The sequence below is a fragment of the Notamacropus eugenii genome, chromosome 4 (genome assembly GCF_028372415.1).
Source record: "Notamacropus eugenii isolate mMacEug1 chromosome 4, mMacEug1.pri_v2, whole genome shotgun sequence".
NCBI classification, from domain to species: domain Eukaryota; kingdom Metazoa; phylum Chordata; class Mammalia; order Diprotodontia; family Macropodidae; genus Notamacropus; species Notamacropus eugenii.
The window spans coordinates 10,139,448-10,211,536 of NC_092875.1; the positions used below are offsets into that span (position 1 = coordinate 10,139,448).

The window sequence follows — 72,089 nt, forward strand, 5'->3', positions numbered from 1 at the left end:
AGCCCTGTCAACTCTACCAACACATCATGTCTCTTAGATGCCCTTCTCTTCCCTAACACTGAGGGCACCCTGGTGGTGTTCTAGGTAGGTCTCTCTGGGCAAACTCTCATTACCTTATTCCTAACTGCTGCAACAGGCTTCAGGTTAGTCACCCTGCCTCAGTCTCTCCCCACTCCATCCTCAACATTAGGTCAAAGTGATCTTCCTAAAGCCCAGGTGTGCCCACTGCCCTGCCCATGAATTCCAAGAACTCCCCATCACCTCCAGGATCACATATACAATCCTGTCTACCATTCAGAGCTCCCCACACTCTGCCCCTCCCCACCTCTTCTAGGCTTCTTATACTTTACTCACCACATGTTCTTTTTGATCTAGTGACACTGGCCTCCTGGCTGCTTCATGACCAAGAGCCTCTATCTCCCAATTCCAGGCATTTTCACTGGCTGCCCCCACCCCCAAGTCTAGAACTCTCCTCATCTCCACTCCTGGATTTTCTGGCTTCCCTCAAGTCTCAACAAAAATCCCACCTTCTACAACAAGCCTTTCTCAATCCCCCTTTGATGCTGGAGTCTTCCCTCTGTTAATTATTTCCTATTTTCTTGCATATAGCTTATTGGTACAGAGTTGCTTGCATGTGTCTCCCCCATTAGATGCTAAGTTCCTTGGGGCTGGACACCATCTTTTGCCTTGGCATCCCCAGCACTTAGCACACTTTTGTTGTTGCTATCAGTCGTGTCTGACTCTTCATAGCCCCATTTCGAGTTTTCTTAGCAAAGATGCTGGACAGGTTTGCCATTTCCTTCTCCAGCTCATTTTGCAGGAGAAAACTGCAGCAAATAAAGGTTAAGTGACTTGCCTAGGGTCACATTGCTAGTGAGTGTCTAAGGCCAGATTTGAACTCAGGTCCTCTTGACTCCAGGCCCAGTGCTCTATCCAATGCACCACCTAACTGCCTAGATGTAGGTGCTTAATAAATGTTTACTGACTGAGGTAAGCAGGGGACCTTCAGGCATGAGGAGAGGGGTAGAAATGAACGGAGGTAGGAGATGGGACAAGGTCAGAACACCTCCTAGTCATGGGAAATGAATGTGGAAAGACATGTTTGAGATACATTGGGGAGATCCATAAATTTCAAGCTGAGGAGTCCATGCTTTGCGCTAGAGGCAAGAGGGGAACTTAAAGATTTTGTAAAGCGGTCTCCTGTGTGCTCCCCCATGTTTTTACAGGGGATCATCTGGGCAGCTGTGGGAAAGACAGATTTGAGAGGGGAGAAGCTGGAAGCTTGGAGATGAGTTTAAAAAGGAGACAAGATGAGCCCCTGAACCAGGGCGGTGGCCACCTGAGCAGAGAGAGGGCAACCGATGAAAGATGATGTTGAGGTGAACAGACAAGACTGGGAATTGATGGGATCTGGGGGAAATGGGGAGTCAAGGAGGACTCCAAGGTAATGAGTGAGAGAATGGGGATGTATCCTACAGAAATCAGGGTTTGTAGGAAGAGAGGCTTTACAGGGAAGACAGTGAATTCAGCTTTGGAGATGAAGGAGAAAAAGAGCAGAGAACACAGTGGGGTGTGGAAGAAGAGAGGGGAAATCACAAGCTAACAGAATCTGCGAGTGGTAGATTCTGGAAGTGGTCTCAGTATCTATCTAGAGCACAAAGGATGGGGAGGAGGGCAGAAGGAAAGGCAGGTGGGGGAAAGAGGACAGGAGAGTGCAGGAAAAAGACTCAAAAGGAAGACCAGGAAGGCAACAGAGGAAAAGATAGGAGGAAAGGTAGAGAAATAAGCAAAATAAAAGGAAGTAGAAGGAGGAAAAAGGTAGAAAAAGAAGGAAAGAGAGAGTATGAAAAAAGAGACCAAAAAAGGGCAAGAGGCGGGGAAGAAGAGGACAGAGTTGTGGAGAAGGGGAGAGGGACTCAGTATGTTTCCTATTTTAAAACTTCACAGTCTAGCTCCATCCTATCATTATGGCCAAAGTGGTCTACCTGCTGGTTCCCACACAGGGCATTCCATCCCCTTCCCCAGGCTTTTCCATGCATGGAATGGTCTCCCTTCTCCCTCTTGGAATTGTTTAATTCCCTTCAAGGCTCAGCTGCAGTACCACTTATGACAGGAGATCTTTCCTGATTCTCCCAGTTGTCAGTGCTGAGCACAACTAGTACACACACTAGGAGCTTAATAAGTGCACGTTAGTTGATTAATCAAGGGCCTCCCAACCATGCACTCCGATGATCTAAAAGGGAACCTCTTCCCCCAGGCTTGGAGTGCCATCTGTCTGTCCAGCAAACACTCCCAGTTAGAGCCTTGGTCACCTTAGCAGCTCTGCTTCTCTCAGCTCTGGAACTTGGCCACCCTAGGTCCCCAACATTATATTCTATTCCATTCCATTCTGTTTCTTCCAGGGCTCTTATTACATGTTTATCGCTTGCTTCATTTCTTCTAGGTATTCATCTTCCTTGTGGAAAATTCTTATCTTCATTTGACTGTTACAAGCATAGGGATTGGAGGACTGAAGTGCTCCGAGACTTGAGAGAGGAAAATGCGGGGAAAGCGACCCTCTTCTGTGGGCAGCAGTACGCTGGCAGAAGCTACTGTGCCACATCCAACCTCAATTTTCCTTTCCCTTTGCCAGCAGTACTAAAAGGTATGTAGGAGAGGCAGGCACACTCAGCCCAGCTAGTGGGAAAAGCTCTAGTCTGCAAAAAAATGTTTTACCTTTTACAAAGCACACTGGGGAAAAAGGAAGTGGGACATAGAAAGGCAAGAGTAAATACTTGGAGTAAGCAGAACCTGAGGAATTTATGGAGAAAATGATGGACCAATGAGTGGGCAATGGGAAAGTTAAATGATTCTGAAAATGGAAAGGATTTATAGATGCTGACAATATGGGGGAAACTAAACATCCAATGAAGCATTTCTTAATTCTCAAAAAGTAAAAGATGATTTCCAAAAATCTTTATCCAACAGTGCATCCCTAAGTAAAAAGAAATAAAGGAGTCTGGTGACAAACCAAAAGCTTTCCTTGAGGTTGTGACCCACAGAGAATAAATGGTATGACAAAAATCAGAGAACTAATGTTTCTCATAATTAGGAAGATTCTGCGGAGGGAGACTTGGTCCTGGCAAAAGAAACAAACAAGAGGTGTCCTCAGTCATGGCTTTGCATGACATTCAATGGAGCAGGTATTCCAGTCCAGATGAAGCACAGTAAAGCTTTCGTTGCTCACTCATCTAATCTATCCATCTATTTTTCTGTCTATCATCTCTAGCTAGCTATCCACATACCTACACATGAATATAAGAACTGAATCTGATAAATTTTTTAAAGTAGGTTTTCATCTTGTTTTGTATCATCAGCACCGGTGCTTACACTGAACAAGTTAATACAAACTTTGCATTTATTCATTTATCACAGAAGAGAGTATCTGGTGCTATGGAATGAACTTTGTCACCTTAGAGGTAAGTATTTTATAACTATTAATACCTCTCATGATCACTACTGCGGCACCCAAGTGTGTGCTTATAGCTACCTGCCCCTGAATTTGGGGTCTGTTTAGAATTGTGGCACTTATTTGAAACCAATTTATAAAACTACATTTCATAACCAGAAGAAAAGCCATCTCCAACTTGTTTCAGGCAGTCATTTTTCAGTTATAGGGAACATAGGAACAAGTTTTCCCCAAGCCATAGAAAATAAGCTATCCTGAAATTTCTAAAAAAAGAGAAAAAACACAACTGCTTTTGGGCAAAACAATTTTTAAGCATGTTGGCACCATCCTGGAGTATTCATGAATGTAGGAATGTTCACAGCCTATACTGACTTTATTGAGGGGATAATGGACATCTTTCCCATGGGCCCAAAGGACATCCTCAAACTGGCACAAGATTTGTGAAACCAGCTCAGAATTTCTCAAAAAGGGACCAAAGACAGATTTTTTTCTTTCCAAAGACACACAGATTGTTACCCTGACGGAGACATGTGTGTGTGTGTGTGTATGTGTGTGTATGAAGTTGGGAGAGGGGATGGACCTTTTTATCTATAGTTCTGACAAAGTAGGCATGCTTACTCACAAAATCCCTGAGTTCTAGTTCTCAATTTATGGACACTGTCCTTCTTTGAAAGTTTTCAATCTTGGGTTAAAAATATAGGTAAATGATGCCAGAATCTGAAAATATTTTAATACTTTCCTAAGACTTTAAAATTGAACCATTTTAGTCTTGATTTTAAAATAGGAAAACTTTTATTTCATGTTTTGGAAAGTTGGGCTGTTACATCTTTTAGACAGCTAGATGGCAAAGTGCACAGGCCCTGGAGACTGGAACACCTAAGTTCAAATCTGGCCTCAAACACTTACTAGCTTTGTGACTCTGGGTAAGTCACTTAACCATGTTTGTCTCAGTTCCCTCACGTGTAAAATGAAGGAAATGGTAAATCACTCCAGGATCTTTGCCAAGAAATCCCCAGATAAGGTCATGAAGGGTTAGATACAACTGAAGAACACATCTTTTACTACCCAAGTTTATTCTTAATCAGGTAGTAACATTCCTATCTGCTGGAACTATAATATTCTGCTCATTAAGGCCTGCTTTTGAGGTAGAAAAGTTGTGTTTTAATAACTAGTGGCACAAATGGCTAAGTAAACATACCAGGTCTATTTAGTCTTCTATGCTACTGGTGTGGACGTTTTTGTTTCTTTACCCCAACTCATCCCCTAAACATGGATAATCAAACGTTTTAGCATTTGGGTCACTTGGTTCATTAAGAGGACAGACAATAATTTTCAGTCACTCTAATGTTACGTAAGTGTGTATTATTTAGTTTAATACAAATATGGGTGAACAGTGGTCAATAAATAGTTATATAGTCTTCCTTTGAAAAAAATCAGAGAAGCCGTTGAGGGAAACGTGGAGTTATCTCTTTCTATTGTGTCCTTTTTAGTTTGCTTCTCAATCTTTCTGCAAAGTGAACGCTCACACATGCATTACTTCAAAGACGTGGCATCCATAAATTACTTTCCAGTGTGATTCCTTTGGTGCTGAGCAAGTTCTTTACTCTTGAGGAAGGCCTTCCCACAAACATTACATTCTTTAGGTCCAATAAGAATTCTCAAGGCATTCCCACATTCATTAGGTTTATAATGTTTCTCTCCAGTATCTGATTCAAGTAAGTGCTGGGTTCTAGAGGCTTTCCTAAATTCATTTGATTCCATAAGGTTTTTCTCGAGTATGAATTTTCTGATGTCCAGTAAGTCCTGACCGTCGATAGAAGGCTTTTCCACATTCATTACATTCATAAGGCTTCTCACCAGTATGGATTCTTCGATGTCGAGTAAGCTGTGTGCTCCGGCGGAAGGCCTTCCCACATTCCTTACATTCATATGGTCTTTCATCAATATGAATTCTGTAATGGGAAATAAGGTATGAGTTGCAGTTGAAGAATTTCCCACATTTAGTACATTCATAAGGTCTCTCTCCAGTATGAATCCTCTGGTGTTGAGTAAGTGCTGTGCTCTGGTGGAAGGCCTTCCCACACACCTTACATACATGAGGTTTTTCTCCAGTATGAATTCTCCGATGTCGAGTAAGTGTTGGGCTCTGGTGGAAGGCCTTTCCACATTCACTACATACATAAGTTTTCTCTCCAGTATGAATTTTCTGATGCTGATTAAGGCCTGTCCTTTGATGGAAGGCCTTCCCACATTCTGTACATTCATAAGGTTTCTCTCCAGTATGAACTCTCTGATGCAGAGTAAGTGCTGTGCTCTGGTGAAAAGCTTTCCCACATTCCTTACATGTGTAAGGTTTCTCTCTGGTATGAGTTTTCTTATGCTGATTAAGTCCTGCCTTCTGATGGAAGGCCTTCCCACATTCCGTACATTTATGAGGTTTCTCTCCAGTATGAATTTTCTGTGGCTCAGAAAGTCGTGCGCTCTGATAGAAGGATTTTACACATTCGTTACATTCATAAGATTTCTCCTCATTGTTCTGCCGCCTTCTCAGCCAGGCATCATATTCCAAGGCTTCTCTCAATTTGATGACACAAGGACTATCACTTGACACTTTTTCCTGGGATGATACATCCAAAGAAATGTCCAGCTCTGGAGTGGTCAGCTTGGTTCCAAGTCTAGTCTCAAAATCTGAAAGAAATATTTAAAACCGTAAATATTTCTGGTTTTGCTGTTGTACCTATGATACTATCTTCTGTCTCTATCAAGAAAAATTACTGCCAACACTAAAATATAGAACAGTTAATATGACCCTTTGCTTGCAGTGACTACAAAAAGCTTTCATGTTGGTCCTCTAAACAACCTTGTTAGGTAAATATGTCAGCTCCTCATTTTCCCAATGAGGAAAGTGTCATTCAGTCAAGTCAAACCAACAAGCATTCCTCAAGTATCTACAATGTGTCAGGTACTGTGCTTAGGCTGGGGAGATAAGATAATCACTAAGAGAAGGCACCAGCATTAAGGGGGAAATTCAGGAAAGGCTTACTGCAGAAGATAAGATTTAAGCTGGGACCTGAACGAAGCCAGGAGATGAAGATGACAAGGGGGAGAATTCTAAGCATGGAAGACAACCAGTGAGAAGACACAGAGTCAGAAGAAGGGATGATGGAGGGGAAAACATCCAGGAGGCCAGTGTCACTGAATCACAGAGAACTTAGAGGGGAGTAAGGTGTCAGAAGACTAGAAATGTAGGCAGGGGTAAGAACTTTGAAAGACAAATGGAGGATTTTATATTTGATCCCAGAGGGAAGAGTATCCACTAGACTTTGATGAAAAGGTGATGACATGGTCGGTGCTTTCAGAAGATCGGCTGGACACCTTAGTGGGGGATAGCCTGGAGGAGGGGGACAATGGAGGCAGGGAGACCACCACGATGCTATTTAAATATAAATTCATTTCTTTGAAGAAACACAAATCATCAATTAGTACCTGAAAATTCCTCTAATACAGAGAAATGCTCATCATTTAACTTCCATTTCCCTTGGTTTCCTCAACTGTTAAATGAGGATGATGGTAAAAGCACCTACCATGCAGGGGTGTTGTGAGAACGTATGATATCTGTAAAGAGCTGATCCCAGTGCCTGGCACGTAACAGGTACTACAGAAATGTTTATTCCCTTCTCTCCCTTTAAAAAACAAATCTGAGTCCCCTACCATCCATCAAATTGCCAAATGGATTTTTTCCCCAAAGACCGAAAACCAACTGTTGGTAGAGCTTTGGACAAACAGGCGAGCTGTTCCATGGCTGGTGGAGCAGTAAACAAGCTCTGCTATCTTCGCAAAGCAGCAGCGACTTCAGTCAGCCATGCAGAAGAGTGTGTGCCCTTTCTCCCAGTGATCACGCAAACAAGCCTAAATCACAAGCGAAACCTATGACCCCCTCTTCTACGACTGTCTCTGATCAGACAACTCTGGTACATTTAAGGCTTAAAAACTCTGAAAACTCTCCAGCAAGAGTATTGATGCAGCTTAGTTAGAACTACTTAGAACTGATCTTCTTGATCCTATTTCATTCTTTGCAACTCATCCCTGCTCTCTCACCCACTGGCCCACCAGTGATGTGACAGCTGCCACAGTAGACCCTCTGTCTGAAAACTGCCAGCTGATCTTTGCCTGTAACTATAAAGCATATTCCAGTACTCATCAAGGGTTGTGCCAGGGAGAAGGGACAGTGGGGGCAAGGGAGGTCACAGGCCACTGGGTCCCCAGCTGCCTCTGCCCACACTCTCCAGTGCTGCTGTTTGCCTTTGAGTATCCATGAACCACTGTAACCCCTCCTACCTTCCCAGGGTGCCATCCACCCAAACTCTGCCTCAAATATGCATGATGCCAAGGATATTATGGGAAGGAAAAAAACTTCCCTAACAATATTTGTGGTAGCTCTTTTTGTAACAGCAATGGGCTGGAAAGAACCATGTGTCCAATGGGGTGGTTAGGGTTCAACACATAATAACATATGACATGTTTGCTGGGTGCTTCCAATTTTCATTGAAGAATAAAGAGAAATAAGGAAGGTCTAGAATCATTTTGATCTAAAAATCAAGGGAAGGGGCCTGTGAAGGGACAGAGAAAAGACAACAGAATCAGAAAATTCCCTTGGACTACAGCTCCAGAAAACCCAGTTCCATCAGTAACACTTAATAGTGTTAATACTTAATAACTTAATTTAATAATTAATAACTTTAAAACTTAAAAAGTAAACAGGAAAAAAAAAGATCAGATAGGAATATGGAAGCCAACAGGCAATTTGGGTTAAAGTCAATATACACGTGAAAAGACAGTGCTCAGCTGTGTAGGGGTTAGAATTGAGGATAAGATAGACTTGACTGGCCGGACACATTAAATAAGACTTCTGCGAAACAGAACAAAATAAATTGAAAGAAAAATACTGATGACCCTCATGTCATTACTTATCTTAAGAGTCTGTGATTCAGTAAATCAAGATCTTTTGGATAATTTTTAGTCTTAGCAATTTGTGTGAGACATAGAAAAGGCCAGTAGCCAACCCATGGTCTCAAAGGCTGCAAGTGTCCCAGGTGAGACACAAGAAACAATAAAACAATGTAACTAGCAGTTCCCAGTCCATGGTGGACAAATGGATAAAGAACATGAACCGTTTTCTTCCTTTTAAGACCATAAGTTACAAAAGGGCGGCTGATTGGCAATGGTGGTGGGATTTTCTACACTCTGAGTTCCCCACATGGATGATCCAACGAGCCTAGACAACAAAATAAGAATATGACACAAATCCTATGAAAAATGTGAAAAACAAAGAAATCTGGACAGAGTTTCACAAAAGAAGGCCCAGGGAAACAAGAGCCAAAGACATACCAACTGTAACTAATGATAGGAAACTGGAATAGGAATTAACAGCAAGCACAAAGTCCTGCTGGAGATCTGCACTGAAACTGATGTATAAACATGTTGTAAAGGAAGTTTAAAAAACTATCCTGATGTTTAATAGTTAAGTTCTCAATAACTGTAGATTCAAATGGAAAAAATCAGCCAGTACGATCTCCTGTGCTCAGCACTTCAAGCCCTTCCCAATATGCTCCAGCCTCCCTTTCTGTTCTCCCTGCATGTGACTCTCGGAGGAGTCCTGCCAGACAGGCCTCTTTTCCGTGGCTTACACAACATATACCCATGATGCCCCCAGGCCTGGAATATTCTCCATCCTCACAGAAGTTCTCTCCTAACTCATAGTTATAATTACTTTTTACAGGAAGTCTTTCTTGATCTCCCTTGTACCCTCCCTCTCTACTTAGAGAATCCTAGAAAATCAACTAAAAAACTAGTTGAAATAAGCAACAACTTTAGCAGAGTTGCAGGATATAAAATAAACTCACATAAATCGTTAGTATTTCTATATATTACCACCGAAATCCAACAGAAAGAGATAAAGAAATTCCATTTAAAGTGACTGCTCACAGTATAAAATACTTGCCAAGATAAACCCAGGAGCATATGAACACAATCACAAAACACTTTTCACACAAAGACAGATCTACACAACTAGAGAAATATTAATTGCTCATGGGTAGGATGAGCCAATGTGATAAAAATGGCAATGCTACCTAAATTAATCTGCTTCTTCAGTGCCACAGTAATCAAACTACCAAAGAATTATTTCATAGAGATAGGAAAAGTCATAACAAAATTCATCTGGAAGAACAAAAGATCCAGAATATCAAGGGAATTGATTTTAAAAAGTGAAAGCAGGTGGCCCAGCCAGCCCCGATCTCAGTCATTAAAACAATCTGGTTCTGGCTAAGAATGGAGGGAGAGTCACTGGAATGGACTGGATACACAATACACAGGACTAAATGACCACAGGAATCTAGTGTTTGATAAACACAAAGGTCAGGTTTGGGGGGCAAGAACTCACTATTTAACAAAAATTGCTGAGAAAACTGGAAAGCAGTTTGGCACAAACTAAGTATAAACAAATATCTTCCACAGTTACCGAAATAAGATCAAACGGGCATATGATTTAGACATAAAGGGTTATAACGTTACTAGGGGAGCATGGAAAAAAATTACCTGGAAGGTTTTATGACCAAACATGAGATAAAGAGGATAACAGGAGATAAAAGGGTTAATTGCAATTACACGAAATTTAAATGTTTTTGCACAAAGGGGCCGTTAGGTGGTGCAGTGAATACAGGAGAAGGCCTAAACTCAGGAGGACTCATCTTCCTCAGTTCAAATCGGGCTTCAGACACTGACTAGCGGTGTGACCCTGGCCAAGTCACTTAACCCTGCTTACCTCAGTTTCCTCATCTGTAAAATGGGCTGGAGAAGGAAACTGGTAAACTATTCTAGCATCTTTGTCAATAAAGCCCCAAACGGGGCTATGGAGGCTCCGACGGGACTGAAACAATTGAGCAACAACTGAAGCACACACCAAACCAATGCAGCCAAAATGAGAAGGAAAGCAGGAAACTGAGAAAAAAAAATTTTGACATGAAATCTCTTTGACAAAAGCCTCATTTCTCAAAAATATAGTGAACCAAATTGTCAGGAGCCAGTCACCAGCTGATAAACGGTCAAAGGATATGAAAAGATGTTTTCAGACGAAAGCAAAACGATCAACAATCATATAAAATGCTCTAAATCACTAATGGTTAGAGAACTTAACATTAAAATAACTCTGAGGTACACAACCTCACACCTTTTGTATTGGCTGACATGACAGAAAAGGAAAACAGCAAATGCTGGAGGGAGTGTGGACGGATAGGGACACTACTGCACGGCTGGTCCAGGCCCAAAGGGCTCTAAAACTATCTGCCCTTTGACCCGGCAACACCACCGACATCCCAGACATCAGAGAAAAAGGAAAAGGATCTATATGTACCAAAACATTTACAGCAGCTTTATCTGTGGTGGCAAAGAACAAAAAACCGAGAGATGTCCATCAACTGGGGAGTGGCTGGACAGGCTATGTGTATGGTTCTATGGGAAAGAAACAATGAGCAGAATAGCTTCAGAGAAACCTGAGAAGATTCACATGAACCAATAGAAAGCCGAGTGAGCAGAACCAGGAGAACACTGTATACAGCGCTGCAACGCTTGTGATGACGAACTGTGAGAGAGTTGGCTGTTCTCAGCAGTACAATGATATGGCCGGTGTCCTTCGTTCTCCAGGAGGACCAAAGTGACGTCACCGTGATAATGTGAAGGTTCAGTGTATCTGACTTTGGCTGATCAGACCAATATGAGCTCAGAATGCTCTACCACAGGTTGGGCACAGATAGTCTGTGTGAATATTTGGGGTGAATATCCCAAATTTGCGCATCCTGCGTTTCCTTTGTGCTGTCTCAATTCTACTTTGCTCAAAGAGCGCAGCACCCTTTCTGATATGGGCATGCCATGCTGAGCAGTCCTGTGCCAGTGTCTCTCATGTTGCACAGTCAAATCCAAAGTTCTTGGAGAGACCTTGAGAGTGTCTTTGTATTGCTTCTTCTGGCCACCATGTGATCTCCTGCCCCATGCCAGTTCTCCATAAAATAGTCTTTTTGGCAAGAGTACATTTTGCATTTGAACAACATGGCCAGCCCATCGGACTTGCCCTTTCTGAAGCATAGTTTGAATGCTTGGCAGTTCAGCTTGAGCAAGGACTTCAGTGTCTGGTACCTTATCCTGCCAAGTGATCCTCAGAATCTTCCTAAGACAGTTCAAATGGAAGTGATTCAGTTTCTTGGCATGGCACTGGCAGACTGTCCATGTTTCACAGGCATACAACAATGAGGTCAGTACAATGGCTCTGTAGACCTTCAGGTTGGTAGTCAGTCTAATACCTCTTCTCTCCCAAACTTTTCTTTGGAGCCTCCCAAACACTGAGCAAGTTCTGGCAATGTGTGCATCAACCTCATTGTCAATGTGTACATCCCTGGAAAGTACGCTACCAAGGTAAGTGAACTTATCCACAGCATCCAAAACTTCTCCATTTGTTGTAACAGATGGTTCCACGTATGGATGGTGTGGTGGTGGCTGATGGAGCACCTATGTTTTCTTGGTGTTAATTATTAGGCCAAAATTAGCACAGGCAGCAGAGAATTGATCCATACTTTGTTGCATCTCAGCTTCAGAGGCTGCACTGAGTGCACAATCATCTGTAAACAGAAAATCATGCACCGACATTCTCTCAACTTTGGTCTTGGCTTTTTCAGATTGAAGAACTTACCATCAGTACAGTAGTTGATCTCGATGCCATGTTCATCCTCACTGAAAGCATTTGACAACATGGCTGAAAACATCATGCTAAAAAGCATGGGAGCAAGCACACAGCCATGTTTCATTCCATTGGTGACTGGGAAGGCACGAGAGCTTTGTCCATTATCCAGAACCCAGGCAAACATGCCATCAGGAAATTGATGTACAATATTGATGAACTTCTCTGGGCAACAAAATTTTGACATAATTTTCCATAAGCCCTCACAACTAACAGTGTCAAAGGCCTTGGTCAGATCTACAAACGTTGTGTACAGACCTCTGTTCTGCTGCTGGCATTTCTATGTGTTAGTACGAGGAATACAATGACATAAGACAATTCTGAAGGACTTGTGATAACAAGTGCTCTTCACTTCTACAGAGAAGTAAAGGACTCTGAGAGAAAACTGAAGCATAATTTTGTTTTTTGCAACATGGCACATCTAAAATAAGCATTAAATTTCTTGTCTTCTAACTGGGTAGGGGAGTGAATGGAGAGAGGGAGAGAATCTGGAACTCAAAATTTAAAAAAAGAATGTTAAAAATAAAAATGAAAGTGCTGCCCCAGAATGATCATCTGGGACATTGTCTGTAAGATCCAACCTACCTGGCTTCCCTCACTCACCTGGGCCTTCTGGGACTGCTGGGGCCTCTCCCTCTGGCACCCAAGGGCCTTCTACTTGCTCCAACTGATAAATCACATCTGGTTTGGAAACTGCAAGTCCTGCAGTGAGGAAATGTGAGAGACACCTTGAATATAATTCCTGTCCCTTCTCTCTTTGGGGACAAGTAGACATATTAGGAGAGATAGCCCAGTGGATAAAGTGCTAGGCTTGGAATCAGGCAGACCTGAGTTCAAATCTGGCCTCAGACACTAGCTGTGTGACCCTGGGCAAGTCACTTACTTTGTTTGCCCTAATCCACTAGAGAAGGAAATGGCAAACCATTCTAGTATCTTTGCCAAGAAAACCCCATGGACAGGTCATGAAGAGTCAGACATATTAGGAAGATCCAATGAGGAGGACAATGAACCCCTGAAGGACACAGAATTGTGTTCCTAGAAACTATGAGGAAACAGGTCATGGGGTCAATTTTAGGTGGTAAAGAAAATTCAATTTCCCGAAGAGGAGGGGAACATTTCATGTCTGCAGGCAGCTGCCCTAGGAGTTTGGGAAACAGAATGGTGGAAGAAACAGAAATGAGGAATACCTCAAGGATATCAGAAACTGCCTGTTTCCAGACACAGAAATGACAGACATTTTACTAGGGGACATGTTGGAGCACCCTGTCTCTTGACCATGCAAGGATTAGGAAGCTCTGGTCTCTCCTTGACAGATAAGTGCTAGACACCCAAGACGGCCCCTCCAACATGCACCAAGGAAGGAAGCACAGATGGCCAAAGGGCAGGTCCTGAGGCCCGGGGGCCATCCTTACCCAGGTAGACCAGGTTCCTGTAGTTTTCGAGCATCACATCTCTGTACAGCTCCTTCTCAGAAGGGCACAGGTGCCCCCACTCCTCCTGGGTAAAGTCCACAGCCACATCCTTGAAAGTCACCAATACCTGAAACAGCAAATACATGTGTGGGTACAACCTGAGAACTACTTGACATCAGCCCCTTAAGGGTCAAGACTAGTTCTGACTGTATTCCCAGTGCTCAGCACAGTGCCTGGCACAGAGCAGGCATTTAATAAATAGACAATGACACCGGGAGGGAAGATGAAGGGAACGGAGCTCATCAGTTTCAGGCCTCAGTGAGCACCTACCGTGTGCCTAAGTTTACAGTCTTAGGCACAGAACCAAAGAAGATGAGTGGCTTCCATGGCTACTGCAGTCTTGGCCCTCAAAGAGCTCACATCCTAACTGGGGAGGCAACATTCAAATGAATAGGGATGGCTAAGGCACGACCCTGAGGGGGGGCAGGCATGCTATCTAGGGAATGGGAAAGACATCCTGCAGAAGATGGATTTGGAGCTGGCTCTTGAAGGAATCCAGGGATTCTAAGGAACAGAAGGAAGGGAAAAGAATGTGCCAAACATGGGGGACAGTCTGTGCAAAGACTCAGAGATGGGAAGTGGAGGTATGAGTGAGAAGAAGCAAACTGAGTAGTGGAGCTGGGCTGTGGAAGGCTGAGAGGGTAGGCAGGTACAAGAAGAAGGTGCCAGGTGTGAAGAGCTTTAAATGCCCAATGAAGGATTTCAGATTGCATTCTAAGATAACTGGAAACCACTGGACTTTAGTGAACAGAAGGCTAATGCAGCCAGACACAAGCCTTAGGAAAGTCACTTTGGTGGCAGAGTGGAGGCGACACTGCAATGGAAAGAGACTGGAGAAGGGAAAACCAATCAGGAGGCCAGCGCAAGCCCAGGAGAGATGATGAGAGCTGGCTAGGAGATAGAGAAAAGGAGGGATAAGGGGGACATGTGCAGGTAGAAAAGACAAGTCTTGGCAAGGGACTGGATATGTAGAATGAGAATGAGAGGAGTTGGAAACATCATCAAGGTTTTGAGCCCAGGTGACTGAGAAAATGGTGGTCCCCTCAACAGTCACAGGGGAATCTGGAAGGGGGCAAGGTGTGGGAAGAAAAATAATGAATTCTGTTTTGGACATGCTGAGTTTCAGATGGCTACAGAACCCACAGTCTGAAATCACCTGTGTAACAGTCATGTCGGTCTAGACTCAGAACAGAAACTATGGCACAGAGACTTATCAGCATAGAAATAACTGAATCCACGGAGGGGATGAGATCACCCAGTGAAATGTGAGAGAGAAAGAGAACAGGGCCCAGGACAGAGCCCTGTGGGGCCACCCAAGGCTGGTGGAGGTAACATGGATGAAAACCCAGCAAAGAAGACTGAGAAGGAATAGTCAGGAAAGAGGAGAACCTAGTGAGAGCAGAGAGACCATCCAGGAGGAAAAGTGATGAACGGTATCAAGGGCTGTAGAGGAGGATCCAGGAGGAAAGTTCAGACAAGGCCATTCAATCTATAAATTAAGAGCTCACCAGTAAGTTTGGAGTGACATTTTCAGTTGAATGATGAGGTCAGAAGAGTAAAGGAGAGTGAGCACAGGCACTGAGTACTGACAGCTTTTTAAAGGAGTTTGGTTGAGAAAGGGAGGAAAGAGAGAGGGCAACAGCTGGCAGTGAAAGCACCAAGCCAGGGCTGCCTGAAAGACTGATGTCCACTCACTGGTCACCAGACAAAGATCCCAATTTTATGGAAGAACAAAGGAAGACGTGAACTGGTGCAGAGGGAGGGAAGCAGAACCAGGACACGACAGGTGATCACAGCGACAGAAACAACCCAAGTAATGACTGCAACAGTACAAACTGAAACAACAATAACAAACAACGAAAACGGAATGCTCCGAAATCATACTGCTCACGTTCAGCCCCAAGAATGCCTGGATGGATGGGGGGATGACAAAGTGTTTATGAAACACTCAGCATGCACCACGTGCCAGGGACGCACCAAGAAAGGGCCCAGCAGATCCCACTCTCGAGGAGCACACGCTCCAAAGGAGGAGAGGTCAGCTACAGGGCGGATGGCAAGGCCCTGGAGGCCGACGGCAAGGCCCTGGGGCCTGGCGGGTGTACTGGCACGGTAGCCAGAGGGCAAGGGTGGATGGTCCTCCATCTGACCAGGACTGGACACACTGTGTCTCAGTTCATCTCAATGGGAGGAAAAGCAGCTCTTCCTCCCTGGATGCCCTTTGGTGTCTAGTCAGCCTAGGGGCAGTCAGAGGGCAAAGGCAGGAAATGAAAGAAGGAGGAAGATGCCACCCATTCACTGTCACAGAGCTGCCTCTGCTCAGCCAGAGCTCACCCTGAGACTGTCACTGTTCCAATGAACCTGAGTCACCCACTTCACTTCTACACCTCCAAGTCATTCATTTGACTTGGTTATAATTAGAAACATGGAGCATGCCACTCAGCACATTCTAAATATGAATTCCTAGCTACAGCTGGGAAGCCTCTGGGCAAAGAAACCAACCTTTATTAGGAGAAAAAAGGTGGGGCCTATGGTCTCGAGATACAGAATTCAGTTATTTATAGGGCTCTTTATTCACGGATGATATAACAAAGTCCTGGAGAAGCTGATTCATGCAAGACTGCATGTTGTAAGTCACGATGTCCTAACTTTGTATTTTCCATGATGTCTCAATTAACCCTGTGAAGCTTCAATCAGCCCTTAACAGGACTTTTTTACTTTATCATTTTAATATAGATTCATATATAGGTATGATTATTAGGGTCACATACTTAAGATACATGCTTCACAATGATTTAGTCACACTTCTAAGGAGAACAAAGACAGGAATTTCCCTGGGGCCACCTCATAGTTTGGTTACACACAGGTTCTTTACCCCGACTACGTTCTTAATTGTACATCATACAGTTATTTCTCATCCTAATGGCTATCACTGATGAAAGATTAGTGAGGTCATACAGGGTCAAGTGCTCCAGGCTGTAACTACTCCTCTTCCCCTTTCACTCTAGATCAGTCACTTTCAAGGTTAGGTATTATTTCTATGACATGACAGACGCTCCTGTTTGCGTTTTTGTCACCAGTACGCAAGGCCAGACTAAGTCCAATGAGCTTTTGCTAGCCATTCCTACATGGCAGTTTCATATTCTACAGACATCAAGGGCACACGAATAGTATATATCCTCACAGCTGCACACAAACTAGGAATTATCACTAACACACACGTGTGTGTGTGTGTGTACATGTTCATCTTTATAGATATATACCCGCATGTATGTGTTTTGTACATTTTATATGTTTGTGTACGTACACACACACACAAACAAAATCTTTTTCTAAACGCTTGGAGCATTGATGCCATACAGGATCTCCTCAGAAGTAACAACTAAACACCACAGAATATCGCACGACTTACAAATGCTCCCTGGTTGCTCCTGATTTCTTTTGGTCTTACAGTGGGAGGGGAAGAGACCGGGGGCAGAGAGAAACCTGTAGCTTCTTCTCCCCTTTGGAGTCCTGGCTCCAACACTTACCACTGGGACACTCCTAGACAAGGAACATCTCCCCTCTGACATTCAGTTTCTTCATCTATAAAATGGGGATATTATTTTTTCAATTGTCAGCGTGCTTCTGTGAATCAGATTTTAAACCTTCAAGTAGGATATAAGTATTTCCTATCATCATTCAGCATCTGTGACAGCCCTCTCAACAGCCAGCTCGGTCTGGACCATAGAGTGGAACTGAATCCCTTGACAAAGGATGGAGAGGGGAAGGCGGGGGAAGCAGGCAATGAGGAAACACTTCCCAGGAAAGCATCACAGTGTAGAGGAAAGGGCCACAGGTGCTGGCTCAGCTGCTTACAACCTGTGTGACCCTGGATGACTGAGTCATTTCCCCTTCCTGGGCCTCAGTCTTCTCTATAAAAAGAGGGGCCTAGACACAAGATCTCTAAGGCATCACCTTGGCCTGATTCCTCATGGGCCCACTTTCTTGGGTCAGAAGATATGGGAAGAAAACATTCCCAAGTGGAGACCTAAGGTATTTATTTCAGAAAAAACAAAAACTACTCCCACTTACCTGGTGAGCCACAGGAGGGAGAAGGACAAGGGCCATGGCTTGGCTCAACGCTTTCACCTCTGGGGAAACTGGGAATCCTCAGCGGTGAGCCCTGGGGAACAAAAAGCAAACATTAGAGGGACTGGTCCTGCCGTGTTTAGAGTCAAAGCCTGGAAATCCTAATACTCTTCCTAGTTAGAGATGATTACAGGATCCAACCATTCCATTCCATTCCATCAACACAAATGAAGCACCTACTAAGTGCCAGGCACCATCCTACTGTCCACTGAGGAATCCAGGAACAGGAATAGAGCAGTCCCTGTCCTCCCAGAGCTTACATTCTACTGAGGGAACACAACGTGTACAGTGAGGAACAAAGAAGATGCTTAACAGATGGAGAAAGTGCTAAAAACTAGAGGGAGGAGCAGACTTCATGGAAGATGTGGCTGCGATGAGGCCTGAAGGATGTCGAGGATCACCAGGGGTGGAGGTGGGCATGAAAGCCTTCCAGGCATGGGGGCTGAGGGGACCCGAGAGAAATGCATGCAGCGAGGATGTGGATCATCAAGGGCAAGAAACAGTTTCCTGCTCCAGCTTGGCTGGGATACCGAGCAGGTGAGGAGAGTCATGGGAAATGAATCTGGAAAGGAAGACTGGAGCTGAACTGGGCGGAGTGGGCAGGCATTGATATCAAGAGGAGTCCTCTCCATTTGGTCCTGTAGGACCTGGGAACCTCTGCAAGCTTCTGAGCAGACTGAGGAGGTGCTTCCCCTGGACTTTGGACCTGGATCTCTGTGGCAGCTGTGTAGAGGACGGATTTGAGAGGGAAGAACTTGGAAACATGAAAGGTATCTCACTGCTCCCCAGGAGCCACGATGAGCACTTGAGCTAGCATAGTACTCATATAAAGAGAGAAGACAAGTGATCCAAGAGATGCAAGGGAAACAGTTCTGATGAAGAGGAAACATGGCACCCACTATACCTCTCATCTCAGTGGAAAAGGGAATTCCCAGATGAAGACATTCTCTGCCAACAGGGGTAGGCACCTTCTTTGAAATTTAGGGTTTTAGAGAGTTAACTAGAGCACTGAGGGAAATGATCAAAGGTAGGACTTAAACCCAGGTCTTCCTGGTTCAGAGGCTGCCTTCTCAGTAGTCATTTTAATTATTTTGGATAAACTAGAATCTGAATCCAAGGACAGGATTTCTGCTTGGGGCAGATAGGATAAATCAACCCCAAGAATGAAGGTCAAGCTGCTCAGTTCTTATTGCTTCCTGTTTCCTTGGCAAAGCAAGCACGAATCTTGTTACAACAAAAATGGCTTGAGGGAGACAGTGTGAGACCTGCCCCCTCTTCACTCCTCCCACAGGCCTGGCCCAGATCCTCAGGTCCTGAAAGAACTCCCAGAAGAGACAATGGAGCTAATGCCACAACATCTAAGAGACCAAGGACCGCCAGGCCAGAGAAGAAAATATCTCAAGGTTCAAAGAAAGAGCAGAGTCGGTAAAGTACAGGCTAGGAAGTTTGACTAGGAGTCCCGGGAAAGTGGTGGAAAAGATCATTGGAGAAGACTCTTCACAAATCCACGGATTTGTCCTTTTTACATCTGGATCCGTGTATTTCAGTGTGACCGGTGTCCCTCGTCATCCTCTGAATGGTTCTGAGGAGGATCTGAGGCTTTGAAAATGGACTGTTTGGGAGATGCAGGCCACAAACAACAGGAAGAGTCCCCAGTCTGGAAGGGGATCAGGGATTACAGCGCCCACCATGCTGGAGGAGCCTCACTGACTTCCGTAACAGGATTTCTAAATGAGCAGATGAAGGGAATGTTGCAGACGTCGTTCACCTGGATTTTTAGCCATGCTTTTGGTGAAGTATGTTATTCTGCTCTTGTGAAGTCATAGGAAGAAGATAAAAATAAAACTCGAAGTATTCAGAGCTGGTCGGACAGCCAGAGTCAAAGAGTTCGATGTCAACATGGCAGGAGTCTCCAGCGAGGGCCCCAGGAATCTGTGTTGTGTCTTGTGCTGTTTAACACTGTTTTATCGGTGGCTTGGACGAAGAGCATCGCTGATGCCAACTGAATTCTCATGGCACCCTGCTGGAAGGAGGAGTCATGATCCAAAAGGACCTCTACAGGCTAGGGCACTGGGTTGAATCAAAAACAATGAAGTTTAATAGAGCTCAACCTCACTGACAGAGCTGGAGCGGACGTGCTTAGAGCATTCACTCGGAAGAAGATCTGGAGGTTTTAGGGGATTACAAGCTCAATATGGGTCAGCAACTTGACGTGGCAGTTACAAAGCCAATGCCACCGTGGGCTCCCTCCGTGTTCAGACTGAGATCACACTTGATGCGGGTTTAAGAACAACACCAATGAGATGGCGACAAGCTAGAGGTGACCAGCCAGGAGGGTGAAGGCATCAGAAGAGAAGAAGGTGAGGTCTGGTGACTGGCTGCCACCTTCTAGGGGAAGCCTTCCTTCGGGTGACCAGCTCTGATCTCTCCTGTGTGTGGTTGTTTGGGCGTTGTTTCTCCATTAGACCCTAAGTTCCTCAAGGGCAGGGGTTGTCTTCATACCCTTCTCTGCATTCCCTGTGCTTAGTGCAGTGTGTAACACACAGTAAGTAAATGCTTATTCACTGACCGGCCCTAGTCTATTCACACACACACACACACACACACACACACACACACACACTCCCATGCTCACACACACACACAGGCACCACCCCCCACCCCCCCCAATCCCGAAGGCTGCTGGTCAGGTTTGTTATAGTCGAGATTTATTTCATGCATGGGTAGGGTTAACTGGCCAGGAAGGTCCTTTTTAACTCTCATTCTGTGACTTCGTGATGCTGTACTGGGAAGTAAAATGAGAAGGGCTTTGGTAAGTGACGGGATATGGCCTGTGGGAGACGGAAGAATCAAGGACAGCTTTGAGGTCCCAGCTGAAAAGATGGTAATGCCCTGAACAGAAATGTGGAAGTGAGTAAAGGGAGAGGCCTGAGATGAGAGGAGGAGGCTAGCGAACTCAGTTTTGGGTATGAAGATGGAAAAAAGCATAAAAGGCCTATGGGAGAGGTGGATGAGTACATTCGAGGAAAGGCAGAACATTCTGGATATTTTGAGGCATACACAAAAAAACCAAAAAAGGTAACCAGGGAAGATATAGATCAGTGGTGCCTGCTTACCGGGGGGCAGTGTCTTCTCTGACACTGGCAATAATTGGCTTTGTTCTTTAACAAGTGAGGAACAATGGACAAGGGAGATGCAGGGGCAAACCCCAGGAGGCAGTGGCAGGAAGCACTAGAGAAGAGAGACAAGAATGGAAACCTTGGAAGCTTTGATTACATGAAGAATACAAAGAAAAGAGAGCGATCACAGAACTAAAGAGGTCATGAGTCAAAAACAGACAGAAAGAGAAGACGGATCATAAAAAGAGGGGGAAACATCATTTTTGGATAGAGGCACACACAAAAAAGAAATTCTAAAAATGAATGAATAAGACTAGTGGAAAGGGAGGAGAGGAAAGGGGGAATCTATTTAACTGAGAGGAAAAAAGGTAGGAAGGAAGAAGTATGCAACCAGATAGAAACAGGAAGGTGAAAAAAGAACTAATAAACAAAAGCTCAAAGGAAAAAGGGCAACAAATTAGAAGAGGAGAGCAGGGGTGAGAGAACAAGAGCCCATGGGAACAGGACCATCTTTTAATAAAGATTAAAGCAAAGTAACCAGAGGAACGTAATACTGTTTTCACAGAAGAAGAGGGAGGGAAATCAATTAGAAAAACCCTCAATATTAGAGACAGAAGAAGGAAAATATAAATCTCTTATAATTTTAAATGTGAATGGATTAAATAATTCTATAAAACAAAAGATAAAATAAATATATCATTATATAACCAAATAATATATCATGAAAATAAAAATAAATAATAAAATTAATTAAATTTTAAAAGAGTGCAGATTCAATGAGAAACCAAAACCATACACAATCTGTTGCTTAAAAGAAACACATTTAAAAAACAAAGATGTACAGAAAATAAAACCGAGGGGATAGAAAAAAATTAATTATGTATCAAATGAATCCAAAAAAATAGAAACTGCAATCCTGCTATCTGACAAAGCAAATGCAAACGTTTGAAAAATTTACAAAGTATAAACAAAGAAACTATATTATAAGGAAAGAAACCACAGACAACAAACCAATATCAGTAATAAATTTGCATGCTCAAAATGACTTAGCATCCCCAACTCATAAAGGAAACATTACACAAGCTTCAGAACACAGACAGTAACAATAGTAATGGGAGACTTCAAAATCCCTCTCTCAGTTTTGAATAAATCCAACAGACAGATAAAAGGGAAAATATGAAATTGAATAAACTGCTGGCAAAAGCAGAGTTAAAGATTTTTGGTGTATTCTAAATGACACAACAAAGGAATATACATATTTCTTGGCTTTTCCAAAAACTAACAACATATGAGGGTGCAGAGATATTGTAAACAAATGTAAATAGGTAAAATAAGTTAACACGCTCTTTACAGACCATAACAACATGAAAACAGAAAGTAGCTGATAGGTCACAAACTAAAGATACAGACTCAAATGGAGACCACAACAGAACTGTAAAAGAGCAGGTCAAAGGACAAACCATAGAAGCAATAACATGGAAAAGAAAACGATAATGATGAAACCACACACCAAAATTCTGAGATGCAGCTAAAGCCGTCCTCAGGGGGAAAATCATATCCTTACAAAAGTACATCAACAAAATAGAAGAAAAGGATTAATTAACTGAACATGCACTTCTTAAAATTAGAAAACCAACAAGTAAACAAACTGAAAATAAGCACAAAAGAGGAAATAACAAAAATTAGAGGGGACATTGATAGGTTGGAAACAACATTGCAACAGAAATGAAAAACAAAACTAAGTTCTGAAAAGAATGACAAAATCAGGAAATCAACATGATTAATCACACTAAAAACAAAAATACCCCAAACCACACAATCATCTCCATAAATGGAGGGAAAGCCTCTGATAAACTACAACATTCTTTTTTGCTAAAAAAAAAAAAACAAAAAACCCTACAAAATAGAAACAGAGAGGGACCTTTTAAAACTATATCTCATAAAATGTATCTATATAAAACCAGAAGTAAGCCTCTTGAGTTCACACCATCCCACCTGCCAGGGCAGTGAATCCCTGGCTGCTGCCCAGCTAAATAACCTTGCACAGACACGTTCAGAGTCCCAAGTATGTGTCCTTTGCTATCATGGTTTCCTTGGCCACCATGGTCCTCAGTGTTCTTGGTGTGGTTTATGGCACAGCAAAATGTGGCACTGGCACTGGAGCCATGCTTACTCAACCTGAGATGATCATGAAGTCAATCATTACTGTTGGTATTATTGCCATCTATGGTCTGGTGGTGGCTGTTCTCACTGCCAACTCCCTAATGTGGGAAGCCCTCAGTGGGGGCAGGCCTGGGGGGGCTGGCAGCTGGCTTTGCTGTTGGCACTGGAACACTGGGGAACAGGGAGATGACCTTACTCCTGGATCTTCACTGAGGCATTTGGCCTATAAGGCAGGGCTGTGGCCTTCCTCTTCCTCTCCCTTTTTCTCAGATCTCCCTCCCAGTTTTTATCACTGTAACTACAGGGTTAGATGTAAGGACCTGTCTTAAACTACCCCATCTCTCCCAGTTTCTTCCAGAATGATTAGCCTGATACTGGTTACAGCTGTTCAGTTGAGAGTAAATGTGGAATGTCTTATAGGGACTGTCACTCTGCACCAGACTGGATGGCCCGGTACTGGGCCAGGGCCAGGCAGTCACGTGATCCCCTGAAATTTAAGACTATGATCATATTAGTAAGGATCGCATGTTTGGGAAGATGTAGAACACGTGTTTCCAGTGGTACTGTGGCTCTAGACCACAGCTCACAGTGAGGTTTCTAAAGGAAATTCTAATTCTGATCAGAAAAAACAAACAGCATCATACGCAGTAGGGATACACTAGAACTTTTTCCAATAAATATGAATGCCCACTCTCCCCACCATTACTTGATATAGTTCTGGAAACGCGAGCAACAGCAAAAGACGAGAGAAAGAAATTAAACAGAGATAAGAGGTAATAAAACTATTTCTGCTGATTATATGATGAAAAGTCCTAGGGAAACAGCAAAGATACTAATTGACACAATAGTTTCAGCAAAGTTGCAGGCGTCAAAACAAATCCTCAAAAACACCACATTTATAATTAATAATAATAAAACAAAAACCAATAACGGAAAGGGAAATCCCATTATGAATGGCTACAAATAACATAAAATTTCTGGGGATCGATCTTTCAAAGCACACAAAAAACTTGATACACTCATCTACACAGTATTCCTTAAAGAAACAAAGGACAATTTAAAATAACTGGAGGAATACTCAATGCTCACGACTAGGCAAGGGCAAAATTACTAAGAGGACACTGTATAGAAAATGAAAAGATAATATTAAGAGAAATAATGAAAAGAAGTAGGAAAGAACAGGGAATATCACTTTCACACCTTAAACTATATTATAAAGCAGCAGTAATCCAAACCATCTAATATTGACTAAAAAGTAGAGATTGATCATTGAAACAAGGGGCACTCAGAAACAGCAGAACTCAATAAACAAGTATTTGAAAAAGTAGAAAACATAAATTACCTAGGGGAAAAAATCCCTATTTGATAAAAACTGCTAGGAAAACTGGAAAGCAATATGGCAGAAATTAGGATTAGAGCAAAACCTTATAAACCTTATAGCCCTGAAGGCTATTTATGGACCAAAGACCCTCTCAACTACTCAGTGCTGACAGAACCACAGTGATGAGTGGTAAGAATATGATCCTAGAGAGATGGGCTGAATACTTCCACAGTGTTCGCAACAGACTATGATCAATCAATGCTGAGGCCACTCAATCCCTCTCTAGCTTAAGCTCTAATTGAAAAAGAGGTTTTGAATGCCATTAGGCTCCTCTCCTGCGGCAAAGTGCCTGGTGCTGATTTTATTCCAGCTGAGATTTATAAGGCAGGGGCTCCACAGCTCACTGAAATTTTTCAGGTTATATGGCAAGAGGAGGTTTTATCCCCAAGGAGTTCAAAGAAGGCCTCCTCCATTGTCCCTCTCTATAAAGGTAAAGGGAATAGATTGTCCTGTGACAATCACAGGGGGATCTCTGTCTTAGTCATTGCTGGAAAGATTCTTGCTAGAGTCCTCCTTGATAGGCTGATCCTTCACCTGAAGATGGGCATCTATCAGAGAGCCAGTGTGGCTCCAGAAAGAGCCAAGGAACAGTCAGTGTGGTGTTTTCTGCCTGACAACTCCAGGAGAAGTGCCAGGAGCAGCACAGAGGTCGGTACACAATATTTCTAGATCTGACCAAGGCCTTTGACACTGTTAGTCATGAGGGCTTATGGACAATTATGTCAAAATTTGGTTGCCCAGAGAAGTTCATCAATATTGTATGTCAATTTCCTGATGGCATGTTTGCCTGGGTTCTGGATAATGGACAAAGCACTGGTGCCTTCCCAATCACCAATGGAGTGAAACAGGACTGTGTGCTTGTTCCCATGCTTTTTAGCATGATGACTTCAGCCATGTTGTCAAATGCTTTCAATGAGGATGAACACGGCATCAAGGTCAACTACCGTACTGATGGTAAGTTCTTCAATTTGAAAGGCTACAATTGGCAGAGCCAAGATGATGGAGTAGAAAGATGCACATACACTAGCTCTTACCCCACAGTCCATAAAATACCTGTAAAGAAGAACTCTCAACAAATTCTAGAGCAGCAGAAGCCACAGAACAATGGAGTGGAGAAGATTTCTAGCCCAGAGTGACCTGAAAGACCAATGGGAAAGGTCTGTCACACCAGACACAGAGCAGAGCCCAACCCTGCCTTGGCCATGCAGCACTGAAAGGAGCAGATCCGAGCAGGCTTCAGGGACAGAATCTCCAGCAGCAGCACAGATCCTTCAACCCACAGGCACCAAAGGTCAGTGAGAGGGTCTTTTCAGCTGGCCAAGAAGAGAGCAGGGTATTCCCATAACTCGGACTTCCTCAGGTGGCAGCAGTAGAGGCAGCAGCAGATGGGGGCTCCCAAAGCAGGCAGTAGCCTGCATCCATTGTTGAAGGTCTCATTGTAAACCCTCTGAGGGAACTGAGCCCTGTGTGGTGGCCCTGCCCCCACTTGAGCAGCTGATCTTAATCTCACACTGAATAGCAGCCCTGCCCTCTCCTAAAACCCTTGAGGGTTTGGAGCAGCTCATCTGAATCTCAGGCCCCAGTGCTGGCTTGTCAGAACTGGAGGTGAGGTGGTTGTGGAGAGGAAACTCAGAAGTCAAGTACCTAGCTGGGAAAATGCCCAAAAAAGGGGGAAAAAATAAGGCCATAGAAGGTTACTTTCTTGGGGAACAGATGTCTCCCCCCATCCTTTCAGATGAGGAAGAACAAGGCATACTGTCAGAGGAAGTCAAGGCCTCTGCCTCCAGGGCCTCCAAAGGGAACTTAAATTGGGCTCAGGCAATAGAAGATCTTAAAAAAACAAGTTAGCAGCTTACTAAAGGAGAACCAAAAAAGTGCTGAGGAAAATAACAGCTTTAAAAAGAAGCTAACTCAATTGGAAAAAGAGGTCCAAAAAACCAATGAGGAGAAGGAGGTTTTAAAAAGAAAACTAGCCAAATGGAGGAGAAGGTTCAAAAGGTCACTGAACAAAATAATTCATTGAAAGAGAGAATTGAGTTCAGGTAAATGAAAGACTATGAGATAGACCATGCAGTTAGTAAACAAAACCAAAAGTTTTAAAAAATAGAAGATAATGTGAACAGGCTACAAGCCAAGACCAAAGTGGAGGGAGGGTTGGTGCATGATTTTCTGTCTGCAGATGACTGTGCACTCAGTGCAGCCTCTGAAGCTGAGATGCAGCAGAATATGGATCAATTCTCTGCTCTTGTGCTAATTTTGGCCTAATAAAAAACACAGGTGCTCCATCAGCCACCACCACACCATCCATATGTGGAACCATAGCACAGAAAATGTATAAGTTCTGAATGTTGTGGATGAGTTCACTTACCTTGGTAGTGTACTTTCCAGGGTTGTACACAGTGATAATGAGGTTGATGCACACATTGCCAGAGCTAGCTCAGTGTTTGGGAGGCTCCAAAGAAAAGTATGGGAGAAAAGAGGTATTAGACTGGCTACCAAACTGAAGGTCTACAAGAGCCATTGGGCTGACGTCATAGTTGTATGCCTGTGAAACATGGACAGTCTACCAGCGTCATGCCAGGAAATTGAATCACTTCCATTTGAACTGTCTTAGGAAGATTCTGAAGATCACCTGGCAGGATAAGGTACCAGACACTGAAGTCCTTTCTTGAACTAAACTGCCAAGCATTCAAATTCTGCTTCAGACAGCACAACTCCAATGGGCTGGCCACACTGTTTGAAAGCAAAATGTAGGCTTGCCAAAAAGACTATTTTATGGAAAATTCCACCAGACAAGTGATCACATGGTGGTCAGAAGAGTGATACAAGGACATTCTCAAGATTTCTCTCAAGACCTTTGGAACTGATTGAGACAGGGGAGACAATGGCACAGAACTGCTCAGCATGACATTGAAACAGCTCAAATAAAATGCAGGATGCACAAATTTAGAGTATCTACCCTGTTTACGCAGGCTATTTGAGCCTGACCTGTGGTAGAGCATTCCGAGCTCATACTGGTCTGATCAGCCACAGTCGGACACAATGAAACTTGATTTTATCATAGATGTGTCATTTTGGTGCTCTTCAAGAACAAAGGACATCTTTCTATGATACAAATATGGTTTTGATACCCAAACCAGGAAGAGACAAAACAGAGAAAGAAAATTATAGACCAATTTCCCTAATGAATATAGATGCAAAAATTTTAAATAAGATTTTAGCAAAACGAATACAGCATCTTATCACGAGATTAATACATTATGATCAGGTAGGATTCATACCAGGACTACAGGGCTGGTTCAATATTAGGAAAACTATTAGCATTATCGACCACATCAACAACAAAGCTAACAAAAACCACATGATTATCTCAATAGATGCAGAAAAAGCTTTTGACAAAATACAACATCCATTCCTACTAAAAACATTGGAGAACGTAGGAATAAAGGGAACTTTCCATAAAATAATAAGCAGTATCTATCTAAAACCTTCAGCAAGCATTATATGCAATGGGGATAAGCTAGATGCATTCCCAATAAGATCAGGGGTGAAACAAGGTTGTCCATTATCACCACTATTATTCAATATGGTACTAGAAATGTTAGCTGTAGCAATTAGACAAGATAAAGATATTCAAGGAATTAGAATAGCCAAAGAAGAAACTAAGTTATCACTCTTTGCAGATGATATGATGATTTACCTAGAGAATCCCAGAGATTCAAGTAAAAAATTACTTGAATTAATAAACAACTTTGGCAAAGTTGCAGGGTACAAAATAAACCCACACAAATCCTCTGCATTCCTATATATTAGCAACAAAGTTCAACAGCAAGAGATAGAAAGAGAAATCCCATTTAAAGTTAGGGTAGACAGTATAAAATACTTAGGAGTCTACCTGCCAAAACAAACCCAGGGACTATATGAACACAATTACAAGACACTTTTTGCACAAATAAACTCAGATTTAAGTAAGTGGAAAAACATTAGTTGCTCATGGGTAGGCCGTGCTAATATAATAAAAATGACAATTCTACCCAAATTAATATACTTATTTAGTGCCATACCAATTAAACTATCAGACAATTACTTTCTAGAGCTGGATAAAATAATATCAAAATTCATTTGGAAAAACAAAAGGTCCAGAATATCAAAGGGACTAATGAAAAGAAATGCTTGGGAAGGTGGCCTAGCGCTACCAGACCTTAAACTGTACTATAAAGCAGCAATTATCAAAACCACTTGGTATTGGCTAAGAAACAGAGAGGTAGACAAGTGGAATAGACTTGGCACTCAAGATGCAGTAGGCAAGGAATATAGCAACCTTCTGTTTGATAAACCCAAGGACCCCAGCTTCTGGGATAAGAACTCATTGTTTGACAAAAATTGCTGGGAAAACTGGATAACAGTGTGGCGGAAATTAGGCATAGACCCATACCTGACACCGTACACAAGAATAAAGTCCAAATGGGTACATGATTTAGGTATAAAGACTGATACCATGAATAAACTGGAGAAGCAAGGAATAGTGTATTTATCAGATCTATGGAGAAGGGAAGAATTCTTTACTAAAGAAGAGATAGAATGCATTATGAAATGCAAAATGGATAACTTTGAGTACATTAAACTGAGAAGTTTTTGCACAACCAAACCCAATGCAACCAAAATCCGGAGGGATGTAGTAAATTGGGAAAAAATTTTTACAGCTAAGCTCGGGGATAAAGGCCTCATTTCTAGAATATATAGAGAACTGACCCAAATGTATAATCATACAAGTCATTCCCCAATTGATAAATGGTCAAAGGATATGAACAGGCAATTTTCAGAGGAAGAAATTAAAGCTATCTATAATCATATGAAAAAATGCTCTAAATCACTGTTGGTTAGAGAGATGCAAATCAAAACAACTCTGAGGTACCACATCACACCTATAAGATTGGCAAACATGACAGAACAAGAAAATGATAAATGCTGGAGAGGATGTGGGAGAGTTGGAACACTAATTCATTGTTGGTGGAGCTGTGAGCGCATCCAACCATTCTGGAGAGCAATTTGGAACTATGCCCAAAGGGCTACAAAAATGTGCATACCCTTTGACCCAGCAATATCGCTACTAGGACTATATCCCCAAGAGATCATAAAAATGGGAAAGGGTCCCACATGTACAAAAATATTTATAGCAGCACTCTATGTAGTTGCCAAAAACTGGAAGTCAAGGGGATGTCCATCAATTGGGGAATGGCTGAATAAATTATGGTATATGAATGTAATGGAGTACTATTGTGCCATAAGAAATGATGAACAAGAAGACTTCAGAGAGGCCTGGAAGGACTTATATGACCTGATGCTGAGTGAAAGGAGCAGAACCAGGAGAACTTTATGCACAGCAACAACCACAGTGTGTGAGAGTTTTTTCTGGTAGACTTAGATTTTTGTAATAACACAAGAACTTCTGAAAAAAAAAAAAAAAATCCCAATGGTGGACCTCAAGGCAAAAAGCCTTCCACACTCAGAGAGAGAAATATGGAAGTCACTCACATAATGTAGCAGATCATGTTTGTGTATGTGTATCTGTTTGTGTATCATGTTCTGATTTGTTATACGGATTCTTTCATTTATCTTAGTCTGACTACATAGCATGACGATAGTGAAAATATACTCAATAGGAAAGTATATGTAGAATCTATACAGAATTGTATGCAGTCGTGGGGAGGGAGGGAGGTAGTGGGGGGTGGGTGGGGAGGGATAAAATCGCAATTGTATGGCAGTGATTGTTAAACATTAAAAAAAATAAAAAAATTAATAAAAAAAAAAAAAAAAAAAAAAGATTGATACCATGAACAAACTGGAGAAGCAAGGAATAGTGTATTTATCAGATCTATGGAGAAGGGAAGAATTCTTTACTAAAGGAGAGATAGAATGCATTATGAAATGCAAAATGGATAACTTTGAGTACATTAAACTGAGAAGTTTTTGCACAACCAAACCCAATGCAACCAAAATCCGGAGGGATGTAGTAAATTGGGAAAAAATTTTTACAGCTAAGCTCGGGGATAAAGGCCTCATTTCTAGAATATATAGAGAACTGACCCAAATGTATAATCATACAAGTCATTCCCCAATTGATAAATGGTCAAAGGATATGAACAGGCAATTTTCAGAGGAAGAAATTAAAGCTATCTATAATCATATGAAAAAATGCTCTAAATCACTATTGGTTAGAGAGATGCAAATCAAAACAACTCTGAGGTACCACATCACACCTATAAGATTGGCAAACATGACAGAACAAGAAAATGATAAATGCTGGAGAGGATGTGGGAGAGTTGGAACACTAATTCATTGTTGGTGGAGCTGTGAGCGCATCCAACCATTCTGGAGAGCAATTTGGAACTATGCCCAAAGGGCTACAAAAATGTGCATACCCTTTGACCCAGCAATATCGCTACTAGGACTATATCCCCAAGAGATCATAAAAATGGGAAAGGGTCCCACATGTACAAAAATATTTATAGCAGCACTCTATGTAGTTGCCAAAAACTGGAAGTCAAGGGGATGTCCATCAATTGGGGAATGGCTGAATAAATTATGGTATATGAATGTAATGGAGTACTATTGTGCCATAAGAAATGATGAACAAGAAGACTTCAGAGAGGCCTGGAAAGACTTATATGACCTGATGCTGAGTGAAAGGAGCAGAACCAGGAGAACTTTATGCACAGCAACAACCACAGTGTGTGAGAGTTTTTTCTGGTAGACTTAGATTTTTGTAATAACACAAGAACTTCTGAAAAAAAAAAAAAATCCCAATGGTGGACCTCAAGGCAAAATGCCTTCCACACTCAGAGAGAGAAATATGGAAGTCACTCACATAATGTAGCAGATCATGTTTGTGTATGTGTATCTGTTTGTGTATCATGTTCTGATTTGTTGTACGGATTCTTTCATTTATCTTAGTCTGACTACATAGCATGACTATAGTGAAAATATACTCAATAGGAAAGTATATGTAGAATCTATACAGAATTGTATGCAGTCGTGGAGAGGGAGGGAGGTAGTGGGGGGTGGGTGGGGAGGGATAAAATCGCAATTGTATGGCAGTGATTGTTAAACATTAAAAAAATAAAAAAATTAATAAAAAAAAAAAAAAAAAAAGAACAAAGGACAACAACCGATCAATATCACATTCCACAACACATTCTAGATCAAGGATGTGGGGAATTTATGGCTTTGAAGACATAGTTTCCCCACCCCTGTTCCAGATGGACCTGTGACCTGAACATTAAAGATTATACTACAAAAAAATTAGATTAACAGCAGATCATATATCTCTCACAGCTATGGGTAGAAGTAGCATTCTTAACCAAACAAGAGAAAGAGGCAATTAGAAAAGATAAAATAAATAATTTTGACTACATGAAACTAAAAAGTTTCTGCATAGACAAAATTAATGCACATGGGATAAAAAGGGAAGTGGTTGAATGAGAAAAAAAAAATCTTTGTATCAAATTTCTCTGATAAGAGTTTGGCATCTAAGACATATAAACAATAAATATATGTAAAACCAATAGACATTCCCCAAAGGATATAAACAAACAGTTCTCAAAGAAAGAATTACAAAGTATTCACAACCACATGAAAAATGCTACAAATCACTAACAATAAGAAAGAAAATCTAAACAACCCGAAGATTACATTTAACACCCTGCAAACTGGCCAAAAAAAAAAAAAGGTTTTTCAAAATAGCTGTAGTCAGTGTTATAAGGGTTGTGGAATGATAAGCACAATACATTGTTGGTGGAGCTATGAAACGGTATAACCCAGGGGTAGGGAACCTGTGGCCTCCAGGCCACATGTGTTCTAGGTCCTCAAGTAGAACAAGGACAAAATTTGATCTGAAAACATTTGAATTCAGTCAAAAGGCCACACTTAAGGAACTAGAAGGCCACATGTGGCCATAAGTTTGCAGGTTCCCCACCCCTGGTATAACCATTTTGGAAAGTAATTTGGAATTATGCAAATAAAGGGACTAAAATGCCCACACCCTTTGAACCAGGAACTTATTGCTGGGCTTATACCCCAAAAAAGCCAAGAAGAAAGTCCTTATATATTCCAAAATATTTATGGCAGCACTTTTTAATAGCTAAAAATTGGAAATAAAGTTGATGTCCCACAATTGTGGAATGGCTAAACAAACTGTGGTACATGAAATGTAACAGAATACTACTGTGCTACAAGAAAGGATGTGTGATGATACAAAGAAGCGTAGAAAGACACATATGAAATGATGCAGAGTGAAGTCGGCAGAGCCAAGGAAACAATGTATACACTAACTGCAACAATGTAAATGGAAAGAAGGACAACACACCCAAAAGAAAACACCAAAACCCAAACCAGAAGTCAACATAACAAAATGATAAAGCTCAAGCAAGACTGTGAAGGCAGGAGGTCCCCAGCATCACACGCTGAATGTTTTCAGTTTTTCACTGTTATCAGTCAGTTGGGAAGGGTTTTTTCTCTCTAACAATTCTTGTCTGTCATATGGGATGGCTCTCTGGGAGTGGTACATGACATACTCTGGTGATGTAAGAAATAGAAAATAGCAATAAAAACTTTAAAATAAAAGTGAGCTCCTTGAGGGCAGAGCTTCTACGTGGAGTACCAGACAATTTAAGGAGGCTCAGCCAAAAGATGCCGCCATCCCTCTCCAGGTTGTGCTGAACTATCTTTCCTACAAGGATCACCTTCTCCTTTTCAGCTCTACTTTACGTTTTGGTTTCTTCATTAGACTAAAAGCTTCTTGAGAGCAGAACTTCTACGTGGAGTACCAGGTTCAGCACAACACTTGGCATATAGTAAAGGCTTTACAAATTCTTGGGACTGATTGATGCTGCCAATGCTCCATTCCACGAGCTTCAGTGGCTCCATGTGGCCCTGGAACCATAGACAGAAGCTCTTCCAGTCTAGATTTAATGCCTTTCACAAGAGGGCTCCGGCTTATCTGAAGCCGAACTGGCTTACTTGCTGCATTCTCTCTCCCATCACCAGACTTTTGCCGAGGCGCTCACCCACACCTGGCAGGCTGTCCCTCCTCACCTTTGACTCTTAGGATCTTTAACTCCTAAAAGGCCGTACCCTGTCCTACCAGAGGCGTTTTCTTATGTCCCCCTCTCCTACAAGCGAGTTCAGGTGTTGTCAAAGCACCCTAAGTGGAGGGTAGGCTCCTCCAAGGCAGGGGCTGACTAGCCTTTGGCCTTTGTCTCTCCCCCTCCCCACCCCAACCCTGTAGAATTAGGGTTTGTTGACTGACTGCTGGAGGGCCTCCGTTCTTTGAGGACGACTTATAGGAACTGCACGTAACCCCAGTACCAAGGCAAGCCGGCAAAAGATGGGCAGGGCAGCCCTGAAGGGAGGGGCCAGGGAGAATGGGAGGAGGAAAGCTACAAGAGAGGGAGAACCCGGGGGAGGGGCGGCGCCTTTGATTGGATCTCAGTCCTAGCCCCGCCCCCTCAGGCACCAATAAGCACATTAACTGGGGGATAAGGCGTGGCAACCCGCCGGTCTGAGCACCCTGGATCGCATGCGCAGAAGCTACAGGGTTTGGCTCCCCAGGAGGTTATGAGCAGAAGCAGTCCGCCCCCAGGCTCCCAGATGTGTGCTGCGCGTGCGCAGGAGCAGCCTGGCTGGGGCCTCGGAAGAGAGCGTGCGCAGAAGCAGCTGGGCCGGCTTCCCGCAGAGGACTGGCCCAGCGAAAAGGAAGCTGGCCGGGGTACATGGCGCCCGAGACCCCGCTCCCTCCCCGCAGCCCCACCGTCCGCCCGCTCCCCCGGCGCTACCTTTCTCAGAGGCGGGGTCTCCGCTGCCCGGCTTCGGAGGCGGCGCTGAGCCTAGGCTTGGGCGGATTGGAGACACACTCTAAGGGCGCTAGAAGGAAAGAATGGAGCGAAAGGAAGTCCCGCGTGGGCCGCGCTCCCTCCCGCCGCCGGGGCCGCGAGGGCTTCTGGGAAACCCAGTGCGGAGGCCCGAGGCGGCTCGTGCGCATGCTCCAGGGAGCCCCATGGCCTGGGCTTTAGACAGGGAGCCCCCGAGGTATCCCCGGGACAATCCGTCCCCATCCACCCGCCGCCGGGACGAAAGGGCGAGACGGAGGCCTCGAGCGCCCCCCACGCGTGTTTCCCGCCGGTCCCCGGGAGTTCCTCCAGCCCCCTCGTCCCCTTGGCCTGGAATGTGCCCTCTCCCTGCGTGCCCCTTCACTCTCAGAGTCGTTACCCTTCGAGACTGGTCTGGGGGACTGCCTCCTCCAGGAAGCCCCCCACCATCCCTGCCCCTTGTTAGTGCTCCCACCGTTAAATGATGCTCTCTTGTTTCCTGTGGGTTCATCCCAGTGAGATGCCACCAAGCCTTAGGCACTACCATCAAGTCCCCGAAGCGTGGGAATGTGAAAGAATCATTAAAGGATTATCTGGTCGAGGAGGAAATTCCTGCAACCTACGATTTTCAGTCGTGTCTTTTGGGGTTTTCTTGGCAAGTGGTTTACCATTCCCTTTTACAGCTCATTTTACATCTGAGGAGAACTGAGGCAAATAATGTGTGTGACTTACCCAGGGTCACCACCTAGGAAGTGTCTGAGGTCAGATTTGAACTCAGGAAGATGAGTCTTCCTGACTCTAGGCCTGGCATAGTATTCACTATACCATCTGGCTGCTTTAGATGTAGAAGGGTGTGATTGTAGACACACAGTCCTGTTGCCAGTCAGCTCCAACTGAGGAACCCAAGAACCCCTGAATCCTCTACTGAATCGTCCCTACTGAAAAGTCCATCTGTGCAGATCAACAGTGTGGTGACTCAGGGAGACAAACAAACAGGAGGCAGCCAGGGGTCTGAGGACCAGGCTCCAACTTTTCTAGGAGGCAAACGTACTGTGTGCAAGCAGCCCCTACAACTGCCCAGGGGGAGGAGGCCACCTCCCCCTCAAGGGAAGTTCTACAGAACCATGTGTTTAGGACAGAGAAAAGTGAGAACACAAGTTGGCTCTCTCCTTAAGGTCCCCCAAGTGGGCATCTCATAGCCTTAGGAAGGGAACACAAGATGCTTACAAAATAAATACACAGTGCTCAATGAGATTAACAACCAGGTCATCAGTAAAGGTCTGGGGAAACTGCTCTCAGAGAGAGGGAGCATTCAGGAATGGGGGACAACATATAATGAATGACACAGGTAGGAGAGAGAAGGTCCACTAGGATGTCCTGTATAACAAGCCAGCCAGTTTGGCTGGAGCATAGAGTTTGTGAGGGGGAGACCTCTACCATCAACCTGGGAAAAGAGGATGGAAGGAGATTGTGAAGAGTTTTAAAATTCCAAATATTAACCTAAAGGTAGGGGACCTGATCCCTGTGCTTATGGGACTGCATTTGGGAGTCTTTGTGCTTCTTCTTACTAAGGGAGACGGGGGGAGAGACAGGCTTCAATCAGAAGACTGGCCACTGAAACAAGAAGACCAACCCATTCATTGGATTGTTTTCAAGTTTTATTTTTTATTATAAACTCTTATCACATCTTTTGCTTTTACATTCTTTCCATTTACAGCTGTAGTAGAGACTGAACTGGCCTACAGGGATCATTCCAGGGAGTATATATATATATATATCCATTGCTCCCCCAGAAAATTCTAGGGAATCCAAGAACATGATAGTTCATTGTTAGGCCTTTTGGATACAAGCTTCATGATTACTTCTTGCCATGTGATGAGTAGTAGTGCACTCTGTCTCAAGACCCTGGTGAAGGAGGTGAAGGGTGGGTCATGCTTTTTCCTAACCTCATCACCACTCTCCACTGTGGTGAGTGGATTCAACTTGGCCAACTTACATTGGGGCTCTGGTTTTCTTTTCCACTTGGTGCTTCTTTTCCTGGGTCATTCTTATGGTGGCTATATCTAGGCTTGGAGCCAGTCTTGTGGGTTTGAAAGGTCCTTAGGTCCTGGGTCCATTGAAAAGAATGGTTATTTGTGGCAAGTCCAGAAGATGCTCACTATGGAATCATTGTAGTGCAAAGTTCAGAGAAGGTTCAGGTTTGGAGTGGAATGAGAATAGATCAGATGAACCTGAAAAATATAAAGTGCCTATAGCAATTCCCCAAACTGCTTTATATTCTGATGAGATTTAAGTATCAACCTCCCAGCAGCTTCTGACAGTGGTTATAAACTAAATCAGATGAATCCCATTTTATGTTTATTTTTGCCAATTCCGTGTTTCTGAGTGCCCTAGGATTAACATTTCTTTTGTGTGTAGAAATAAAATCCAAGGTAGGATTTGTGTTATACACTTAGTACCCTTTTTACTTACTCTTTTGGGGGAACCTCTAAAGTTGGTCCCAAAGAGGCTGAGATGGGAACTTAAGGAACCAAAGAGCTTGAGAAAGGAGGGTCCCTTCTCAGAGGCAGGGTCTTCCACGATTGAAGCTGGTCCAAATCACATGCCTAGGTACAGGACAGGAAAAGGGTGGTGCTCCCCACTCCTCTGCCCACATGTCGACCCAGCAGCAGCTCCCCAATCTTTGCCTAGTATATCTCTCTTCTCTCAGAGTTCTTGCTTGTAACAAAAATAAAGTGTGTGTGTTTAAGCATCAATAAATATTAAGAAATTTCTATGTGCAGTATATTAGATATTCAAGACAAAATGGTCCATGTTTTCATGCAAACATCCTACTATATGGGAAATGGGATATACATGTAGACATATATGGAAATATATATATTATAAACAAAATAGAATGAGAATACTTAAGTGAGGGGAGGAAGGAGAGAGGAATGTTATATGACTAGGAACATCAGGAAAGATCACTTAGTAAGTGATGGGAATGTAGGGAGCATTTATATAGCACCTACTTGTCCCTTTCAATTGATCAAACATATTTACCTTTCTGGGGCAACTAGGTGGTGCAGTGGACAAAGCACCAGGCCTGAAGTAAGGAAGATCTGAGTTCAAATTTGGCCTCAGACACAAACTGTGTGATCCTGGGCAAGTCACTTAACCTATTTGCCTCAATTTCTCATCTGTAAAATGGGGACACACTAGAGAAGGAAAACACAAACCACTCCAGTATCTTTGCCAAGAAAGCCTCATGGATACAGTCCATGGGGTCATGTATAGTCAAACACTACTCAACAACAACAATAATTTACCTTTCTGTATCTCTCTTAATTCCTACATTTGCACTAGACTATGATCTCCTTGGAAGCATGTACTGGATTTGGTCTTTTTGGGTTTTGCCTCTCTTTGTATCTTAGCATTCACTTCATGCTATTCACAATCACTTAATGAATACTTGTTGACTGACTGCCTTTCAAAGATTCTACGTAGTTCCTGCTCCTTAATTAGGAAGTCTTAAAATTCCTCTACCTCATGAAACATCCACTGTATGATCATTCCCTGTTTTGCCATATAGGTTATTCTTGGTTAGAAACCTTTATCTTTTGCCTTTTGGAATATTTTATTCCAGGATCTCTTCTCCTTAGTAGCTTAAAACTGCACCAAGACTTTTGGAGATACCCTGAACGTGTTCTCTCAGCATACTGGAAAGATTCCTGGATGTGGTCAAACACTTTGGTTTGAGCCCTTATCTTCAAATCTCTAGACCTCAACTTACTCATTTGTAAAATTAGGAGGTTGTCCTAGATGATCCCTAAGGCTTCGTTCAACTGTCAAACCTATGAGCCTTTGTCAAATTACAATGACTTTGTCAAATTCTGGTAAAACTGGCGTTAACTGCTTCAGAGACCTTGTAGCTGCCCATGGTGCTGAGCCCTGGGAGCTGTCCTCAGTCCTGAATTAAGACCGCTGCTGATTTTGAGCAGCCTAGTATGTATGCAGGTGAGCCCAGGTCTTTCCTAGATTGTCCCAGTAGGACAAGAATATACAGATCACTTCTCCCAGTTGCTCCCATGGCCACTGCCAAATATCATCCTTGTCGTACTGGAGAGGTGGAAATCAAAGCCACTGGTGAATTTAAGACAGGAATAAATGGGCATACTTAAGCATTTGTTCTATAAGGGTCCAGTCCTAGACCATCAGAAGACCTTTGCTGACCATGGGTGGTCCTTGTACTTTCACAGGGTTTTTGAGCCTGGAAGGGACCTTGGACACTATGTGGTTCAGCCTCTTTATTTTGCAAAAGAAGCTCAGAGAGATCACAGGATTTAGAGCTAGGAAGGACCCTAGAGATAAGATTTGCCCAGGATCTCATAGGAAGTGAGTAACAGTCAGGATTTGAACTCAGATCGATTGAATTAAATTGTAGGGCCATTCCTGCTACACCATCAGACCCTCTGGTGTAGAGGGCAACATAACTGTGTCCCTGGTGGTGTGATCCTTGGTAAACCACTTGCTCTTTCAGTGGTTCAATCAATTCTTGACTGAGTGGAAGAATAGTTACTAATCTGCACTGGTAAAGGGCATTTCCTCACTGGGGTTTCACTGCACAGATCTTGAAATAAACATCAAACACCTAAGACATTTTAAAAGTGCTTTTTGGTTGCAAAACACCTTATGCATGAGTGCTAGAGTTGGAATCAGGACAGACCTGAGTTTGACTCCTACCTCTCATCTTTATTAGATATATGACTATGGTCCCATTGTTACTTCATTCTGAGGTTCAGCTTTCTCATCTGTAAAATGGTAATACCACCTACTTCATAGAGTTGTTGTTAGGAAGGAGATAATATGCCAATTGCTTTCAAATCTTTAATCTCTATAAAAATGTTAGCTATAATCATTATTGTTTTATTTTCTTGTCATAAGGGCAAGCATCGTTACCCATATTTTACATATGAGGAAACTGAGGCTCAAGGAAGATGAAGAAATGACTTGCTCAGGTAGGACAGGAAGTCAGCTTGAAGGAGAGTCAGAACTGGAGTGTGGGGCTTCTGACATGAAGCCCTCTCCTGGGCTGGCCTCCTCACTGCTAATGAGCGTGCGTACTGAATCAGCCATATCCTGAAAACATTTTGCATCATGGCAATTTCTATAAAGAAGTGCAGAGGAAATCATCCTCAGGACAGGAGGCAACCAGGAGGGAAATTATCCTTTCAATTTTTCTGCTACTTTCAAGCTTTTGTACCCTCTGCCTCCCATAATCCTCTTGGGCTTTCTTTGACATAAAAGCCCCCAAAGTGGATCAGAGCTGCTTATAAAAGTCCTACAATATGTTCTATGAACTGAGTGAGTAAAAGGGGCCCAAGACAACCAAGGAGGCCTCCTTCAAGATGAAGTTGATGGACATATCAGAGGAAACCTTGAAGAGAAACAGCAATAGCTCCCTCCTCCTGGCCAAGGACATCTGCTGTGCTTCCTTTGTGCAGATCCAGAAGGTCCTCTGGTGCAGACTAGGCTCCCATAGCTCAGCCTTTCTTTCATGAAGCCCACTGGGTTCCATATTGTGACTGTTGCTCAGGGGAAGAATATGGTTATTAATTATAGCTAGGGAAACAAATGTGCATATGGGTAAAAAGAGGCCAAACAAATGGAAATAACTTGTCTATTGTTAAATGCTTGAAGTAAACTGAAGAGGAGCAAGGCATACAAGCTAGCATCTTTGCAGTGGGAAAAAGTGACTTGAGTTTTCTTGGACGTTCACTCTAAATCAATCCAATAGACATGTATTCTATTAAATGTGTATTATGTGCCAGGCTCTGAGGGTATAAAAACAAAATTAAAGTCCCTGAGAAGTCTAATTCAGACAAAGTTAGTCACATTTTGACTTTATCTTGGAAGCTCTAATTTTTGAAGGAGTTAGGTGGGGTCATAGATAGAACACTGGATTTGGAGTCAGGAGGACCTGAGTTCCAATCCAGTCTCAGATACTTACTAGCTCTGTGACACTGGGCAAGTCAAATAATAACTCTCTGCCTCAGTTTCCTCATCTGTAAAATGGAGATAATAATAATACTTTCCCTGCTTCCCAGAATTGTTGTAAGGATCAAATGCAAAATATTTGCAAAGTGCTTTGTAAATCTTAGAGTGCTACATAAATGCCAACTTTTATTATTGTTATATCCTATTTGAAATTTCCTCCCCTCTCTTTGGGCCTACATTCTTGAATGTTAGTAGAGGACATCCCTTGGGAAAGCCTGGAAGCCATGGCCTTCAGGGAGCCCCACTCTTCCTTTTTCAGTACAGGGTAACTCACCTTCTTAGGTTTGTTCTGGATCATGTTTCCTGGCCCCTCCTGTTAGGGAGATTATTGGGGCAGTGTATTAATTCAGTTGGGTGCAAAAGCTTAATGGCATCCCTTACCATTAAGATGTTTATACTTTAACAGAGAAGCCTAGAGAAGGCAGTCACTGCAATACAAATGGTGGAATTTCAGGGACCAGGTCAGCAGGGGTGATATTTCTGAGCAAAGAGACTTCCTGGTGCATCTCAAATCATGCTGTATGGCTTACTCAGCCTGCACCCAACTCTGGTTAGAATTAACTTTTTTCTCTTCAAAACACCACCTCTTTGACTTCCATTCTTTGTCATACTCTCCAAAATGGGCACTAGTCCTTCATGGTAGGGTGCCCTATGGGAGGACTTGACTGCATGTGATTTAATGACCCAAATAATCATAAAAGAAATGCCTCCTTCTAAGAGAGGGAATCAAATTACACCTCCTTCCAAGGCTGGACTAATCTCTCCATGGATTTTCTAGGGGATTTCACAAGATGTTCTTCATCTCTGAATAAGAACTGGTAGTGAAAAAAATAGTGAATCATTGAAAAATATCTCAGTTATCTAATAGTTTCATTGAAACATGATCCTTTTTAGGTAATAAAGATTGTATTGGTGTTGACTTGGATCCATTTGGTTTCTAGGCAGCTTGGTTTTAACTGGAGAGTCTTGGAGATAGAATTAGGGTTGCTGACTCCAGTAATGAGACTTGATTTAAGTGCAGTTTAATTAAATATGTGACTGCAAAGACCAAGATGATCCTGTGGGTCAATTTCCTTTTTTGTCAAATGAAGGAGTTGGATAAGATAGGTCCCTCCCCTCTATCTTTAACATTCTGTGTCCTGTGTTCTAAGATCCTTCCCAGGCCCAAGATTCTCAGTGCTAAGGTCTCTCAGCTCTGACATTTTAGGATCTAAGGAACCTTGCAGACATGATATCCTATGATGTTATGCATCCTTCTCTCCTGTGCTACCTTCAGCAAGTGTGGAAACAATTAGAAAAAATGGCATGTTGCTAGAATCAGTTAGAATAACTTTTCTTTCCTTGCCTAGATGCGATCTGGTAACATGCTCCAGGTTCTAGTCCATAAATGGATAAAGAGAAGGGGCTAACAGTGAGAGCAGTCGAATCATTTGGATGAAATGTCTAAATGAAACTTGTGGCTTTGCCGATGAATCTTCTTCACTTCCCACCCAGCTACATTCCTTTGGATTCCATCACACCCCCAGGAACCTCATCATCCTGAAAGATCACAGCAGCCTTGGTCTTAACATCTCCTTAGTACCCTCTGTCCCTGAGACCCCTCTGGTTGGAGATGGAAAGTTCCTCCCAAAACCTCCAGATGAGCCATCTTTTCATTTCCCATCTGCCTTCACTCCTTAGTTTTCTCCGTCATGCCCCTGTACCTTCCTTTCACTCGCTCCCCTTCTCCTTCCTCTCCTTGCTTTTTAGTTTTGTTTTGTGTTGTTGTCCTCCATTAGATTGTAAGCTCACTCAGAGATCAGGGACTGTCTTTTTTCATATTTGTATTTCCAGTACTTAGCACAGGGGAGGATATATAGAAGATGCTTAATGTTTGATTGACCAACTTCAATGAACACATTATTCACATTTAACTCTTAAGTCTTCATTCTCACTCAGTCCAAAGCCTTGATTCTCCACTCTATTTGCTATCAGACAACAGAGTCCCAAACCAGCAAGGTACAATGGAAAGATCACTGTATCAAAGGACCTGGGTTCAAATTCTTGCTCTGCCACTAACTGATGAGGTGACCTTGGGCAACTCACCAGTTTCCTCAGTATGTAAAATGGAGAGAATAAGGTTGACTAGGTGACATCTGGAGTTCCTTCCAGCTCCAGACATACTGTCATCTCTGTAGTACATTATCAACTGTCACATGGCCACTGATAACCAATTCTTTTGGGTTAACATACCAAGGAAGTCAGAGAGTTGAGAATTCATTTAATCAAGTAGATTAAAACAACCCACAATAAAATGTACTGAGAAAAAAGGCAATTTTTAAGTGGGTGGGTACCAGGTGTGGAAAGGGAAGATGAGAAAGGAGAGACATAGGGCAGTGTTCAGAGAGTCACAGCACAGCAGGCACTGAACAGGTAGTTTAGGGCAGCCAGCACCCATTTATAACATTTCACTTCCCTACAAACCCAATGGTACACTCCCAATGAAATCTTTTTCATAGTGAATTCAACTCCAGATTTATTATACATCAACTGCATGGAGCATTAATCCAGGACCTATGGGACATATAAAGTTCATATAAAACACAGTCCTCATGAGTCCAGCAGGTGGCTATAACACAGATTAATTAATTAATTATTAAAACAAAATGATTCATATGAGAAAGCAAAGTGCTTTATAAGGTTTCAGGGGTCAAATGGTCATTACTAACTGGTGACATCAGGGAAGAATGTGAGAGTGCAGTCTGGGCTTTAAAGGATCTGTAGGAATTCAATAGATGGAGATGTGAGGAAATAGTATTCCAGACACAGAAATCACAATTACAGAAGGCAAGTAGGTTAGGATGTGAAGAGTTCCTCCTCCTCCCAACACTTCTTCTACACAGCTGTCAAATTAATACTTCTAATACAGGTCTAACCTTGAAAAAAAAAGCTGCTGCTAGCAAAATTTTTCTTCAAATTAGAGAGGGGGTGCTGCCCAACCTTGCTCCTTCAATCTCATCTTTTTCTTGGCTCCTGGCTTCTGACACTATTCTTTTAAAGTTACTTTATAATTCTAATATTGATATAATAGGACTAAATGAAATTTCCAATGGGGAGACTATTGAGACGAGAGGGCTGGGGGAAAGCCTTGGGGAATATTCACATTAAGGGACTGGGGAAAGGTTAAGAAGCTAACAAAGCACACGGAGAAGCAGTTGAGGATGGAGCAGGAAATCTAAGTTTGGAGTCTACCAAGACAAGGGGGAGAGATTATCTACCCCCACCCAAAAAGGAGTAATCAGCTGTCAAATACTTTATAGGTAGGAAGCAAAGGAGGAGAAGGAATGAAAGATGGACTTCTGTATTTGGTGATTAGGAGGTAATAATAACAGCTAGCATCTTCGTAGTGTCTTAAGGTTTGCAAAATGCTTAACAGAAGCGATCTCCTTAATCCTCACAGTGACCCTGCGAGTTATTATTATCCTCATTTTACAGATGAGACTGTAAACTGTAAACATTTTACATTTACATTTTACAGATGAAACAGAAAGTTAACCATGGTCACATAACTGATAAGTGTCTGAGGCAGGAGTTGAACTCGGGTCTTCCTGACTCCAAATCTAGCACTCCATCTATTATGCCACCTACTCACTGGTGACTTTTAGGATAGCTTCAGTATAGGACTTGGAACAAAAAAAAAAGACTGTAAGGCACTGGGGTGGAAGTGAGAAACTGGAGACATTGGTTCAAAAAGCTGAACAGTGAAAAGCAGCAGAGAGATGGATGGAATTGATAGTCAAGGGTAGGCTTTTTCAAGGAGGTAACTCAAGCATGTTTGTTAGCAATTGTGAAGAAATTTTATTACTAAGTCTCCACTACCAAGTACTCTCTTACTAATATTACTAAACCTCCAGAACAGAAGGGTGCTCTGGAGAAAACAATCCCTCACATCCTCAACCACCCTATCCACCTTCCTTGTACGCAAATCTGATAGAAGCCAGCATTCCCAAACTCCAGACGCTGAACATCAGAGCATCTGGAAGCTCACGTTTTCTCAAGAGAGAAGTTTAATAGGAACTTCCAAGTAGTTGAACTACCAGAAAACTTTCTATGTCATTACAAACATATGAATCTATAAAAAATGACTCCCATAATGAATATTAACAATAATCCTAAAAATACAAGACACTCAATTATTTATTGAAATAAGATTACAATTGATCAATAGCTGTTCTAGTCACCCTGGGGCTTTCCTGGACATGATGCTTTCCCAAGTCCTAGAAGAAAGAAAAAAAAGATAAATCACAGTTCTGATTCTCTGACCTTTTAGCTAAATAGAAGTCAAAAGGACTTTTGGGTTCCCCCTACCCAGCATCCTTCAGAAGAAGAGAGAACCAGGACTTTGAATAAGGTCAAGTTGCTGCTCCTATGTGGCTAACTCGAACGGAAGGCAAAACAGAAACAAGGTCAAAAGTCAACCCTCTACCTTCAATTACAACTATTGCTTCTGTTCAAATCAGGTCACGTGCTCCCAGTCGTGCACACTCTTGATAGGATCCACAGCTGTTCTACAGCTCTTCCTCAAGGGTGAAGCAACAGCCGTCAGTACTTTAAGAAATGGAGCTTTGTTTTCCTTCACAGCAGAAAGCTAACTTCTTAATCTAAGCCACATGTCTCTTTGGGGTCCAGAGCCTCAAATTAAAAGATCCCTAGGTTTTCCCCGAAGTTTCATGAAATGCTGGGGAATCACATATACTGCACTGGCCCAACTATAATAGTGAGCATTCAAAGAATTCTAGAAGGCATTCCTTGTTAGTGATGATATTGCCAGGTATGGTGAGGATAAATCTTCCTTACCACACAAGTAGAGAGAAACAGACTGAAGATGCATGAGATGAGCGACAATTTCTGAAGTAAGATTCTAACGTAGACACAAAGGAGCAGAAACATGGAAATAAGCAGAAGATTTATCCTTAGTAAGGTGTGGGGATAGCTACACCTCATACTCCTCCATGATGATAAGGAGGAAAGAAAAGAGGAAGATTCTAAGACTTTTCTATGAATCAAATAGAGGGAGGGAACTCCTCTGAGAGGGCCACAATTTTTTCAGTCAATAGTCTAAGATTTGTGCTGTGTTTGGGAGGGAAGGAAAGGATGAGGAGGGAATAGAGGCACCTGCAAACTAGAGGAGAGACAAAAGATTAGGAATAACCACTAAAGATTAGATGGGGATTGGTTTCATCTACAGGTTGTCCCTTCAATTTGCATTCTCTAATTTTCAGCTAAGTGTGAGTACTGATGGAAACATTTCTTCTATTCATGAGGCTTCATTCCAGTATGAATGTTCTGCAGTCAACTAGGTGTGAAGTTTGGTGGAAGATCACTCCATATTTATTACATGCTGATTTCTTTCCAGCATGAATTCTCTGATGCTGAACAAGATGTATCCTCTGGCGGAAGGCCTTCCCACATTCATTACATTAGTAAGATTTCTCTCCAGTATGAATTTTCCGATGCTCTCAGTCAGACCTGTCCGATGTTGGAAGACCTTCCCACATTCATTACACTCATGAGGTTTCTCAGCAGTATGAAATTTCTGATGTTGAATTAGTTCTGTGCTCTAGGGGAAAGCCTTCCCACATTCTTTACATTCATGAGGTTTCTCTCCAGTATGAATTCTCTGATGTTGAGCAAGTTGTGTGCTCCAGCGGAAGGCTTTTCCACATTCATTACATCCATGAGGTTTCTCTCCAGTATGAATTCTCTGATGTCGAGAAAGAGCTGAGTTCTGGCAGAAGACCTTCCCACACTTACATTCATAAGGCTTTTCTGTAATCTGAATCTTCTGATATTGGGTATGTTTAGTATTCTGGCAGAGAGCTTTCCCACATTCATTACATTCAAAAGGGTTCTCTGAAGTGTGAATTTTCTGATGTAAAATAAGTCCTGTCTTCCAACGGAAGGTTTTTCCACATTTACTACATTCATAAGGTTTCTCTCCAGTAGGAATTCTCTGGTGTTGAGTGAGATGTGTACTCCGTCGGAAGGTCTTCCCACAATCATTACATAGGTAAGGTTTCTCTCCAGTATGAACTCTCTGATGCCGAGCAAGGTACAGTCTCTGTCGGAAGGACTTTTCACATTCATTACATATATAAGGTTTCTCTCCAGTATGAATTCTCAAACCTTGAATAAATTCTTTGCTCTTGAGAAATGTCTTATCACATTTGATACATTGATAATATTTTTCACCAGTTGGGAGACCAAGATTTTCGGCAAGGTCTGAGTTATAATTGGAGTATTTTCCACATTTATTATACTTAGAAAATATCTTCGAGCCAGTTCTATCACACTGACTTGGGTCTGAGTAAAGTTTAATGCTTTTCCTCTAGGTATAACATCTATGAAGACTCTTTCCTAGAGATGCTCCCTCTTGGGGAAAAAGAACTAGTTCTGTATGGAAGCTTTGCCCAGATTGATTACATTCATGTTCTTTTCCTTCATTGGGAATTTTCCTTTGGGTGATTTTTACTTTTCTACAATGTTCTTCCTCATCAATGTGCTGCCTAACTAATTTCGAGCCACATTCTCTCAACTTAGGGACATGAGAACCATCCTTTGTCAATATTTCGTGGGATGATTTTTCCATAGATATGTCTAAATTTGGAGTCAACTCCTTGTTTTCAGGCCTTGTCATCCAATCTGAAAGAAATGAAAAATGTAAATTTCCCTGTTCTCTGCATTAAACTTAGTCTCATCTTCTACCTTCCCTCTCAAGAAAAATAATCATCAAATTTGAAGTGGTGGAACAAATGACAATCATAACGAGCAACATATGCCTTTATGTAAGGAGGCAACATGACATAACGTATATAGAGCTGAGCTGGGAGGCATCAGGACCTGGGTTCAGATCTCATCTCAGATATTAACCATGTGACTTTGTGCTTCAAGCACCTCCAAATGATTTATCTAGTAGGACACAAGTATCTTCGGTTACATGGGGCAGCTAGGTGGCACAGTAGATAGAGTGCCAGCCCTGGAATCAGGAGGACTCATCTTTCTGAGTTCAAATCTGGCCTCAGACATTTACTAGTTGTGTGACCTTTTTACTTCACCCTGTTTGCCTCAGTTCCCTCATCTGTAAAATGATATGGAGAAGGAAATGGCAAACTACTGCAGTATCTCTACCAAGAAAACCCCAAAGGGGATCATGAAGTCAGACACAACAGAAAAGTGACTGACCAACAATCAGAGGTGGCAGTCTACAATGGGAAAGGGAATATTCCATACTGACAAGATGAACCTCAATAATACTTTCACACTTATATGTTTATAGCACCATACACACACACACATGCACATGCACACACACACATAAATACATATTTCTTAAAAAGTTTTCAGTCGTGCATGAGCAAGATAAAATAATGGTTCTTTGTTGTTTTTTTAACATAAAGTCCCTCCCTCAACAGTCCTAAAAGAAGAAAATGCACCCAATCTATAATAAGTAAAATTGAAGCAACCAAGAGAAGACAAAAATCTTTCCACTAAAGGAAATGCTCTCTGAAATGATGGCAGAGCTGAACTGCAGACAGTTCTGGAATCCACCCAGACGAAGCCAGCCCCAACAGCCTGCTAAGACTGTATTTCAAGGTGTGGCTCTGGTGAGCTCTGCCAGGTCTGCTTATGGAAGGAACACAGCCTTTTAAACTTCAGTCCCAAGAGATGTAAATGACGAATCTTGCCCAATCACGAAATACGAAGAGGATGCTCTCCACGTCCAGAGAAAGAATCACGGAATCTAATGCAGATCGAAGCATATTATTTGCTGTCTCTCTTTTCTGTTTTGTTTCTTCTTTCTCGTGGTTCATTCCATTGGTTATAATTCTTCTTTGCCACATGATTAATATGAAAATATGTTTAATGTGAGTTCATACATAGAGCCTGTATCAGATGGTATGCCATCTTGGGGAGAAGGGGAAGGGGCAGGGAAGAGAGGAGGGGGAGAAAGTTTGTAACTCAAAAGCTTGTGGAACTGAATGCTGTAAACTAAAATTACAAATAAATAAACTTATAAAAAAATAGGAAGAGAATGCAAATCTTAAAGGATGGGTTGGGAAGAAGGCTTGGCCAAGCCAAGCTAGTTAGAGGAGAAGGGGCTGGCTAGATGGAGGGAAGGGGATTAGAATAAGCCTATATATGGTCGGTTCTTGCTTAGTGTGATTTACAAAGGCTGGGGAATGTCTTAGCTCAGGGCTTTATGTAGAAGAAAACATGCTGGAGTGGTAGAACATGCCAGAGTGGTAGAACATGCCAGAGTGGTAGAAGAGCAGAGGAAGCCTGACATAAACTATGAAAGACAAAAAAAGTTGTATATAATAAACTCAGATACTAAGCAGATAAAAACAAACAGTCTAAAAGGCAAAATTTAAAAAAGGATTTTTTTTTAAAAAAAAGTTACAACACAGCAAATACTACTATATAAAGGAGAGTGAACCTAAAATAAAAAGGGAAGTATTAAAAAAATCCTGTAGATTCTCCAGAGATCTTGGACACACAGAAGACATTCCAGAATAGCTCAAGAGTGAGGTAAAACTTAAAAAGGAAGGTATTAAGATGGAAATTAAGTGGAAAAGCAAGCGCTCTCAAGGAGGAAAAAAATAAGATGGAGTAAACAATTCAGAACACATGACTGAGAATCTCTCCAAAGTACTAGAGAATGTGGGGGGGGAAAAGAATGATAGATTTGGAAATAAAAAACAGAAATAAAAGAACATTTGTCAGAAGAAAAGCAAAAGACAATAACTTTGAAATAACATGAATGGCATATAAAGAATAAATGACCCTACAGACAAGATGTGCAGAGATCATTGGCTCTCCAAGGAAAATATTAAGAAAAATATGAAGAAATTTAAAGCCCTGGATATCAGACTTCAGGGAATAACACAAGAAATTTTCCTAGAAATTTTAGAAATAGACTTTAAGGTAATTATTGATAAAATCTACATATCTATAACAGAGAAAACTCCCAAAGTTGAAACTTCAGTGCAAACAGTGGTTAAATTTCAGAGTGTCTACCCCAAACACAAAGTTTGCAAGGACTCAGGAGAAAGGGTTTCAGTTACCAAAGAAAGTCAGTTCAAATACTATAGGATTATACTGCATCTACAAGAAACCAATGGAGATTGAAAAAGGATAATTCAAAAGGCAAGGTAACTGGGTTAAAATCACAAAATTGCTTATCCTGAAAAGCTGAACCTGATCATCAGTGAAACAAGTAGACCTTCAACAGAAGAGGAGCATTTGGGTCATTCCTGAGATTATGTGAACGGCAAATATTTAAAACAAGAAATACAAGAAATGTTTATAGGTACGATTACCAAGAAAAGAATAAACAATGAAAATTTCTTTTTCATATTTAAAAGGCAAAGTCATTGTTTGTTTTTAAAAATAAGTTATACTGAGAATCAAGTCAGACAACCAGCTATTACTGAGTGCCTGCTATGTGCCAGGCGCTGTAATAAATGCTCAGAACAAATCAAATAAGGGTCATTACTCTCTAGGAGATCACAGTGTAAGGGGGGAGACAACATGCAAACAACCAGGTACAAAGGAGATATTCAGGATAAATTGGGGGTGATATCAGAGGGAAGAGGTCATGATTAGGGAGGACTGGGAAAGGCTTCTTGAAGGATTAAGAGAAAGACTAAAGATGGATTAATATTCCTTGGACTAAAACTCACACTCCTGTATAAGTGAATAAGTGTTTTCTTGGTTGTTCAGCACAGTACAGGACATCAATAGAGTGGAGGGAGGGGAGTCAAGAGGAAGGAGAGAGAAAGATGCACCTCCACCTGGCCTGCATAGGAGGAGAGAAGAGACAAGCTTCTTTACTCTCTTGACAAGAATGGGGTACTGTGAGAGAGCAGGGAGGGAGGAACTAGGATGGAAGAGGGGCCGTTATTGGGAGGTCAATCCACTCCTAGAAGGGAAAACAAAGGAGTTCTATGGAAGCAGATTTCCCTTGGGAGAGAGTGTTGGGTATCAGACTGGATACCTTGAGGAAGCCACCTCCTCTGACCAAGGGTTTGGACTTGCAAGACTGCATCTCACTCCAGAAGAGGGAATGCATGTCCAGCATCAAAGGAGGTAGGCTGATAGAGAACCAAAAAAAGAATACATGGAAAGTAGAAGAGGAACAGGAAAAGTCTAGGCCCAATTCTAGGTCACGGATCCTGGGAAGATTGTGGAAGGGAACCTGCCCTCTTCCTGGGAGGGTAGTGGGAGTCGGAGAGAAGGAAGATCTTTACTAAATACACATACACATACATCCTACACCCACACACACATACAGGTATATTTTTTAAAGAAATGCATGCAAAGACGAAAAACATAAAAGATGTGATCTTCAGACTTAATGAGAAATAAATAGTCATGGTAAGGGGGCAGAGGATGGAAGGAGACTCATCTGTCATTAAACCGAGGGACTCTCACCAGACCATGCTGCCCCCTTCATGAAATGCTGATTTTAGGAGGGAAGAAATGCAGGAGAAAGACCCACAGCATAAGCACTATATAAACGTTAGCTGTAATTAATAGTAGTACGGTAGTAGTAGTGGTGGTAGTAGTAGTGGCAGTGGTAGTGATGGTAGTAGTAGTGGTAGCAGTGGTAGTGGTAGTGGTAGTAGTGGTAGTGGTAGTGGTAGTGGTAGTAGACAGCTACATGACATGGATCACTGAGCTTGGGGTCAGACAGACCTGAGTTTAAATCCTGCCTGAGAAGCACGTTCATTGTTATTCAGTCATTTTGATCATGCCTGACTCTTTGTGAACCCATTTTGGGGTTTTCTTGGCAAAGAGAGGAAGAAAAAAAATATCCCTCACTGAGTGCACCTCTTCTCTAAGACTGAAGATGCTAAATGGGAGAGATGTCCAGAAAGTCATTTGTTCTAGTGAAGATGAAGACAGATGTTTGGGTCAGCAGGAACTCTGGCCAAGCAGCCTCACCTTTCTTTGCCTCGGGCCTGGAGAATCTTTGAGAAGGAGCTCTCGTCACGCCCAATATTTTCAATGTGCTTCCCCTCTGTGACCAGGGAACATGTTGCTTCTTGTAATGACCTTTTGTGCACCTGGTTTTCACTCCCTCACTCACCTGCACAGGTGTTTCTTAGGACATCACCCTCTGGCATCCAGGGTGCTTCCCCACCCTCCAACAGGCCGACTGCATCTGGTCTGGAAACTTCTAGTCCTGCTCACTGGAACGCATTAGAATGAGAGAACCACACTGGAATTCAGTTCTTGTCCCTTCCCTCTTTGGGGAAAGTGGAAATGCTATAAATCCCAGAGGGTGGGGGAAAATGCTGCTCAGGAGATGCCCTGGGTTACATTCCTTGGACATGGGAGGCAAAGGGTCAGGGTCAGGACCTCAGAAAGAACATTATAAGTTCATGTAACCCAAGTCCTGACTGCTTTCAGGTATCTGCCTGGGACCTCAGGGGAGAATGTCTGGACAGAGGGAGGGGTGACCTCAGGGACAACACCAACTACCACTTTCCAGGGATGCAAACCCAAGGTTTTTCACCTGGCAGCATGGTGCACAGGTGCTCTGTCTCTTGACCTCACAAGATGAGAACTCCCTGGTCTCTGCTTGCCAAACAGTAATGGCTAAGCCAAGGGCGGGGAACCTGTGGCCTCAAGGCCACATGTGGCCCTCTAGGTCCTCAAGGGCAGCCCTCTGACTGAATCCAAACTTCACAGAACAAAAGGATTTGTTCTGTAAAACTTGGACTCAGTCAAAAGGCTGTCCCCAAGGACCTGGAGGGCCACATGTAGCCTTGAGGCCACAGGTTCCCCATTGCTGGAAACACTTGACACCCCCCAGCATATACTCAGAAGGAAGCCAAAGCTCTCTAATGGGAAGCATCAAAGTCCCGAGAGGAAGTGTTCCTTACCCAGGCCGAGCAGGTTCCAGTAGTTCTCCAGCATCACATCCTGATACAGCCTCTTCTGAGAAGGGTCTAGGTGGCCCCACTCCTCTGGGGTAAAGTCCACAGCCACGTCCTTGAAGGTCACTAGTGCCTGAAACAGCAAATATGATCCTGTCCATAGGTGGACACGGCCAGACAGCTGGAATTGGCACAAACCCAAGAGAGTAGAGCTCACTGGATGTGGGCCTCAGTGTGTCCCAAGTCACAGTTATAGAGGACCTACTATGTGCCCCTCAGTCTGAACTCGATCTGAGCTGCACTACAACGCCTGCAGCTGCTCAGACTAATGCAACTTTCCTTGGTTTATGCTGGATTTCCCTGCAATAACTCTGTCAGGAGGCCCAGTTATGCAAGTTTTACAGATGAGAAAATGAAACTTCCCCTGTGGGGTCACCTTCTTCCACCTCCACCAGAGTTGCGTGTGTCTGATGGCCTTTCCATGATCTCTTCTGTTGGAAGGATGCGGGCCCTGGAGGGCAAAGACCACACATCTGCCTTGTCTCTGTATCCTCAGCACTTTGCCTAATGCCTGCTACAGAGAAGGAGCCTCAAACATGCTTGCTCTCTACTTGACCGGTTCTAGGTTAACAGGACTCCTGGAGTTACTGGGTCAGGACATCCCAGAATGTCCCCAACAAGGGGTCATCCAGCTTCATTGTGTAGATCTCCCAGGACAGGGGCCTTACAATCTCCAAAAGCAATGCAGTCCAGTTCTGGCCTCCTATAATTCATTCTTGGAATATTTCTGGTCACCTCACTCTTAATCTGCTTCTCCTCAGTGTCTTCCCCCACCTCCCTCTCCCCCCCGCCCCCGCCAACCTCACTGCTCCAAAGCAAATGGTCCCTGACCTGCAGGAGTGCCTTCTCACAGGGGAGACAAGGTGTACACATGGAGGCACACACACATTAGTCCAAAGTAGACAGAAGGTCATTTGAAAGGGAAATATCCTAGTGGTTGGGGTGAGGGGAAGGTGGGGACCAGAGCAGGCCTTCTCACCACCATCTGTCCACACAGCCATTCCACTCCAGGAAGCCTATGACTCTTATCGTCTTTCCCCTCACAGCAAACCTAAATTATCTTCCTGGATATCTTCCCCTATTGGGGTCCCTCTGGGTCAAGAGGAACAAGTGTGGCCCCTGCCTCCATACAATGGCCCCTCTTTGGGCTGCGAGGCTCAGTAGAAGACTTCCCTTCTCTAGGATAAAAGTTATTGACCCTTGAGGGATGTGTTCTCAAGTCCTCCTGTGCTGGCCATGATCTTTAAGAGCCCCTCCAACTTGATTTTTCTAAAGGAAAGACCTCCAACTTGAAGGCAGAGTTGGCCAGATGGGGCATGGATTGGGCAGTTATGCCCAATGCTTGGCTCACTAAGACCTCTAGACTGCTTCCCCAGAAACTGCCTAGTCCCACCTCCCTCCCTCATCCTGTATTTGGGAAGCTTATTTTCTCAAACTAAGGGAAGACACAGCTGTCCTTCCTCTTCCTCCGGTTCAAACAATCTCTGAACACAGTATGTCTCTGTGATAGCTAGAGTTAAGATGCTCTCGCTGTTGTCCTTTCAGTTATGTCTGACTCTGTGACCCCATGTGGTGTTATCAAAGTTAGTGTTGGCAGAGAAACTGGAGTGGTTTGCTATTTCCTTCTCCAGCTCATTTTACAGATGAGGAAGCAGAGGTAAGCAGAGATAAGTGACTTACCTAGAGATAAGCTAGGACTGTCTGAGGTTGAATTTGAGTTCAGGTCTTCCTGCCTCCTGTGCATCATGGTGCCCCACAGTTAGCCAGTCTCTACCTGCTGACCCAGTCTCTCTCCTGAGCTCTAGTCCTATATCAGACATTCTCTGTTGTATATTCCTAACTGGACATCCTGGAGGTTTCTCAAACTCATTATGCCCCCAAGAGAATGCATGATCCTTGTTCTCACTGGCTCCTCCTCCAAACTTCTGCATGTGTATCCTGGGGGTACCACCATCGTGCCAGCCATCCACACTCTGGTCATTCAGCAAGTTTCCAACATTACCTAACTGTACTCTTACCCACCTGCATCCCTCTAACCTACTCATAGGAATCGCCTAAGAGACTTTGTCAAAAGTTTGCTGAAGTCTAGAGACTGTGTCTTGAAAGCCTCACTTAGTTTTCTGTTGACAAAACGTATGAGTATCGTAGGACTTGAAATCAGAAAGGCCTCGGTTCGAATCCTGCCTCAAATACCTACTACATTTAGTAGGGAACCCTGGGCAAGTCCCTTAACCTCTCTCAGGCTTAGGTTTCCAATCTTTAAAATGGAGATAGTAAGAGCCCCTGTTTCCCTGGTAGGATCAAGTGAGTTAAGGTGTATAAAGGGCTTTGTGAACCATAAAGAGGAACAGAAACGTAAACCACTCTCACCGTCACCATCCCTTCCCTTCTAACTGTTCACAAAGCTTCCTTTTTAGAAGGTGGCCTAGAAGTCACCCTGACCCACCATCTCCTCTAGGGAGCACAACTGAGGCAGACACTTCCTTCAAGTCACCAGATCTCCATGTTGGAAGGAACCCAGGGCAGCCAATCCATTCTGTAACCAGTAAGAATCCTTTCTCCCACACATCCCCAAAGAGCTCATCCAGCTTTTGTTCCGTCTCCTGTAATTGGGAACGTGCTCCTTCTGGGACAGACCTACTCTGAAAGGAGTCGTCACTGGTCCAAGTCAGTCCTTTCAGTCCTTTGGGACCTTCTTCCCACACCACTCCTTGCTCTGCCCTCTGGGGCCAAGCAGAACAAGCCCAGCCCTCTTCCAGGCAAAAATCCTTCAAATACTGGAACACACTGACTAAGTCTTCCCCAAGCCTTCTCCTCCAGGGTAAATGTCCTTGAACCAATCTTCTTGTGGCACGAAGAATATCTAGTTTCATGCCTATGGACACTTTCCTGCTTATCAATGTCCCTCCTAAAATGGGACACCTAGAATTAAACACATGATACTCGAGCTGTGCAAGATTATCACCTACCTTAGTCCTGGATACAATGCGTCTGAGCCTAAGACAATATGAGCTTGTTGGTCTGCCACCTAACAATGCAGAATGATAGTTGGTGTATAGACCTCCCCAATCTCAGGCTCCCTTCCAGACTCCCTGAAATACAGTCACCCCTCTCACATGGGGTTGGAGGCACAGTGCCCTTGCAACCTGGAAAATTCATGTAAAATTTTTTGGCCCCTCCTCTGCACCACAGAATAGTCTGAATTCTTTCTTTTTCCTTCATAGAATGTTTACACTGTTAACAAAATTCAATGTTAATATTACATTATGCTATACATATATTTTATGTATCTGAGTTTCTAAACACTTTCGGTGTTGTCTGCTGGCCTTCATGTGTCATCTGCAGCTTCCACAAAACTCCCCCCAAATTCCCATTTAATTTCTTATGCCAATCTGCAATACACTGTGATGAGGAAAGTCATGCCGTGGAAGGGATAACTGTAAAGTTTCAGTGTCCCCCTCTCCATCTTATACTCGCTAGGTTGGGTTTCTGAATCTCTAAGAAAGTTATCATAGGGCAGTCAGACCAACATTCCAGCCAGTCACAAGCTATGAGGATCCTGACTTTGGCCAAGGATATATTCCTATCCTTCCCGGTTTTGTGACACCTGAAAATTTGATCAATGTGCCATCCATGCCACTGATAAAAGTTTTAAGTAGATGCCTGAGGCACTCCAGAAAAGATCATCTCCTAAACTGACACTGACTACTGTTTGGATCTGGCCAGTCAACCAAATCCACCTGAGCGGACTACAGTTTTACCCAGGTTTTCTCCTTATGTTCTATCCATTATGGTAGGTTGTCCTGCACTGTGCAATATCCAGCAGTCTTCCCTCAGTCCCCCTTTTCCTCGCTTCACTGGCTTAACCTTGAGACCCTTTGCTTGCATCTAAGTCTCATCTTGATTTTCCACTAGTATGGCTTAGTCCCTAACATGCTGCCCAGCTTACAGCAGGTACTTAATAAATATGTTTCTGGAACGAATGACCTTTTCATGAAAGAACATCCTCCTTTCCCCACTAACCATTAGTAGCCTCAAAAGGAGAAAACATTAATACACAGGAAAAAACACCTAATACTACCACCGGCTTCTACAGCATCTTATTTTTCTGTACTTAATCCCTAGACTGACTCACTTAAATTACACACATGTAGATTTAACAACAGCTAGTTTCCTCTTCAGATTAGAGGGAAAAAAAACTCAAAACAAAACTGGAGGCAGTGAGAAACTCAGACTCCACCCTTATTATCTATATGATCCTGGGCAAGTGATCTTTCCCTTGTCAGCATTCTCTTCCTTAAAATGAAGGTTTTGCTACCTGTACTCCCAAAAAGATTTCTTAAACATATTTTCATTCCTAAAGAGTGATATTAATGTTTGTCCTGGTTATTAGAATAATTTTTCATCCTTTACAGCATCAAGCTCAGGACTGAGAAAACACTAATCAGCCCATCAATCAAGCATTTATTAAACACTTACTGAATGCCAAGCACTGGGCTAAGCTGCAGAGATACAAAGAATGAAACAGTCCCTACTCACAAGGAATTTACATTCTAATGAAAGGACTTAAATGTCCTGATACATGAAGCAGTGAATTTGGGAAAAGAAAAGAGGAATACTAGGTAAATAGGAAGAGTTAGAGTGGGTGGGGGCTCATGATGGAGTAGAAAGAGAGCTTGATTTGGAATCTGAAGACCTGAGTTCAAATCCTGAGTCTTCTGCTAGCATACACACAGTGTGTGTGCGTGTGTGTGTGCACGTGTGTGTGTGTGTGTGTGCACGTGTGTGTGTATGTGTGTGTGAGAGAGAGAGAGAGAGAAGGCAATTCCTCTCTGTGGGCCTCAGTTTCCTCTTCCATAAAATGAGAGGTTATAGATCATCTCTACACTATCTTCCAGAACTCAATCTATGATTCCATGATGTCCAGAAGTTCTTCATTTATAGGACATGGGAAAGAAGTACACTCAAAGTCCAGTCAAAATGTATCAAAAAAGGAAATCTCCACTCACCTGAGGAAGCCTGGCTGTCAGCAGTACAGAGGCCATTCTGTCCCCCTCAGTGCTCTCACCTATTAGAAAGGGACAGAGAGTCCTCAGAAGGTGGAGCTGGGGAAGAAAGGGAAAGCATGAGAGAGAATGGTCCTGCCTATGAGCTCCTAATATCTGGAAGTCCAGAAATTCCCATCCCCGCTCTGTACCCCTGCACTCCCTACACATACACACCTTTGAAAGTAAAGATGGAAGGGAACCTACAAGCTTTTTCCTAATATCCAACTTAAGTCAACCATTGTTTATTTGGAACCTACTGTGTGCAAGGTTTTTTTCAAAAAGTTTTGCTGAAAAGGGAAGAGCAATAGAGGATGATATTTGGGGTAAAGAATGGTAGTAAGCTCTAGTGAGGTTGGTGGCTTTTTTTTAAAAGTATAATGGAGCCTTGGCTATCCGTAGGCCAGGAAAGGATCCAGTGGATAGGGAGTGGTTAGAGAGTTGGAGGAGGTGGAGGGGACAAACTTCTGGAGAAGATGGGAGTGAATGGGATCAAGGGTACATGGCAAGGAGAAGGGCCACTCCTTCATCAGAAGCGACAGTAAAGGAAGAGACAGAAGGCAAGGATATCATAGGGCTATAAGATGAGAAGAAGGAGCTTCTATCAGATGGTCTCAATTTTCTCCATCAAGTAAGAGTGAATATCCTCAAATAAGAAGGTGATGGATCCAGTATAGGGCTGGAAGAAAGAAAGTTTGTGACAGCCCCTGTTACAAAGTATGGAGTAACAGAAGGATTCATTACCTGCTGCAGAGAAGACCCAGTTGAGATGAGAGAACATGGATCTGTGGTGGACTCAGTCAATGTGGCCTTGTGAGCTCCTCCAGCTGCAATGAGTTGCCCATCAGTAGGAGAGGATTAGGAGGAATGAATCCAGGGTTGGGGTTGGTGCAGTTGAATTGGGTCATTATGGGCTCCAGATGGAGAAGGGAGGGGAGCATGGCCAGAGCAAGGGCGGGGAGTGATGCCCTGCTCATCTCCCGTTCTGATCGGTGAAAGACCTGAGACTTGGCATGGCGAGGACAACGCACCAGTTTAGAAGAGGACGGGATGCGGAGACACAGAATGCTGGCAGATGAGGACCTGATAAAGGAATTTCAGAACTTGCAGAGGGGAATGGAACACTTGTGGGTGACAGAGCTGGGAGGTACCACGATCCCTGCGTGGAGCTCGAGGGGGGTGGGGGGGTGGGGGGGGGGGGGTGGCTGTAAATCCCAGAAACAATAGCTGGTGTTTACAGAGCGGGTGCTGCCATCTCTCCGAGGTGCCACCGGTACCAGCCTGACCTCGGACTCAGGCTTCCAGCACCCAGGCCATGGCACCTCTCAAGGACCTGGCAAGGGAAGGTGCTTGTGGATGCCCAGGTGTCTGAAGATGAGAGGGGGCACGGGGCGGGGGGCACACCGGGGTCACAGGGCTGAGGTCACAGGGCTGCTGACCTCGGGCACCACAGACAGGCGCTGCTGCGGGGCCCTTCAAAGAAGGACGGTGGGGGTGGCGGCGGCGCTGGAGAAGGACCCGCTGGGCAGGCGGCAGTCCGGTTAGGGCCTCGCTGGGCTGGCACAGCAAGCGGACCTTTAGGGCCCCCTCCCCTCCCTCCTCCCGGGGCTCCTGGAGGGGCGAGGCGAGTCACGTGATCAGATCCGCGGGTTAGGAAAATCCCGATCCCGGGCAGGGAGACCCTCCCACAGTGGCTCCTACAATAGCCTGGGTCCGAGGGGCTGAGAGCCTGCACCGGGGCCAAGCGGGATTCGATCTCACGACTCCAGACTCGAAGCTCCGCCCTTTTTCCCCAGAGTCCGGGCGGGGGCGGGGGGAGGCGGCGGGAGGAAGGGAAACCTGGGGAGGCCTCAGCTTTGCCTAGTTTGGGCTCGCGCCTAGTCCCGCCCACGGTCCGACCAATGAACGTGTAAACTCGCAGAACGGGGATGATGATTGGTCTGAGGCTGAAAACACGGCGCCTGAGGCTCCGCCCTCCCCTCCTCGCCTCCTCCCCCGTCCTGGGGTTTTACCTGGCTGCCTCCGGCAGGTGCCGCTCTCTCTCCGCCCCGCCCCCACCCGCCTCGACCCAGAATAGGGGCGGTGCTGAGGCCAGAGCGGGCTGGGGGCCGCGAGAAGACTCGGGAGATCCCGAAGAGGCGAGTTCCGGTGCAAGAGGGGAGGAGAGAAGTCACGTGGGGAGCGGCAAGGCCCTCTGGGAAACGTAGTTTAAAGGCCTGTGGCAATGAGTACGCTTGCGCAAGTGCTCCGTCCGTGCCGCTGATCTAGAGGCCCTCCTCCCTCTCCCAGCCCCCTCCTCCCTATCAGGAGTATCCATGCCTCCCCGCCTCAAAGCGGGAGGAGATGGGGTTACCGAGGCCACGCAGGGCGTCCTCCTCCCCCCAACCCCGAACGGGCTCTCTCTAGCCTCAGGGTCGTGGCTGGGCTCAGGCCACCTCCTCCAGGAAGCCCGGGGATGTCCCCCAGGGCGCTCTCAGCTGAGGGGAAGGGGCTGGGGGTTCAGAGGGGTGGCCATGCCGGGCCGGGGTCGTGGGGGGGGGGGGGGCTGGATGACCCTTGGTGGGGGCGGGGCTGGATGACGACCCCTTGGGTGTTTGGGGGGCCCTCGGATGGCCAGCCTCCCAGGAGCTGGACGTTGAGGCAGAAAGGCACGTGCTTCCCGGGCCCAGAATGTCGGGGTAGCCTTGGAAGCACCTGGACATGGGCATAAACTTTGGGGATCTCCTTCCCCAGGAGCACCAGCGTGTCCCTCAGTTCTGATGCCTGTGGCTGTCTCCTGCTGCTCTTTATAGCACCGATGTCCTCTCCAACATCCCAGCCTCCCACTTCCTCTCATGACCTACCCCTCACCTCCATCCCAGCCACACGGGGAGGGACATCCTTGAATTTACCATCAGTCACAGTCTACTTCCTTGACCAAAACCTCTGAAATTCCTTCACTTGATCCCCAATGTCCTAATTTTTCAGGATAAAATTGTAAAACCCTTTGCTTGCCAAAAAGACTATTATGGAGAACTCACACAGGGCAGGTGTCCACAAGGTGGTCAGACGTAACACAGGGACACCCTCAAGGTCTCTCTTAAGATCTTTGGAATTGATTGTGAGACATGGGAGACACTGGCACAGGACCGGTCAGCATGGTGTGCCCACATCAGAGAAGGATCTCTGTGAACAAATCAGAATTGAAACAGCTCAAAGAAAATGCAGAATATGCAAGTTTAGAGTATCTACCCCCAAATGTTCACATGGAATATTTCTGTCCAACCTGTGGTAGAGCATTCTGAGCTCATATTATCTTGATCAGCCACAGTCGACACACTGAAACATGATGTCATTTTGGGCCTTTTCAGGAATGAAGGACAACAACCAACCAACATTCATAAGGTTTCTCTCCAGAACAAACTGTCTCCCCTTGCCTAGCACTTAGGGCTGTGTTATCTTTAAAAACAAATTGTAAAACTTTAACTAATGGCATGTTGGGGCAGACAGGAAAAGTGAGGACAAGGACAAGACAGAGAGGGGGAAAGAAGACTGTGAAGACATGAGGAGAGGCTCTGGAGGAAGAGGACAAGAAATACAGATGAGAGAGACAGACAGGAGGAGAAAGAGGAAAAGGGGGCAGAGAGACAGACAAAGGGAGGAGAGGAGAGAAATATGAAGAGGAGGAAAGGAGAGTGGGAGGACGGGAGGGAGCCAACCCTAACCACACTGACTTTACTGATGACCTACCACACCAGAAGGGTTGGGAGAGGACCAAAATGACATCACCATGATAAAGTGATAATGTTTAATATAAAATTTTGGAATAATCTCTTTGTTCTCTCTGAAGTAAACTCAGAGAATGCCTCTTCCTATGTCAGCAAAAGCCAGCCAAAGCTGACTCTGCATTCCTTGGAGACCTTTAACCTATGACATACCTTGAATAATGGGACTTTCCTTTGTATCTTATTATCTATAGACACATACTATGTTATGGCATATTAATGATAAGGAAAAAATAGGCATCCTGGGTTTCTATTGAACATTGTTTGCCCCTTCCTGTGTCAGTTATCTGTTTAGGGCAGGAAGCCTGCCACTCACTAGTGGTGGGATTTCCTTCCTTGTCACCGAGACATGTGTTTGCCCAGCTTGGAATCCCAACTTTTGATTGACATTGCTTTGTTAATTGTCTTGTCTTTCTAAATTTATGATTTGTTCAACTAGGAGAGTTCCTTTCTCACGGCAAAATGTATATAAGTCAGAAGATTTCTGCACTGGGTAGCCAGAACATTTCTGGCTCCATAATGCATTATGTTACCGTTGTCTTTAGTAGGGAATTGATCGATTAATTAATTAAATCATAAAATGTATGCATTTAGCCATGCTGCCTTTTCTTAACAAAGTTTTCAGGTCAACAAAAGTCAAGTTTCAGTGTGTCCAATGGTGGCTGATCAGACCAATACAAGCTCAGTATGCTCTGCCACAGGTCCGGCACAAATAGTCTGTGTGAACATTTGGCATGGATACTCTAAATTTGCGCACCCTGCATTTCCTTTGAGCTGCTTCAGTTCTGCTCTGTTCATAAAGCACAGCACCTTTTCTGATGTGGACAGGCCATGCTGAGCAGTCTCTTTGCCCTCTGACTTCCCTTAGGCTGATTGATTGACAAGCGCACATTTTGTATTCAAGCAACACGGTCAGCCCTTTGGCGTTGTGCTCTCTGAAGCATAGTTTAAATGCTTGGCAGTTTAGTTCGAGCAAGGACCTCAGTATCTGGTACCTTATCCTGCCAGGTGATCCTCAGAATCCTCCTAAGACAATTCAAATGGAAACGATTCAGTTTCCTGGCATGGTGCTAGTAGACTGTCCAGGTTTCCCAGTCATACAACAAGAGCATCTATGTGGTGCAATGGATACAGTGCCAGTCCTGGAGTCAGGAAGATTCAACTTTGTGAACTCAAATCTGGCCTCAGACACTTAGTAGCTGTGTGACCCTGGTAAGTCACTTAACACCAGAAGGGACCACACCCATGGATCCCACAACCTGGAGGAGTTCAGACAGGAGCCAAGAAGGTACAGGGAAGGCCATGCCCTCCAGGATAGTGGCCTCCCAAGAGAGACCAGCACAGCCAACAGCGAAACCAGACTAAGCCGGTGAGAATGGAGGAGAGGCAGTTATAGCTGCTGGGGGATGGGAAGAAGCAATAGCAATGCCCCTGACTGGATCGCTTTTCTGGACACAGTCCCACATCTTCCAATGGGTGCCCCAGTTCAAGTAAAGGGTGGGGCTGTAAGGAGCAGGGTGTGTGCACTGCAAGGAGAGTGGTTACAAATACTAGCCTCATGCCCCTACTTATCTATTCTTATCACATTCCCCATCAGATGCAGAGAGTGAGGGCCAGGGAAGACAAATGTAGTCTCACCTTATAGTTATCTTCATGGATAAGAAAAACTCCCCCAGATCCACAGGAGTACAATTCTCCCAAAGACTCCCATAGCAAATCTCCTTAATCCAATGGCCCATTCTTAATACTCCTCCTCCTTGACCTCTCAGCAGTCTTTAATACTGTGGATCACCATCTCTTCCTGTATACTCTGGGTTTTTATGGCACTGTTGTTTCCTGGTTCTACTCTCTCTGATTCCTATCCCTCCTCTCATTATTCTTTGCTGGATCATCATCCCTCTAAGCAGTGCAACCCCACAACACCCTGCCTCCAGTCCTTTTCCCTTTTTTACTGTCCTATTTGGTTATCTTAACTGAAGATAACTCCCAGATCTATATATCCAAACTATACTCTCTACTGAACTAGAGTCATGTGTTTCCAACTGCTCTGTATGTGTCCTGTAGACATCTCAAACTCAACATGTCCAAAACAAAATGCATTATCTCTCTGTCCAAATACTCCTTTCTTCTGAACTTTATGGTGGTGAGCACCAGCATTCCTCCAGTCAACCAAACTTGCAACCTCAGCGTCATCCTCGATTCATCATTTCACTCATCAAACATATCCAACTCATTATTAATGTTACTGTTTCTCTGTTTCACATCTTGCATATGCATTGCCTTTTCTTCATTCACACAACCACCACCCTAGTTCAGGCTTTCATCACCTCTTACCCCTCAATATTATAACACACTTCTCATTGGTCTCCCTGCTTCAAGCCTCTCCCCGCTCTTGTTGCATCATTCATTCAGTTGCCAAGAACTTGCTAGTTTGGTGTAGAAATGAATAAGGAATTTGGAAGGCATTGTCATTTTTATTATATTGGCTTGGACTACATATAAGCAAGTGATATATCTCCAATTATTTAAATATTTTTGCATGAAGTATTTTTAAAATTGTGTTTATATAGTTCCTGTGTGTGTCTTGGCAGGTAGACTCTGGAGCAGAAAGTGAAACTGGTGACTGCCCAGCCCTCCCTCACTTAAATCCAATTCACTTGCATGTCACAGCATCACTTCCATGATGTCATGGTCCTCTTCGAAACTGAAGATTTATAACCTAGCTTTAATCACCAAATGGGCATTGCTTCAGTCAAATTGAGACCTGCGAAAGACCTTAGTTTTAAAAGGCCAAGGACAAACAACCACAAGACTCCCAAGTATTTCATGCTATCCACAATTATTTTAAAATGAATTTATCATATAAAATATAAATGTACAAAAATAAAAATTTTAAAAGGAACTTCTCTTTTTACCTCTTCCTGCTGGATTCTGTTGGTAATATACAGAAATGCTTTTTAAAAAAAATAGCTGGCATCTTTGCAGAAATTTTAAATTATTCTGATTTTTTTTAGGTGACTAGAATTTTCTAAATAAATGATATCATGTGTGAAAAGTGTTAGTTTTGCTTCTGTGTCTGTGTTTATCGCTTCGATTTCTTTCTCTTGTCTTGTTGTTATGGCTAACATATCTAGTACAATACTGAGGACAAACACACACATACAATACTGAATAGTAATGGTGATAAAGGACATTCTCACTTTACCTCTGATCTTACTGGAAAAACTTCTGACTTATCGTCATCACAGACAATGCGAGCTCCTGGTTCTAGATGGCTGAAGCCTCCATTTATTCATGTTTTCTAGTGTTTTAAACAGGAATGGGCATTGCATTTTGTCAAAAGTTTCTACTGATTAAAATAACCACATGAATTGTGCCTTTTTATTTTTAATGTGGTCAATTCAATAACTCAGAGTCAGTAAACACTTATTAAGTGGCCACTATGTGCCAGGCACTTTGCTGAGCACTGGAGATACAAAGAAAGTACAAGACAGTCCCTGCCCTCAAGGAGCTCACAATCTAGCAAGGAAAGACAACACATAAAAAAGGAACTGTAAACTGAGGGGAGAAGGAAGTACCCAGCACAGGGGCATGACGAAGTCCTACAGCTGGGGTGGGAAGTGATCAGGGCTGTGAGGTGACTTCATCTTGTAGGATGATGAGTTTCTGGAGATCATGGATCACGAACTCCAGGAGGTCTGCTGGCCTTGTTTCTCTTACCTTGTTGAAAACTGAAATGCTGTATTATTCCAAGGCCTCAGAGACAGCTCAAGGCCCTGCAAGTTTTCAGTGCTCCCAGTGTTCTGAGTCAGAGTAAAATCTGATAACTGACCCCTTGTCTGGGCTCTGTAAATTCCTGACCTGAGTATCAGCAACACTCAGCCACTATCAGTTAGCTGGGGTGATCTGCCAGTTCAGAGCGACAGAACTAAGACTCACCTTTGGTCTGGGATTCTGACTATTCCTCAGAAGGTTGCAGGATATGAGATCTTCCTCTACTCCAGGGGTCTGAGCCACCTTTCTGCTCCCTGCTTTTGAACTTCCTTCTATGAATACTGCCTAAGGCTTGTGGCCTTAACCATCTTTACCCCTATACTGTATTTCAAACCCCCTTAACAGTGTCCCCCATTTAATCCTTTAAAAGTTTCTAATGAAGAGGCGGCTCTTCTTACCAGAACCAACCTCACTACTTGAAACCTTGAACTCCTCTCATCTCCTATGAAAGATTTTTTAAATTAATTTTATTTTCAGCTCCATATTTTCTCCTTCCCATCTCCCCAATTTGTAATGGGACGAGTTAGAGCCGACCCCTGTCCATTGCAGGACGCCACACTGAGAGCCTGCCTAGATAACCTAGGGGCTTGTCAGTAGGGGTGGAATTAGATGGATTTCAGGAGGAAGGGTCTCGTCTTTGTTTGCAACGTGGCAGTTCTTTGTCCAGCTCCGGATGTCCAGTGGAGAAGACACCTATATAAGGAAAGGTGTTAGGTGACAGGTTCAATGTATAGGCTTAGGAATGTTCACATAATTAACACTATATATGCATGTGAGCTAGCTGGAATAAACGGAGTCTTCACCACCTTGTCTCCTGCCTCATTTCATTACTCACTAGATCAAGGCCTCTTGCTGGACAAGAGCCTTGGGTCAGGTTAGGGGTTCCTGTAATGGTCTAGGGGACCCCAACACCAATTCACAGAGAAAAATAAAATCCATTATAAACACAGATGGTAGAATAAAACAAAATTCCCATATTGGTCATATTTCTTTAAAAATGTCGCTAATTGCCCCGAATCCCTATGACACTCTAGGTGGGCAGCAGGTTTCATCATAAGTCCTCTAGGATGGTAGCTGGCCATCATGCTGAACAATATTCCGAAGTTGTTCAAGGATAAAATATCGCCATCATTGTATAACAACGGTTCTGCTCATGTCACTTTTCAACAATTTATATGAGTCTTCTCAAGTTTCAGTGAAACTATCCCCCTTATCATTTATTTGTTCAGTTGTTTTTACAGTCATGTCCAATTCTTCATGACAGCATTTGTGGTTTTTCAAGGCAAAGACACTGAAGAGGTTTGCCATTTCCTTCTCCAGCTCATTTTACAGATGAAGAAACTGAGGTTAACAGGGTTAAATGACTTGCCCAGCTAGTGTGTCTGAGGCTAGATTTGAACTAAAGATGAGGGTACTTTATCCACTGTGCAATCTAGCTGCCCCATCATTTCTTACAGCACAGCAGTATTCCACCATATTCAAAGATCATAACATGTTCAGTCATTTCCCAAGTGATGGGAATGCCCCAGTTTCCAATTCTTTGCTACCAAAAAAAAAGCTTGCTCTATTTTTTCTATATATGGAACATTTTTCTCTTTGGGGCATAGTCCTAGGAGCAGTCTCCTGTCCCTCAGTCAAGGGTCTGCAGTGTCTAATGGCTTTTTGGGCACAGATGCAAAGTGCTATTGAGAACAGTCAGACCAGTTTCATTGATCATATCATATCAGCACATTGATATGTATTTCAGGCTCCTCAGCCCCACCCAGCATTTGCCATTTTCCTTTTGTTATGACCTTTGACAATCTGAGGAGGGTGAGATGGTATCTCAGGGTTGTTTTAATTTGTATTTCTCTAATTATTAGTTATTTGGAGCATTTTTATAAGGTTATTGTTGTCTTAGATTTTTTTCTCTAAATGCTGCCTATTCCTACTCTTTGATCATTTATCAACTGAGGAATGGCTCTTATTCTTATAAATTTGAAATAGTCTGCCATGGGGGAAAAAAAGAAGTCTAGATCCAAAAGTCATTGCAAATCTTCCCCCTCCCCCCATTTACCTGCTTCTCTTCTACTTTTAGTTGAGTTGATTTTGCTTGTGTATAAATTTTTAAACTTTATGACAGAAAAAATTGCTTACTTACCTCCTTTGAATCTCTCTCATTTGGTCACAATCCCTATCCATAGATCTCACAGATAATTAATTCCATGCTTTGGTAGTTTGTTTATGATGTCACCATTTGTCTAAAGAATGTGGCTATTTGGTGCTGGTTTTGGTTGACAGTGTGAGATGTTGAACTAAATCCACTTTCTCTCAGATTGCTTTGCATTTTGCCCAACAGTTCTTGCTGAATGAGGAGGTCTTGCCACAGGAGCTGGCATCGTTGGATTTATCAAACATGTGGTTAATGTGCTTGTGTACTTCTCTATATTGTGGCCCTATTTCATTCCACTGATCAACCTATTTCTTACCCAGTACAAATCTGTTTTGTGGCTCATGCCTTCATGGCAAAGTCTGAGATCTAATGTAATTAGGTCTTCTGTCATCTAACTTTACCCCATTACTTCTCCTGATATCCTTGACCTTTTGTTCTTCCGGATGAATTTTGTTATTTTCACAACTTCTATATCCTTTGATAGTTAGATTGGTATGTCACTGAATAATTAATTTCCATTGTACTTTCATTTTTTATTATATTAGGCCCGTCTACCCAGAAAGTTTTTCCCCAATTATTTTGATCATTAGTGTTTTGTAATTATTTTCATGAAGCTCCTGTGTGTGTCACAGCAAGCAGACTCCCCAGTATTTAATGCTACCCATAGTTATTTTAAATAGAATTTCTCTTTTTTATCTCTTCCTAGTGGCTTTTGTTGGTAATATAGTGACATACTGATGATTTGTGTTTTATATCCTGCATCTTTGCTGAATGTGTTCATTGTTTCAATTAGTTTTAGTTGATTCTCTAAGTTTTCCAAGAAAACCATCACTTCTCACTACTGAACAAAGACTACACATACTACAAAGGTCAGAAAGAATTCTAGGAAAACTAGAAGAAAAAGGCAATGATACTGATCAAGAAAGTGAAAGATGTGTCTCAATAGACCATCTTACCTAAGGTCTTATTACAGAAGTTGCAAATTCTCTTATCTATATACATTTATGGTTCTGCTTCTCCTCATTGAATGACAACTCCCCTCCATATGCACAGCCATCAATTTTCAGTATAAGAAAAAACATATTTTAAAATCCCCTTAATTGATAAATTTCTAATGTCCTATCCTATTTTGAAAGACTGTGTTTTTAAAACTATTATACTGAAGGAGACAGTCCTCTCCCACCCAAATATTATTTGCATTTGTTATCACTCAAAATGGAAAATAGAGAGTATTGTCAGTATATATAGAGCTACAAAGTCTGCTTTGCCAAGTCTCCTCTTTAATTTTTTAGTGAAGTAACAATTATTTAAAAAGTCATTCTTTAAAATAAGTCCCTCTTTTTTTATTTAGGGATATGAAAACACTTGACCAGACAAGAAAAAAACAGGTTTGAGAAATGGACATGCATTCAGTAAAGGACAGGGGCAAATAAAAACATGAGAACTGAGAGAAATGTTCCTGAAAAGGGGAGACAGTGTCCAGGAGGAGGAAGTCAGTAGGACTGAAGACTTTAGAGGTCTTTGTTTTTTTTTAAGCTATTAAGTTTTATAAGAAGTTAAGGACAAGTTTTAAGAAAAGAGTTTCTGGAGAATATGGAAGAAAATGGTCTGCAAGCAACTGAAGAGATGCGGTGGTTAGGAAATGGAGACGTGAATATAGAAATTTTTTAAAAAAGTTTTGCAGGTGGTAATTACTTGTGATTATAGTTACACAAAAATAAGGGTGTGTGTGTGTGTGTGTGTGTGTGTGTGTGTGTGTGTGTGTGTGTGTGTGTGTGTTTCCAGTACTAGGGAATTATAACATGTTCACAAGGCAGATAACCTGTATGGGAGGGAGAGGTAGAGGAAGATGCAGATAGGGATAGACTGAGAGGGGAAGTAGGAATAGGCATGCATAGAAGTATGGTGACATGGAGAAAGAAAAGAGGAGAGGGAGGGAAGATGAGAGAGAGGAGGAAGAGAGACACAGAGATAGGAGGAGGCAGAGAGGAAGGGAAGGGGGAGAATGAATGCTCTAATAAGGTCCGAGCAGAGAGGAGAGAATGTGATTAAGGTCACAGGCCAGGAACTTAGTTGTGGCAAAGGATGGATGTTCCTTCCTTTTGGCCTAGAAAGAAGACCATTTGGAGAAGTAGAGTTTAACTGAACACGCTCATGCACTACTGCCACAGTTTTCTCAGGGAAGAGGTTTAAGGAGGTACAAGAAGACTTAAGATGAAAAATGTTTCAGGAAATCACTGTGGGAAACAAGACAAGGGTCTGTTCCATTTATAGAGATTTCTTTTTAATTGACATTTCAAAGTTTTTCAATGTGTGCTTTGAAATCCTAACTATGTTTCTTAAAGTCAATATATCCAAAGTCTTTTCCTCCACCAGGAATCCTGTTTGGTCTCAAGAAATACCTTCTCAAATTCATTACATTCATAACAAATTTCCTCCTGTTTGAATTTACTGATAAGCAAGTTTTCTATCTCACATGGCCTTCCCTCATAAGCTCTCCATTCAGATGAATTTTTGTTTTCCACGGTGGAAGGCCTTGCGATATTTACTATATTTGTATGATTTCTGTCCAGCATGAATTTTCTGATATTTAGCACTGGAACTGACATTCTGTTGGAAGACCTTTGCCAACCCATTATATTCAAAAGGTATTTTACTTTATATCTCAAGTATCAATTTTTTGATGTTTATAAAGTTTCATGTTCCACTGGATGGTCTTCCCAAATGCACTACTTTCATAAAGTTTTTCTTTTAGGTATATTTCCTTCCTGAAGGCCTTCCCATAATTACTATTTTTAAGCTAATGTTTAAGGTTGAAACTTCAACTTTAAGGTTGAAAAAACCTCTGAAGACATTTATATTAGTGGGTCCTCAAACCATACAGTGCAGTAGATGGTACTTATTAACCCCATTTTATAGGGAATTTTTTAGTTTTTAATATAGATATACTATAGTTCTTTATAGTTTCTCCAGGGAAACTGAGGCTGAGAAGTTAAGCAACTTGCCCAGGATCTCATAGCTTGTGACCGGGGCAGGATTTGAACTCATGTCTTCTAAAGCAGGATTTGAATGCAGGTCTTCCTGATCCCAGGACCAGTGTTCTTACCCATGCTATTACTTAGCTGCCTCACTATATTACTAAAGTTTCTATCCAGTATTTTATGATGTTCAATAAGTATCATCTTCCAGCTAAAGGTATTCCCACATTCATAAAACTTCTCTCCAGTATGGATTGTGATGGTGAGTGAGTTCTAAGCTCCCCAGATGGCTTTCCAAAATTCATCATATTCCTAGGATTTCTCTCCTTTTTCTCTCCAAGGTTCAATACGTTCTCTGCAAATAGCATTCATTATATTACTAAGTTTTCTCTCTAATATTAATTTGATGATGTCCAAGAAGTGTTGTTTTCTACTTTCCTAAAGTTTCTCCAGTATGAATTTTCTGATGTTGAGTAAGTCTTGTCTTCCAGCTGAAGTTCTTCCCACATTTAATACATTCATAAGGTTTCTCTCCAGTATGAATTCTCAGATGGTAAGTAAGTCCAGCCTTCTGATTAAAGCCCTTTCCACATTCATTACATTTATAAGGTTTCTCTCCAGTATGAATATTGTGATGTTCAGTAAGTGTTCTCTTACGACTGAAGGCTTTCCCACATTCATTACATTTATAAGGTTTCTCTCCAGTATGAATTCTCTCATGTTCAACAAGGTGTGTTCTCTGACAAAAGGTTTTCCCACACTCATTACATTCATATGGTCTTTCTTCAGTATGAATTTTCTGGTGTTCAGTAAGTCTAGACTTCTGTTTAAAGGTTTTTCCACGCTCATCACATTCATAAGGTTTCTCTTCAGAATGACATTTCCGATGTTCAGTAAGTCCTGCCTTCAGGGTGAAGGCCCTGCCACATTCTTTACATTCAAAAGATTTCTCTCCAGTATGAATTTTCTGATGTTGCAGAAGTCTTGACCTTTCCTGGAAGGTCTTTCCACATTCACTGCATTCATAAAGCTTCTTTCCAGTATGAATCCTCAGATGGTAGACAAGTCCAGACTTTTGACTAAAATCCTTTCCACATTCATTACATTTATAAGGCTTCTCTCCAGTATGAATTCTCTGATGTTCAACAAGGTATGTTCTCTTTTGGAAGGTTTTCCCACATTCACTACATTCATAAGGCATCTCTTCAGTATGACATTTCTGATGTGCACTAAGTCCTGTCCTCTAGCTGAAAACCCTGCCACATTCATTATATTCAAAAGGTTTTTCTCCACTATGAATTTTCTGATGTTGGGAAAGTTTTGAACTCCCCTGAAAGGTCTTTCCATATTCATTGCATTCATAAAGTCTTCCTCCAGTATGAATTCTTAGATGGGAAGCAAATCCTGCCTTCTGATTAAAGTCCTTTCCACATTCATTACATTTATAAAGTTTCCCTCCAGTATGAATATTTTGATGTTCAGTGAGTGTTCTCCTCCGCCTAAAGGCCTTCCCACAATTACTACATTCATAAGGTTTCTGTCCAGTATGAGTATTTTGATGTTCAATAAATGATCTCTTCTGTCTAAAGGCCTTTCCACAAACATTACATACATAAGGTGTCCCTCCAGTATGAATTTTCAGGTGGTTGGCTAGTCCTGCCTTCTGACTAAAGTCCTTTCCACATTCACTACATTTATAAGGTTTCTGGCCAGTGTGAATATTCTGATGTTCAATAAGTGTCCTCTTCTGCCTGACGGCCTTCCCACATTCATTACATGCATAAGGTTTCTCCCCAGTATGAATTCTCAAATGGTAGGCGAGGCCTATCTTCCGACTGAAGGCCTTTCCACATTCACTACATTCATACAGTTTTTCTCCTGTATGATTTTTCTGATGTTCAGTAAGTCCTGTCTTCCAGCTGAACGCCTTTCCACATTCATTACATTTATAAGGTTTTTCTCCAGTATGAATTCTCTGATGTATAATA

General features: G+C 43.0%; 2 protein-coding genes and 1 pseudogene across 2 annotated transcripts in view; all 3 read right to left on the bottom strand.

Moving 5' to 3' along the window:
• Window positions 1-4,790: 4,790 nt before the first annotated feature.
• Window positions 4,791-34,469, bottom strand: LOC140498942 (uncharacterized). The gene is given in 6 exon segments (XM_072599746.1): window positions 4,791-5,206; window positions 5,208-6,136; window positions 12,840-12,938; window positions 13,649-13,775; window positions 17,780-17,870; window positions 34,333-34,469. Coding segments are annotated over 5 exon segments (1,389 nt in total). The 5' UTR covers window positions 17,816-17,870; window positions 34,333-34,469; the 3' UTR covers window positions 4,791-5,008.
• An 11,142-nt stretch (window positions 34,470-45,611) lies between these two features.
• LOC140502154 (uncharacterized) lies at window positions 45,612-50,885 on the bottom strand (annotated as a pseudogene).
• A 19,543-nt stretch (window positions 50,886-70,428) lies between these two features.
• LOC140498937 (uncharacterized) overlaps window positions 70,429-72,089 on the bottom strand; it is a 14,223-nt gene continuing 12,562 nt past the window's right edge. Inside the window, 1 exon segment of the mRNA XM_072599735.1 lies at window positions 70,429-72,089. This exon segment is cut by the window's right edge and continues 688 nt beyond it. Within this exon segment, the coding sequence (XP_072455836.1) occupies window positions 70,532-72,089 (1,558 nt within the window). The 3' untranslated portion in view covers window positions 70,429-70,531.